Here is a 72,089-nt window from a genome sequence, read left to right on the forward strand (position 1 = left end):
ACAATGTCATGTGGGATGGGTCCTATTACTCAGCTATATATTGTTCACCTTATGCCATTCATAACTTGGATATTAAAATGACTAGATGTTGGTTTAGGAAATGCTTAGCCATGCTTAGTTCAACTAGTACACAAATGGGGAATCACATTAATGCATAGACATGAGCTTTAGTATGACTTTGGATTGTTGCCACCGCAATGTTGTTAGTTAATCGAAATACACTAAATGGTGGGCTGTGGGTGCATGGTTTTGCTGGTCGCACCAATGGCAATTAAGAACCGGTTCACGGAAAACCCTAGGAGACTTACCGTGCATACCACAAGCTGGAGTGGGTAACTGCTTGACTTGTAGTATAGCTCGACCCTTTGCTAGGCACCGGTGGCGAGGGTGGGCGTGATGGAGTTGGGTCGGCCGGGGTGTTCGGTTGTCCAGCTGCCGAATTCACCGCGGCGCACTAGGGGACTGCCCACTGCCTGTTGAGGGGTGGGGGTGAAAGATTAGCGTGGTGTGGATGGTTAGGGGAGGGTCATGCAAAGGGTCTTGTCACGATTTCCCCCTTTGCAGCGCCATGGTGGTACTTCGGGGCATGGCGACATGTGTGGAATCGTGTCTTGTGGGTACAGTTGTACACCTCTGGCCAGAGTAAAACTATTCGAATAGCCGTGCCCATAGTTATGGGCGATCAACCAGATTCAAAACTATTCGAATAGCCGTGCCCGCGGTTATGGGCGATCAACCAGATTCACCCCTAGTTTAGCTTAATAGAACTGGTTAGTTCAGGTGGTGGTTTGGGCATGTCTCAATGTGGTATAGCGTTGAGCAGTGATTGGTTAATATTTCTTAATCAACTATAACTGTTTTACTATTTTCTACTACTGCTTTTAAATGCATGCTTTATGCAAATGAACCTTTAGCCTCCTTTGGTTATATCCTGCATCATACCTCCTCTTCCGGTATGACTTGCGGAGTACAATGGGTAGAACTCAGTCTTGCTCTCTCTTCCCCATACGAGAGCTGAAGTTCTTCCCAGCTGGAGCTGTCTTGGAGAAGTTGGTTTCGTCGCTGCCCTCAAGGATGCCTGTGGAGCGGAGTCGCCCGCTGCAGGAGTCAAGCTTTCACGTTTAGCTCGCCTTTATATTTTCCACTGCATTTGTAATCTTTTATATTTTTGTAATACGTGGATCTGTATGTCAACAATTGTCGTTTGTGTACCCTAGCTAGTCCTGGACAGGGGTTTAATGCACATTCAGCTTAGAAATTCTGGTTTGTGAATTTTTGGGCGTGACAAGTTGGTATCAGAGCCGACCTTGATCGTAGGACAAGCCAACTGGAAACCCTAAAAGCCCTCTGAAACCTTTTTCATCTGCATATGCCTTTTTGCACTTGGATTTGTTTCGGGAAAACTTGGGATTTTGCTTCTTTGGTTTGTGGGAAAAATCTTGATCGCTACTTTAATTGGATTTCTCAACTAGGGACAGTCTAGGGTTTTAGTAAAATTTTAGTTGGAATTTATTCGACGGTCAGTCCAGCCTTTATCAGGGGATATGCACTAAGTCGTGTCTAGGTTCGATGGGGCAATTTTATGCGTATCCTTATAACTATGCATCTATTTTATGCATTAATTTATTGTTTAGTCAGTTGTATTAGTATCTTTATCTGGGTTCATAAAAAAAGGTTCTATGCATAAAAATCATCATGCTTGGCTAGTTACTTGAGTCATTTTTTGCTTTGTTTAATTTGAAATTGAGCATGCGTTGGTTCCTATCCCTTGGCTACTTTAGATGTCAGACCTGTTCCTTGATCGCAAGCGCCACTCCGAGCTTCAAAGTCGCCGCCTTTAGCTTTACGTCTCTCTTAGTCTGTTTGCTTGCTAGTTTCTGTGTTTAGGTTTGTTGCTTGTGGGTTAGACGGTGGTCGATATCATGTGTCAGTGGTATGGATGCCTGAATTAGGAGTTGCTTGCCTTCTTTTTAGTGTTTTAATTCGTCAGATAAATTGCACTTAAATTTATAAGAAAGATTAGTTCTAAGCCATTTGTTTTTCTTCTTTTCCTCTTTCTACCTATCCCCCTCCAGATGGTGAAGACAAGGAATGGCCCCCGTGACTCCAACGACGCCAGTGGCAGCGAAGAGCAGATCAATGGAGCACGTGCCAACGATGCATGTAACAACAGTCCATCTCCACCGCCTGAGAACCCAACGATCGCTCAGGTGTTGGACAATCAGACACAGATGATGACAAAGATGATGCAACAGATGCAACAACATTACCATCAGGTGTTGCAGCAAGTGCAGCAGCAAGCACAACAGCAGCAACGGAACCAACAATTTGGTCCTCCACCACCACCCAGTCCAAACTGTTCGAGTTTCTCCGTGTCAAGCCACCTACTTTCTCAAGCACCACCAACCCAATGGAGGCCAACGACTGGCTTCATTGTATTGAGAAGAAACTGAACCTTTTGCAATGCAACGACCGGGAGAAGGTTGCTTTTGCTACACACCAGCTACAAGGTCCTGCTTCTGCTTGGTGGGACAACTACATGGCAACCCGTCCAGCTGCAACGGAGGTTACTTGGGTGGAGTTTTGTCGAAGCTTCAGGAAGGCACAGGTTCCCGAGGGGATCGTGGCACAAAATAAGAGAGAGTTCCATTCTTTGCAACAAGGGACCAGAACAGTTACAGAGTATCTTCACGAGTTCAACCGCCTCGTGCGCTACGCCCCTGAGGACGTACGCACCGATGCCGAGAGGCAGGATATGTTTTTGTTTGGTCTTGATGATGAATTGACCAACCAGCTGATCTCCAGAGATTATGAGGACTTTGAGAAGCTTGTGGACAAGGCTATCCGTTAGGAAGAGCAGCCCAACAAAATGGATCGCAAAAGGAAGGCAGCTCAATTCAGGACTTCCCAGGGGATCAGTCAGAAGCCTCACTTCATGACGGGACATCAGGGTGGACCTTCCACCATGATTATCCGGCAGCACCGTCCCTACCACCCAGGCAGCTTCAATAAAACCTACAACAGTGGTAGTCACAACTACAGTGAGCAGCACAGCCTCAACCCAACTCCAAGTCCACTAATGACTCCAGCTCTGCTAGTTCTGTCAGTCCTGCCAGCTCAACCTGATCAGCCCAAGGAGTTTGGAAGAAAGCCCGAACTCTGCTTTAATTGTAACAAGCCCGGACAAATGGCTGATAAGTGCCCGAAGCCCAGGCGTGCCGGACCCAAGTTCGTTCAGGCCCGTGTCAATCATGCGTCTGCAGAGGAGGCGCAATCAACACCAGAGGTCATAATAGGCACATTTCCTGTCAACTCGACACCGACAATAATACTGTTTGATTCTGGTGCAACGCACTTCATTTCCAAGCATTTTGCTGGTGCACATGGGTTATCTTTAGTGAAGCTCAAGATACCTATGCGAGTTCATACTCCTGGAGGTGGCATGACCACAACTCATCACTGCCCGTTAGTAACAGTTGAAATCCAAGGGTCGCCTTTTCCAACCAACCTCATTCGTCTCGAATCCAAGGACCTAGATGTCATTCTTGGAATGGATTGGCTCACAAGGCACGGAGGAGTGATTGATTGCGCTAGCCGCACCATCAAGTTGACCAATGCGAAGGGAGAAGTGGTTACCTTCTAGTCTCCAGTGCCGCAGAAGCCAGGGATCAATCTAAACCAGGCTACTGGTGAGGAACAAGAAGTAGCAGTGGAGAAAACCCCTAAGAAGTTGGAGGATATTCCCATAGTCAGAGAGTATCCAGAGGTTTTTTCAGAGGACCTGACAACAATGCCACCGAAAAGGGATATCGAGTTCCGGATCGACTTGGCACCTGGAACTGCACCGATTCACAAGAGGCCTTACAGAATGGGAGCTAACGAGTTGGCGGAAGTCAAGAAGCAAGTCGATGAACAGTTACAGAAGGGGTACATCCACCCGAGCATGTGTCCTTGGGGTGCTCCGGTAATCTTTGTGGAGAAGAAGGACAAAACCAAGAGGATGTGTGTCGATTACCGTGCACTCAATGAGGTCACTATGAAGAACAAGTATCCTTTGCCGAGGATTGATGATCTGTTTGATCAGTTGAAAGGAGCTACTGTGTTCTCTCTAAGATAGACCTGCGATTAGGCTATCACTAGTTGAGGATCCGAGAGAAGGATATTCCAAAGACAACATTCATCACTCAGTACGGGTTGTTCGAGTGCACAGTTGTCTTTCGGACTCACTAACGCACCAGCTTTCTTCATGAATTTGATGAACAAGGTGTTTATGGAATTTCTGGACAAATTTGTCATGGTTTTCATCGATGACATACTTATCTACTCCAAGTCCAAGGAAGAACATGAGCATCATCTTTGGCTTAAGGAGGTTCAGTTTCTCAGTCACGTCGTAAATGCTCAAGGAGTGGCTGTGGATCCAGCAAATGTGGAATCAGTTACCAAGTGGACCCCACCAAGGACAGTCACTCAGATTCGAAGTTTTCTGGGACACGCGGGCTATTACCGCCGGTTCATTGAGAACTTCTCTAAAATTGCCAAGACGATGACACAGTGTTGACGAAAAAATCGAACACACCGGCCTGGGAGATCTGCTTAACTCCTGTGCAGGTCCAAATCTTGATGAGATGCGGGCGTGCCAGTCAGTTTGATCCTGCAACTGACAAGATATGCAAATAGTAGACAAAACAGCCGATCGGCTGACAAGCCGATGGAGTAGTTCCAGCCGATGCCGATACCAGCCGATAGCGATAGGGTTTAAGTAATCGGCTATATGTCCAATGTAGATAATGATATAAAGGCAATCGGCTGTTGATAATAAAGTATAACAATAATATAGTCCAGTAGAAACCAATCGGCTAGAAACAATATATAATAAGCACTGATCCGGAGGTTAAAACACACATCGGCTGGAGGTCCGATGTCATAAAATCCGCATATTAGATTAAACAGTGAGGCCTTTGTTGTCATCGGCTATATATATATATATATATATATATATATATATATATATATATATATATATGAAATCCTTATAAGCCGATGCAACGTCTAGATAACTCATCGGCTGAAACCCCGATGAAACCCTTATTGTAATCAAAGACAGGCTAGAGGCTATGGTTCTAAGCACGACTAAGGTCGATGCAACTCAGAGTATGCAAAGAAACATAATATCTAGACAATCAAGCCTTTGACTAAGTTTTCAGGGTGGCAGATGCCTTAAGCTAATCTAATCTAGCAACACGATTTAGCCAATACCGGCAGAAACCCTAAAACGAGAAGCAGCCGAAAGAGCTAAATTGATATGCTAAGACTAGATTAACAGAGACATATGATAAATAGGTAGGCAAATATATCATCCAAACCAGAGCAATCCAAGAGGTCGAATGTACTGATGCAGCCTTGAACGACGCCGACATAAACGATGCAATTGCCTGGACCGGCTGAACATTGGACTTATCCCTTCGCCGGAGATCGAAGACGATGCAGCCCCGCGTCGGGTGCCAAGTTCCGCCGGAACGATAAAATAAAGTAGAAAAGGTAAAAGGTGGCGATGCGCCGAATTGTATTGATCTGTGGAGATAGATTACATAGACCCCGGGTGTACATATTTATACCCATGGGTTGATACAAGTCCTTGTCGAACAAGAAAGAAACTATCTTAAAGATAAAAGGAAAGTAACAAACTATGCCTAATTAATAGATAAACTGCCATGCCGCATCCTCCTTGAACTCGAACTCTTCTAGATAAGCTTCCTTTGATTGATCCGACTCCACCAAGAACACGACAGCATGGCAACTTGATGACTCCCATCGGCTGTTTCCTCCAATCGGTTGATTCCAGTACTCTAAAGCCGATATTGACTCTAATACGATGATGACTTCGAGCTTTACCAAATTTCACTGTTAACACACAGCTATTGAAGAAGGAAGAAAAGTTTATCTGGTCTGCTGAATGTAATAGGAGTTTTGAAGAATTCAGACGACGGTTAGTATCTGCACCAGTTCTAATTTTGCCAGATCAGATGAAAGACTTCTAGGTCTATTGCGATGCATCCCGCCAAGGGTTAGGGTGTGTGTTGATGCAAGATGGCAAAGTTGTTGCTTATGCTTCACGACAGTTGCGTCCTCATGAAGGCAACTACCCGACCCACGATCTGGAATTGGCCGCAGTTGTCCATGCTTTAAAGATCTGGCAACACTATCTCATTGGTAATCGTCATGAGGTATATACAGATCACAAAAGTCTAAAGTACATCTTCATCCAACCCAATTTGAATCTTCGATAGCGAAGATGGTTGGAGTTAATCAAAGATTATGATATGGGCATACAGTACCATCCCGACAAGGCTAATGTGGTTGCAGATGCCTTGAGTAGGAAGAGCTACTGCAATGTTGCATGGGTAGAGGAACTATGCTATGAGGTTCAACGTGATTTGGAACACCTGAACATTGGTATAGTTGAGCACGGATTCGTGGCTGCCCTAGAAGCACAACCCACATTGGTGGAGCAGGATCGCATAGCTCAAGCTAGTGATCCTGAGATAGCGAAACTCAAAAAAAACATGAGGGTTGGAAAAGCCCGAGGTTTTATTGAGGATGAGTAGGGAACAATCTGGATGGGAGAAAGATTGGTTGTACCTGAAAACGAGTTAAAAGACATGATACTCACAGAAGCTCATCAAACTCAATATTCTATTCATCCCGGCAGTACCAAGATGTACCAGGACCTCAAAGAAAAATTCTGGTGGGTCAGCATGAGAAGTGAAATAGCTAAAATTGTCGCACTCTGTGACGTCTGTCAGTGAGTAAAGGCAGAACACCAACAACCAGCAGGTTTGCTTCAACCCCTTCAAATTGCAGAATGGAAGTGGCAAGAAATCGGAATCGACTTCATCACCGGTTTGCCCAGGATGTCATCTGGACATGATTTCATTTGGGTAGTCGTTGATCGACTCACACAAATTGCTCACTTCATTCCGGTGCATACTACCTACTCAGGGAAGAAGATGGCAGAGCTTTATCTGGCAAGAATCATGTGCTTACATGGGGTACCCAAGAAGATCGTATCTGATCGAGGGAGCCAGTTCACTTCAAAGTTCTGGTAGAAACTGCAAGAGGAATTGGGAACCCATATGAACTTCAGTACAGCCTATCATCCACAGACTGATGGCTAAACCGAGCGAGTCAATCAAATACTAGAGGATATGTTGAGAGCCTGTGCGCTTGACTTTGGTGGAGCATGGGACAAAAGCTTGCTGTATGCTGAGTTCTCCTACAACAACAATTACCACGCTAGTCTGCAAATGGCACCATTTGAAGCACTGTATGGGTGGAGGTGTCGCACTCCGCCCTTCTGGGATCAGACAGGGGAACGCCAGTTGTTTAGTACAGAAGTGTTAACTGAGGCAGAGGAGAAAGTCAGAACTGTCAGGGAAAGGTTGAGAATCGCGCAATCTCGACAGAAAAGCTACGCAGACAACCGCCGAAGGGAGCTCACTTTTGAAGCAGGGGACTATGTGTATCTTCGTGTCACTCCGGTTAGGGGAGCACATCGTTTCCAAACCAAAGGAAAGTTGGCACCACGCTTTGTGGGACCATACAGGATCTTGGAACGCAAAGGTGAAGTTGCTTACCAGCTCAAGCTTCCCTCCAGCATGCTTGGCATCCATAATGTTTTCCACGTCTCTCAGTTGAAGAAATGTTTGAGAGTTCCTGAGGAACAGTGTCACACTCTGAAGTTCTTCTCCCAAGCCTAAATTGAATTAATAAATGGTCTCAAGAAATGAATTGTGTAATGGCAAGAGAGAAAACGTAATTTAATAAATGCAATTAATAATCGGAATTGGCATGTGGAAATTTTTAATGGAATTTTCAGAGCCCTAGAAATAATTTTAATCAATTAAAAATGAGCAAAAGCAATTATTAAATGCCCTGGAAATCCTTTTTCCCTTTTTCTTTCTTTTTTCCCCACCTTTTTCCTTTTGGGCCACCGGCCCGATTCCCTCCCCCTCCCCGCGCGCTAGCTGGGCTAGCACAAGGCCAAGGCCCAGCATGCGACCGCCACGCCCTCTCCTCCCTCCGGGTCACGACAGGTGGGGCCCTCCTGTCGGGCCCGTCCCCAACCTCCGGCCTGCAACGCGCCACGCCGTAACCGCTGCCGCTCGTCTCTCCCGCGCCTCCCGCGCATGTCGCCCTCCTCCCACGCCCTCTCCCTCATGTCCCGCAACCGCTGCCCCACTTCCCGGCACACGCCCGCACCGAGAAATGGCTAGGATTCAAACTTCGAATCCCGCCTCTCTCTCTCTTCCCACCTCCCCCACTTCGTCGGCCGATTCCCGCTCCTCCCGGCCATGTCCGACCTTCCCGCGGCTATATACACCACCCCCGCATCTCCCTCTACCTTTTTCCCGTTTTCGCTAAGCTCTCCCGTGCACCCCATCGCCCTAGCGCCGTCGCCATCTGCTCCGCTGCCGCCGCTAGCTGCCGCTAGCCGCTGCGCCGAGCCGCGCCGTCGACACCATCGTGCTCTCCGTCCCGTGAGCCGCGCCGTCCACCCCTTCGCCGTCGAAGTCTGCCACCGGAGCCCGCCGTCCATCTTGCGCCGGTGAGCATCGCCAAGGCCACTGCCTTCGGCCGGCGCCCTAGCCGTCCGTGGTCCCTCTGTCCCTCTCTAATCTCTCTCGTTGTGCTCCTAGGGCAACCCCGGAGCTCGTCCCGCCGTCGCCGTCGCCATCCGCCGCTCGTCGTCGTCGATCATCGTCGGTGAGGATTTCCCCATCCCTTCCTTTCTCTCTCTCGGTGCCGCCTAGCTGCCTAGCCGCTGCTTAGCTGCTGCTAGCGCCGCCCGCGCCGCTGCGTCGCCGCCGCTCTCCGCTATCGGTCGCTCGCCGCCTTGCGCCGCCGCTGTTGAGCATCACGCCGCCGCATCACCATGGCCGCCGGGTCGGCTTAAGCCGCCCGTGCGCGCCCAGCCGCGCGCCACCTCCGCCGTCCGGTCTACCGGGCGGTAGATCGGGGCCGTCCATCCACCGCCCGCGTGGTTGCCCGCATGGCCGCCACGTCGGCGCCACGTGTGCGCGCCACGTGGTGCACCCCTTCCCCGGTCCTGTGGACTCGGTCCACCGTGGACCGGCGTCCCGGAGCCGATGACATGTGGGGCCCGCATGTCGACGCCGCCCCCCTCGGGCTGACGTCATCCAGGCCTATTAATTGCGTAATAAATCATTTAAGGATTTTTCTGTTTTAGTAAAAACACAGTGAATCTTCTAAAATTCATAGAAAATTCATCCGTGCTCCGTTTAAGCCCATTCAAGTCTCAGTAAATCAAGAAAAATGCAAAGAATCCATAAAAAGTGGTTTTGTTCTCTGTTTCAGTAGTCTTATAGCCTGTTTGCATTGTTTGTTTTGTGTGTCGCATAGATTCCGGCTCTTCCGACGCTCCGGTGTACTTCGAAATAGTCGCAGAGCAAGGCAAGTCATGCTTGTCACTTGAACATATTGATCCCATATTGCAAATGTTCCACTGTTTCCTTTAAATTATGTATTGTTTTATAATGTTACCATGGGATGTTGCCTACTGTCTAAGCCATGCTGTTTGTCTATCTTACTCCTTTGTTAGCTTGGGTTGTAATATGACTAGATGTTGGATTAGTGATTGCTTAGCCATGCTTAGTTCAACTAGTACACAAAGGGGGAATCACATTAATGCATAGACTTTGAAATCTAGTATGACTTTGGATTAGTGCCACCATAATGGTGTTGGTTAATTAAAATACATCTAATGGTGGGCTGTGGGTGCATGGTTTTGATGGTCGTGCCCATGGCGATTAAGGACCGGTTTGCGGGATGCCCTGGAAGAACCTATCATACTTACCACAAGCCAGCGTGGGCAACGGATGGGCTTGTAGTGTAGCTTTCCTCTAGCCGACGCATCCAGGCAAGGGTGGGCATGATGGAGCGGGATGGGCCCTGCGACGGCCTTTGTCGCTTCCGGATTCACCTAGGCACGAGAGGGGACTGCTCGCTGCCTTTTGAGGAGTGGGGGTGAAACCTGAGGTGTGGTGTGTTTGGTTAGAGGGGGTTATGCGAAGGGTCATGTCACGGCCTCTTTCCAGTATGTCGTGGTGGCATGTCGGCGCACGGGAACGTGTCGTGGGGCTGTGTCTTGTGGGTACAGTTGTACACCTCTGATTAGAGTAAAACTATTCGAATAGCCGTGCCCGCGGTTATGGGCGGTCAACCAGATTCACCGTGATTAGTCTCACCCCTAGTTTAGCTTAATGGAACTGATTAGTTCAGGTGGTGGTTTGGGGTTGTCTCAACGTTGTGTAGCGTTGAACAGTGATTGGGTTAAATGATGGTTAATTATTACCACTATTTTATTGCTTTCAACTCCTGTTTTTAAATGCATGCTTTATGCAAATGAACCCCTCTTGCTCTCTTTGGTTATTATCCTACATCATTCCCTCCGTCCCGGTATGTCTTGCTGAGTACAGTGGGTAGTACTCAGTCTTGCTCTATCTCCCAAGCCCAGAGTTCGAGTACGCGTTGGATGGTGGCTTCTCAGAGAAGTAGGCTTCGTTCGTACCGTCGAGGATGCCTGTGGAATGGTGTCGCCCGCTGCTATCCAAGTCAAGGCTTAGCTCCAGTTATCCTTTAATTTTCCATTGCATTTTTGTAAGACTTTTAATATGTTTGTAAGACGTGGATCTGTATGTCAACATTGTCGTTTGTGTACCCTGGCCGGTCTTGGACAGGGGTTTTAATGCACATTCTGCTTGGAATTCTATTCGGGAATTTCTGGACGTGACAAACAGGCAAGTTCGGATCACATCGAAATCCAAGAAGACATGACGTATGTGGAGAAGCCGACTCATATCCTCGAAACCAGTGAGAGAAGGACCAAAAACAAGGTGATCAGATTCTGCAAAGTTCAGTGGAGCCACCACTCAGAGGAAGATGCCACTTGGAAAAGAGAAGATGAGTTGAAGGCCGCCCATCCGCACCTCTTCGCCAGCTCTTACAAATCTCGGGGTCGAGATTCCGTTTAAGGGGGTAGGTGTGTCACGCCCTGAAGTTTTCCCCTTCTTTCTTGCTTTAAAATTTGTAGAATAAATCGTCCGAAGAAATTGTTTAAATTAACATAGAGCTAATTCTTAAATAATAAATGCAATCAATAATTGGAAATGGCATTGTGGGATTTTTCTTGGGTTCCGCATGTCACAATACATTAACAGGATTTTTAGTGGAATTTTCAGAGCCCTATAAATAATTTTTAACCAATTAAAATCCATAAACTGTAATATTTAAATCCTAGGAAAATCCTTTTCTTTTTCCTCTTTTTCGTTTCCTCCCTTTTTCTCTTGATGGGCCATCAGCCCATCAGCTCCTGCGCCCGCCCTCCTCTCGGCTGGGCTGGCCCAAGCCGCCTCCCTCCTCTCTCTGCGTCACCGATAGGTGGGGCCCACCTGTCGGCCCCGTCTTCCTCCTCCAGCCGGCGGCAACCGCCGCCGAAACCGCCCATGCCGCCGCGCCCAGGCCGCTCTTTCCGCGCCCCACTCCGCGTCCACAAACCCGCGCCCACATCGCCGCCCACGCCTCGCTTTCCCGCCCGCACGCGCGCGCCCACAAGACGCCGGCCACCGTGCTCGCTAGAGAGGACCCCTTCCCTCCCCTTCCTCTCTTCTACCCCACACGTCGCCGCTCCCCGCATGTCACGACCGGAAATGACCCAACGGGCGTTCCTTACGTGCGTGTATTATTCCTTGTCCCAGGAGGCAAGGTACACCAAAAATTGATACAATTCAGAGTTTAACAAGCGGAAGTGTAAATAGTTAATTATTACATGGGCAGCGACGGCCCAGCACACTCAAAGACAACGAAAAACAGCGGAAGACTAAGGCGACGACCACAGGCGCTTGACGGCAGGCACGAGCTAGACACCAAAGCCTTCATCATCCAGGGGCTCCTCTTCTGGGTTTAGGAAAAATTGAGCAAGACTGAGTACAACCACCGTACTCAGTATTTAAAAGACCCTTAGTTGCTCGAAGCTAAATTTAAAACACGATCCTAGAACTATTTAATATTATTAAACAAGGCCGTGAACCCACACGAACCTGCCTTAACCCAAGGCCTACGATGATTCAGACCGAACTGGCAACCCGACCCTGGGTCCCAGCTCGTCCCAAGCAAACCCAGGCCAACCATTCCACATTTTAGTTATTAAGCAGGTTTTAAGAATTTAAAACACTAACTTGGGTACATTGCTAGGCTTGCCCATAACCGAGGGCGCGGCTATTCGAATAGGTTTTACTCTGATCAGAGGTGTACATCTTTACCCACAAGACACGTCTTTCTCACGTGCAACCACGTGCCACATACCACCACGGCATATGGACGGAAGACATGACATAGTTTCCAACCCATCCTAGCCATAGACAAGAGTACCGACCCAACCCACCTACGGCCGGAACCCCCAGACAGGCAGGCAGAATGGAGCCCCTAGCAGCAGGACACCAGCCCTGTGCCATGACATCTCGACTACCGGGCCGCAGCTCGTGTAGCCTTCATTTGTCCTAGAGATGTCCATCGACCCCCGACTTCGTCCATCTCCATCCGTGTACTTTTGTTTATAACCAGACTGAGCTACAAACTAAGCCTTACCCATTAGACATGTGGAAGTACGGTAGTGCTTTGCAACAGAGGCCCGAAGACCGGTCCTTATGTGGCCGAGGTGCTACTAACGAAACCATGCACCCCGAGCCCAGCCTAAAACCATTTTGAGGGTTTTGAATAGAGGGGGAGGTGTGCATCCAATTCCACAATAATCCAACAATACCAATATGTCCAGGTGATATGAATATTCCCAAAGTCTAGAGTTATAAAACCACCTAATGTTGCCTAATTAAACAGCGAAGCATCTACCTAAATTCGTACTAGTGGAGCCATGAATAGAGTGCCCACTAGCTGGGGTTTTGTTTATTCTAGGGTGAACAAGGTAATAATAACAATAACAATAATAATAAGGTCATAACAAAGGTAAATAGGCATGGCTAAATAAAACAGTGATAACGCGGGAATTTAAATAAAGCGATAATGCAATAATTTAAATCAAAGTAATTTCACAAAGTGGGATCCAATATGTTCAAAGAATGATGTGACTTGCCTTGCTCGCTTTCCCAAACGTCGGCTTCAACCTCCACGAAGAGCGGATCTTCCGAAGCTGCAGCGTCTACACGACCAACGGAAAAGAAAAGGGCTTTTACTCTAATAAACTCCATATAACAAGCAGGAACAAAGCACAAAAATGGGTTCTTAACTTCTTAAGGAAAAATTAGAGACTTGAACGGTCCAATTCCGAGTTCAAATGGCCAAGTTATGGCCATTTGAAGTTTATATGCTCTTTAAATGAATATTTACGAATTTCTTCATTTAAAATTTAATTAAAAAGAGATTGATTGCGTCAGCCGGGGGAGAGGGCGCGCGGACCGGTCCACGGGAGTGGGCCCCACGCGGCAGCCTCACGGTCCACGGTGGACCGGGTGTACCCGGCTTACACCGGCCGGCGCCGTGGGCCCCACGCGTCAGCCGCACCCGAGGGCGCGGGCGGCTGACGGCCGGGCCCCACGCGGCAGCCGCTAGGCGCGCCCGGAGGTGGCCACGTCGGCGCGGCCGGCGGGAGGCAGCGCCCGCGCCCCGATGGTCGCCGCCGGCGACCACCGGCACGGCGGAGCAGCGGCCGAGAGAGGGGAGGGAAGAGGGAAAGGAGGCGGCAGTCCACGGCTCACCCCGAGGGCGACGGCGACGACGGAAACGGCGACCGGAGCGGAGGAAGGCGGTGGCGCGGCTCGGGTCGACGGGGTCGGCGGCGCTCCGGCGGTCGGCGACCGAAACGGAGAGGTGGACGAGGTCGGCGAGGTTGCGGCGAAGCCGAAGGAGGCGGCGCCGAGGTGGGAGGTGGCCCGGGGCGACGACGGCGGCGGACCGGAGCTCGGCGGCGACGGCGGAGAGAGAGAGCGACGGTGCGAGCTCGATTCCGGTGGAGAGAGAGGGCGGTGAGTGGCGGAAACGGAGGTGGGGAGCTCGGGGAGGGTTTATATAGGGTTGGGAGTGAGAGAGGGCGGCCGGAGGAGGGGGAAATGGGCGCGGAAGACCCGGCCGCCATTAATGGCGCCGGCGAGGTTAGGGGAGGAGTTTCCAAACGAATCCGAGGGAGAGAGGGAGGGAAAAATGGGGGGAAAGAGGGAGGGGATCCCGGGGAATAATTCCCCCCTCTTTATTGCGCGCGGGGACGGCGGGATGCGGCGGAATCGGCGGCGGCGGCAGCGCTTGGCGCGGGCGGGGCGGCGGGAGCGGCGGGAGGAAGGGGATGATGGGTGGGCCTCACCCGTCAGCGAGGGTGGCGGGCGGGCCCGCCCGTCAGCGACACGCGCGCGGGGAGGAGGCCGAGTGGGCCGCGGGGAGGAGGAGAGAGGCGGAGGGAGATGGGCCGAATTCGGCCCATTAGAGGGGAGGGGTGATTTTTAGGGTTTTTCTTTTTATAAAACCTTTTTAACTTTGTTTATTTCTTAATAATTATTATTTGTGCTCTGAAAATTCTACTAAAATTTATTTACACATTTTTAGGCTTTTAGGAAATATACAAAAATCCTCCAAGCCCTATTTGACTTTTAACTTTGCACATTTTAATCTTTGAAGGCTTTCACATGCATTTTAATTATTCTAGGCATAATTTAGAGGATGTATTTTAGGGTCAATTTGGGACGCGACAAACCTACCCCCCTTAAACGGAATCTCGACCCCGAGATTCGGAAGAACTGGCGAAGAGATCTGGATGGGCTGCCTTCAGCTCGTCTTCGCGCTCCCAAGTAGCTTCTTCCTCGGCATGGTTGCTCCATTGGACCTTGCAAAAACGGATTACCCGATTCCTGGTCCTGCGCTCCATGGTGTCCAGGATTTTCACTGGTCTCTCCACGTAGGTCAAGTCTTCGCGAACTTCAATCTGCTCTGAGTCGGCCTGCTCGGACGGCACTCGAAGACATTTCTTGAGTTGCGACACATGGAACACATCATGCACGTTGCCCAAGGAAGCTGGCAGCTCCAATTGGTAAGCAACTTCTCCGCGTCGAGCAATGATGCGGAAAGGACCCACGAACCGAGGGGCGAGCTTCCCTTTCGCTTGAAACCTGTGTACACCCCGCAACGGCGTTACCCGGAGATACACAGAGTCATCCACTGCGAATTCCAGGTCACGGCGTCGGTTGTCTGCATAACTCTTCTGCCGAGATTGTGCCACCTTTAGGTTTTCCCGAATGGTCCGGACCTTCGCTTCAGCTTCTCTCAAGATATCAGTCCCGAACACTTGGCCTTCCCCAACTTGGTCCCACAATAGTGGCGTCCGGCATTTACGGCCATACAACGCTTCGTACGGTGCCATCTGTATGCTGGCTTGGTAGCTGTTATTATAGGAGAACTCGGCGTAGGGGAGACTCTTATCCCATGTCTTCCCAAAATCTAGGACACATGCGCGAAGCATATCTTCGAGGATCTGGTTCAGACGCTCGGTCTGCCCATCTGTCTGCGGGTGATACGCGGTGCTGAAATTTAATCGGGTTCCCAACTCTTCTTGGAGTTTCTTCCAGAAATGAGAGGTGAACTGGCTTCCCCGATCAGATACAATTTTCTTGGGGACGCCATGCAGACTTACGATCCTAGCGAAGTAGAGTTCAGCTAGTTTGTTCCCTCCATAGGTGGTCTTTACGGGAATGAACCGTGCTACCTTGGTTAGTCGATCCACGACTACCCATATAGAATCATATCCGCCTTGGGTTTTTGGAAGTCCGGTGATAAAATCCATCCCAATTTCATCCCATTTCCATTCTGGCACTTGTAGAGGTTGGAGGAGTCCGGCCGGTCGTTGGTGCTCGGCTTTGACACGCTGGCACACATCACAAAGGGCCACGAACTCTGCAATTTCCCGCTTCATACTAACCCACCAATATTTCTCTTTCAAGTCCAAGTACATCTTCGTGCTGCCAGGATGGATGGAATAGGGACTTTCGTGAGCTTCCTGTAGTATCAACTGCTTAAGTTCCCTGACGTCTGGAACGCATACCCGATTTCCCTTCCATTGGGTTCCGTGTTCATCTTCTGTGAAACCAGCGGCTTTACCCTGTTTCATATTCTTGAGGAGCCCATGCATATCCGAATCATTCTTCTGAGCCTCGCGAATTTGATCGAGCAAGGTAGGTTTGGCTTCCAGCGTAGCCAAGAATCCACAACCAACTATGCTTAGGTTCAGGGCCTCCAACTGTTGATTAAGATCCGGTGGAATGCCACGGACGCCAAGAGTGTTGCAATGGCTTTTTCGACTTAGAGCGTCGGCGACCACATTGGCCTTGCCAGGGTAATAGTGAATTCCCACATCATAATCCTTGATGAGTTCTAACCATCTCCTTTGCCGAAGATTCAGATCCGACTGAGTGAAGATGTATTTCAAACTCTTATGATCAGTATATATTTCACAACGATTCCCAATGAGATAGTGCCGCCAGATCTTCAGAGCATGAACCACAGCGGCCAATTCCAAATCATGGGTAGGGTAGTTGCCTTCATGAGGCCGCAGCTGGCGTGAGGCATAGGCTACCACATGACCTTCCTGCATTAATACGCACCCCAAACCTTGGCGCGAAGCGTCACAGTACACCAGGAAGTCCTTGTGAGTATCCGGTAAGATTAACACTGGCGAGGAAACCAGCTTCTCTTTGAGAGTTTGGAATGCTTTCTCACACTGCGGACTCCACACAAATTTTTCTTCTTTCTTCAACAACTGTGTCATGGGTCGAGCGATTTTGGAGAAGTTCTCGATGAACCTCCGATAGTACCCGGCCAAACCCAAAAAACTGCGGACTTGAGTGACCGTCTTGGGTTGCTTCCAATCAGTGACGGCGGTCACTGTTTCGGGATCCACAGCAACTCCTTTAGCAGATATCACGTGCCCTAAGAACTTGACTTCGGACAACCAGAACTCACACTTGCTAAGCTTGGCATACAATTGATGTTCCCGCAGCTTTCCCAACACCAGACGGAGATGCTGCTGATGGTCTTCCTCTGATTGCGAGTACACCAGGATGTCGTCGATGAAGACCACAACAAACTTATCCAAGTATTCCATGAACACTTTGTTCATTAAGTTCATGAAGAAGGCAGGAGCATAAGTCAGACCGAACGACATCACTGTGAATTCATACAGCCCATATCGCGTGGTGAATGCGGTCTTCGGGATATCTTCTTCACGAATACGCAATTGATGATATCCGGAGCGAAGGTCGATTTTAGAAAAGACGGTGGCACCTTTGAGCTGGTCGAACAGATCATCGATCCGAGGAAGAGGGTACTTGTTTTTGATAGTGACTTCATTGAGAGCTCTGTAGTCAACACACATTCTCTTTGTCTTGTCCTTCTTTTCCACAAAAATCACGGGAGCACCCCAGGGGGAAGTGCTCGGCCGAATATACCCCTTTTCCTTCAGCTCTTCCACTTGCTTCTTGACTTCGGCAAGTTCATTTGCTGCCATACGGTAGGGCCGTTTGTACAGAGGAGTTGTTCCTGGAGCAAGATCTATCCGGAACTCGATCTCCCGCTTGGGCGGCATACCGGGTAGTTCTTCCGGAAACACGTCACTGAATTCACTGGCGATAGGGATTTCTGACAGTCCTATCTGATGAAGTTCTGAACTGCCAACAGAGTTGGGGGTGCAAAGAACACAACTGGTTGTTCCGGCCCTCGGTACAGAGTGACAGTGCGCCTTGCGCAATCCACTACACCTTGGAATTGAGCCAACCAATTCATCCCAAGGATCACATCCAAGTTCTTGGTGTCCAGAAGAATCAAATCCGAGGGAAAAGGGATTCCCTGGATTTCTATAGGAACGGCCGGGCTGTAATACTTTGCTGTCATATCCCCTCCAGGGGTGGTGATGAGCAGAGGGTTCCTAAGCCGTTCTACCCCCAGTTGATTTCTTCCCATGAAAGACACAGATATAAACGAGTGGGAAGCTCCAGAGTCGAACAAAATGGTAGCAGGAATGGAATGAATGAGGAACGTACCAACAATGACGTCCGGAGTCGTCAGCACATCCTCGGCAGTCACGTGGTTCACACGACCCCGAGCGACGTCCTTACCACCGTTGTTGGGGTGGGGAGGCGCTTGGCCTTGCTGGCGCCGTGGCTTCGGGCATTTGTCCGCAAAGTGCCCGGGCTCGAAGCAGTTGAAGCACAGACGCTGCTGTCCTTGAGCGTCTCTGCGGCCTTGACCAGGCTGCACAGCTGGCGCAGGAGGACGGGGTGCACGGGTCCCTTGCTGACTCTGCTGTGGCTGCGGCTGTGGGACGCGCACCACGAATTGGGGTCGGGGCGCGGAGCGAGGTTGCTGCTGCTGCGAGGAGGATCCCCCTGGATAGGGATTGGTGTAGCGGACCCTTTGGTTAGCCCCCTGTTGATTGCGGAAATTCGCCAGGCGACGCTTGTGCGACTCCAGTTCCTTGTGCTTGGCTTCCAAGCGGATGCTCTTGTCCACCAGACGCTGGAAATCCGGATAATCCCCGGAGACCAGACGCACAGATAGCTCAGGGTCCATTCCTGCCAAGAACTTCTCCTGCTTTTCCTCATCTTCCCGAACATCCTCCGGGGCGTACCGGGCCAGGTTGTTAAACTCATGCAAATACTCCATCACAGAGCGGTTGCCTTGCTTCAACTCCCGGAATTCCCTTTTCTTAAGGGCCATGACTCCGGCGGGCACATGGGTCCTCCGGAAAGCGGCGGTGAAGCGGGCCCAGGTAATAGGCTGCCCCTCGGGCTGCGTAGCCTGGAAGTGGTCCCACCATAGAGATGCGGGCCCCTGCAGCTGGTGGGTGGAAAAGATGACTTTCTCCTCATCGCTGCACTGCACAGTGTCTAACTTCTTCCCCACGGCATGCAACCAATCCAAGGCATCCACGGGGTTATTGGAGCTGGAGAAGGTAGGCGGGCGGATGCGAAGGAACTCGGCGAGCTTAGTATGTTGCGGGGGTGGTGGTGGAGGTGAAGCATGATGCTGTGGTGGATTTTGGATGTGGTGGAGGAAAGCAGCCATCATGTTGGCCTGCTGGGCGAGGATTTGGGTGAGGAGGGTGTTGGTGTCTGGTGGTGGCGGTGGAGGCGGGGGAGGAGGGGGAGGTGGGCTGCCATGGTTGTTGTGGTTGCTGCCTTCGGGTTGGTTGCCATCACCGGTAGCAGCACTTCTCCTGGTTGTCACCATCTGAAATACCCCATACAGAACCAGCCAAGAGAGAGAACAGACTATTAAAATTAACCACCCACGACTACCAAAATTTTTGAACTTATTACTGATATAAAATGGGTTCATTAAGGTTCAGGTTGCTTAAGCCAATAAAATAAAGACAGGCTCCGACACAGTCATACCACACACCGGTACAACCATGCCCCACACGACTCCAACAGGAAGACCAACGAGAAAGAACACACGCGCAAGCCTACTAACTGCTCGTCTACTTCTGCGACGGGCCAGGGCGGAAGGTGAGCAGCAGCGCATCCTCCGTGCTACCAACGCCGGAGGCTTCCCCCTCCTGAGGAAACACGGGCGCGGGCTCGGCACGAGGGGTCTCCATGAAGCAGGTCCACGCCAAGGACTGACGAACAAGCTCAGGCCTGGAGGTGCTCTTGCGGGCGGTGATCTTCTGGCTGCGGCAGACGCGGCGGCGCTTGGGACGGCAGACCTCTCCCTGGGCAACCTCGAGCTGACACAGCTGCGCCTCCAGCGCGTCTAGGTCCTTCTTCAGCTGCAGATTCTCCTGACGCAGCTCCAGGATCTTCATGTTGTTCTCAACCATCCCACGGCGCACCATATGATGGAAGTCGATACGGGCCGCGTCGTACGCCTCCACCATGCGCGCCAGGTGCATGATGGTAGCGTCATCCTCCGAGCTAGCATCTCGGAAGGTGGCGTAGTCGCGGGCTCCTCCGCGACGAGGGTGGTAGCGGTAGGGCGAGTGCTGCAACTCGTCCGGGTAGCGCTGGTAAAGAGTGCCGATGGCGAGGAGTGCGGCGTTCTGGCAAGCGGCGGAGAAGGAATCTCCACCCGCGGTGACTGCCAACGAAGTCCTCTCGGGAGAGCCAGTGAGGATCACTGCAGTGACCTCCCAAGCAGCATGCGGTTCGGCATCGTCACCCTCCTGCTCCGGGAGCTGCTTGCCCTGGTAGTCCACTCCATGCGGATATCCCAGGACAACGCACATGCCCCGCAGCTCCAGAACAAAGCCGGTCAGGTCCAGACCACGACGGTTGATGCTGCCGGCCATCTACAAGCAAGGACAAAAGAGATAAAAAAAATATTTTAGAGATCAGCTTTTGATGATAAATGAAGCAGCAAGACAGAGAGAGACTAAAGGATTTTCACAAATAAGAGAGGATTTTTATTTCGAAAATATTGCTAAGGCTTGGGATCTAAGGCTCGTCCTAGGGTCAAGGTGGCTCTGATACCAACTTGTCACGACCGGAAATGACCCAACGGGCGTTCCTTACGTGCGTGTATTATTCCTTGTCCCAGGAGGCAAGGTACACCAAAAGTTGATACAATTCAGAGTTTAACAAGCGGAAGTGTAAATAGTTAATTATTACATGGGCAGCGACGGCCCAGCACACTCAAAGACAACGAAAAACAGCGGAAGACTAAGGCGACGACCACAAGCGCTTGACGGCAGGCATGAGCTAGACACCAAAGCCTTCATCATCCAGGGGCTCCTCTTCTGGGTTTGGGAAAAATTGAGCAAGACTGAGTACAACCACCGTACTCAACAAGACACACCCACAAGTGCAGCATAAATGCAAAGGAGTACAATGGAGTTATAATATAGGGGTTAGGTTTTGCAATAAACAGCATTTAAAAGACCCTTAGTTGCTCGAAGCTAAATTTAAAACACGATCCTAGAACTATTTAATATTATTAAACAAGGCCGTGAACCCACACGAACCTGCCTTAACCCAAGGCCTACGATGATTCAGACCGAACTGGCAACCCGACCCTGGGTCCCAGCTCGTCCCAAGCCAACCCAGGCCAACCATTCCACATTTTAGTTATTAAGCAGGTTTTAAGAATTTAAAACACTAACTTGGGTACATTGCTAGGCTTGCCCATAACCGAGGGCGCGGCTATTCGAATAGGTTTTACTCTGATCAGAGGTGTACATCTTTACCCACAAGACACGTCTTTCTCACGTGCAACCACGTGCCACATACCACCACGGCATATGGACGGAAGACATGACATAGTTTCCAACCCATCCTAGCCATAGACAAGAGTACCGACCCAACCCACCTACGGCCGGAACCCCCGGACAGGCAGGCAGAATTGAGCCCCTAGCAGCAGGACACCAGCCCTGTGCCATGACATCTCGACTACCGGGCCGCAGCTCGTGTAGCCTTCATTTGTCCTAGAGATGTCCATCGACCCCCGACTTCGTCCATCTCCATCCGTGTACTTTTGTTTATAACCAGACTGAGCTACAAACTAAGCCTTACCCATTAGACATGTGGAAGTACGGTAGTGCTTTGCAACAGAGGCCCGAAGACCGGTCCTTATGTGGCCCAGGTGCTACTAACGAAACCATGCACCCCGAGCCCAGCCTAAAACCATTTTGAGGGTTTTGAATAGAGGGGGAGGTGTGCATCCAATTCCACAATAATCCAACCATACCAATATGTCCAGGTGATATGAATATTCCCAAAGTCTAGAGTTATAAAACCACCTAATGTTGCCTAATTAAACAGCGAAGCATCTACCTAAATTCGTACTAGTGGAGCCATGAATAGAGTGCCCACTAGCTGGGGTTTTGTTTATTCTAGGGTGAACAAGGTAATAATAACAATAACAATAATAATAAGGTCATAACAAAGGTAAATAGGCATGGCTAAATAAAACAGTGATAACGCGGGAATTTAAATAAAGCGATAATGCAATAATTTAAATCAAAGTAATTTCACAAAGTGGGATCCAATATGTTCAAAGAATGATGTGACTTGCCTTGCTCGCTTTCCCAAACGTCGGCTTCAACCTCCACGAAGAGCGGATCTTCCGAAGCTGCAGCGTCTACACGACCAACGGAAAAGAAAAGGGCTTTTACTCTAATAAACTCCATATAACAAGCAGGAACAAAGCACAAAAATGGGTTCTTAACTTCTTAAGGAAAAATTAGAGACTTGAACGGTCCAATTCCGAGTTCAAATGGCCAAGTTATGGCCATTTGAAGTTTATATGCTCTTTAAATGAATATTTACGAATTTCTTCATTTAAAATTTAATTAAAAAGAGATTGATTGCGTCAGCCGGGGGAGAGGGCGCGCGGACCGGGTCCACGGGAGTGGGCCCCACGCGGCAGCCTCACGGTCCACGGTGGACGGGTGTACCCGGCTTACACCGGCCGGCGCCGTGGGCCCCACGCGTCAGCCGCACCCGAGGGCGCGGGCGGCTGACGGCCGGGCCCCACGCGGCAGCCGCTAGGCGCGCCCGGAGGTGGCCACGTCGGCGCGGCCGGCGGGAGGCAGCGCCCGCGCCCCGATGGTCGCCGCCGGCGACCACCGGCACGGCGGAGCAGCGGCCGAGAGAGGGGAGGGAAGGGGGAAAGGAGGCGGCAGTCCACGGCTCACCCCGAGGGCGACGGCGACGACGGAAACGGCGACCGGAGCGGAGGAAGGCGGTGGCGCGGCTCGGGTCGACGGGGTCGGCGGCGCTCCGGCGGTCGGCGACCGAAACGGAGAGGTGGACGAGGTCGGCGAGGTTGCGGCGAAGCCGAAGGAGGCGGCGCCGAGGTGGGAGGTGGCCCGGGGCGACGACGGCGGCGGACCGGAGCTCGGCGGCGACGGTGGAGAGAGAGAGCGACGGTGCGAGCTCGATTCCGGTGGAGAGAGAGGGCGGTGAGTGGTGGAAACGGAGGTGGGGAGCTCGGGGAGGGTTTATATAGGGTTGGGAGTGAGAGAGGGCGGCCGGAGGAGGGGGAAATGGGCGCGGAAGACCCGGCCGCCATTAATGGCGCCGGCGAGGTTAGGGGAGGAGTTTCCAAACGAATCCGAGGGAGAGAGGGAGGGAAAAATGGGGGGAAAGAGGGAGGGGATCCCGGGGAATAATTCCCCCCTCTTTATTGCGCGCGGGGACGGCGGGATGCGGCGGAATCGGCGGCGGCGGCAGCGCTTGGCGCGGGCGGGGCGGCGGGAGCGGCGGGAGGAAGGGGATGACGGGTGGGCCCCACCCGTCAGCGAGGGTGGCGGGCGGGCCCGCCCGTCAGCGACACGCGCGCGGGGAGGAGGCCGAGTGGGCCGCGGGGAGGAGGAGAGAGGGGGAGGGAGATGGGCCGAATTCGGCCCATTAGAGGGGAGGGGTGATTTTTAGGGTTTTTCTTTTTATAAAACCTTTTTAACTTTGTTTATTTCTTAATAATTATTATTTGTACTCTGAAAATTCTACTAAAATTTATTTACACATTTTTAGGCTTTTAGGAAATATACTAAAATCCTCCAAGCCCTATTTGACTTTTAACTTTGCACATTTTAATCTTTGAAGGCTTTCACATGCATTTTAATTATTCTAGGCATAATTTAGAGGATGTATTTTAGGGTCAATTTGGGACGCGACACCGCATGCGCGCCGTCACGTCTGCGCCGCTGTCTGCGCCGTCGCCCGCGTCGCCGGCTAGTCGTCCCTCGCTATCGTGCGCCATGCCCGGGCTGGCCCTTGCGCCCCTCATCCCCAGCCGCCCGATCTGCCTCTCGGCAGATGGTGGCCATCCATCCCGTGGCTCGTGTGGCCGGCCGCGTGGTACCACCTGGCGCACCATCCTCGGCCCCGTGGACTTGGTCCACGGTGGACCGCCCCCTTTGGGTCGCTGCCAGGTGGGGCCCACCAGCCAGCGCCCCTCCCTCTCCCTTGAGTCACTGTCTAGTGGGGCCCGCATGTCGGTGCCGCCAGCCCCTCCTTTGATGACGTCAGCCCTGGGAATATTGCGCAATAAATCAAATAAGGGTTTTTCTTTATTAGTAAAAACACAGATTATCTTCTAAAAATCATAACTAATTCATCCGAGCTCCATTTAAGTACATTCAAGTCTCAGTAAATTCATAAAAATCCCTAGAATCGATTAAAAATGGTCTTGTTTCCTGTTTCAGTAGGCTTATAGCATGTTTTGCTTGTGTGCTTTGTTTGTCGCGTACATTTCGGCTGTTTCGTCGATACGTGGTTTCTCGAAGACGTTGCTGAGATCTCATCAGTGCGATAGCAAGGCAAGTCATGCATTACAATTGATCATATTGTACCCAATTTACAAATGTCCCGCATTTCTATTAAATGTTGCATTATTTTACAATGTCATATGGGATGGGTCCTATTACTCAGCCATACATTATTTACCTTATGCCATTGATAACTTGAGTATTAAAATGACTAGATGTTGGTTTAGGAAATGCTTAGCCATGCTTAGTTCAACTAGTACACAAATGAGGAATCACATTAATTCATAGACATTAGTTTTAGTATGACTTTGGATTGTTGCCACCGCAATGTTGTTAGTTAATCAAAATACACTAAATGGTGGGCTGTGGGTGCATGGTTTTGCTGGTCGCACCCATGGCAATTAAGGACCGGTTCACGGGGAGCCCTGGGAGACTTACCGTGCTTACCACAAGCGGGAGTGGTAACTGCTTGACTTGTAGTATAGCTCGACCCTTTCCCTAGGCACCGGTGGCGAGGGTGGGCGTGATGGAGTTGGGTCGGCTTGGGTGTCCGGTTGTCCAGCTGCTGGATTCACCGCGGCGCACGAGGAGACTGCCCACTGCCTGTTGAGGGGTGGGGGTGAAACATTAGTGTGGTGTGGATGGTTAGGGGAGGGTTACGTGAAGGGTCTTGTCACGATTTCCCCCTTTGTAGTGCCATGGTGGTACTTCGGGGCATGGCGATATGTGTGGAATCGTGTTTTGTGGGTACAGTTGTACACCTCTAGCCAGAGTAAAACTATTTGAATAGCCGTGCCCGCAGTTATGGGCGATCAACCAGATTCACCGTGATTAGTCTCACCCCTAGTTTAGCTTAATGGAACTGGTTAGTTCAGGTGGTGGTTTGGGCCTGTCTCAACGTGGTGTAGCGTTGAGCAGTGATTGGTTAATATTTCTTAATCAACTACAACTGTTTTACTATTTTCAACTACTGCTTTTAAATGCATGATTTATACAAATGAACTTTTAGCCTCCTTTGGTTATATCCTGCATCATACCTCATCTTCCGGTATGACTTCCTGAGTACAATGGGTAGTACTCAGTCTTGCTCTCTCTTCCCCACACCAGAGCTGAAGTTCTTCCCAGTTGGAGCTATCTCGGAGAAGTTGGTTTCGTCGCAGCCGTCATGGATGCCTGTGGAGTGGAGTCGCCCGCTGCAGGAGTCAAGCTTTCACGTTTAGCTTGCCTTTATCTTTTCCGCTGCATTTGTAATCTTTTATATTTTTGTAAGACGTGGATCTGTATGTCAACAATTGTCGTTTGTGTACCCTGGCTGGTCCTGGACAGGGGTTTAATGCACATTCAGCTTAGAAATTCTGGTTTGTGAATTTCTGGGCGTGACATAACACCAACCGGGACTAAAGATGTATATTTACTCCCGGTTACTTAAACCGGGACTAAATACCGACATCTTTAGTCCCGGATTCTCCCTCCCGGTTCGCTACCCGGGAGTAAAGGGGGTTGTGAACCGGGAGAGATGAGGAGTTCTCCAGTAGTGTAGAAGAAATATTAGATAGCTTCAGATGGAAGAATATATAGCTTATCACGAAATAATTCAAGATAATACTGTTTTGTAGAATGTGTAACTTGAAAACAAGAACCATGCTAAGAGGGATTGGATTTTGTTCTAAATTTTTATGAAGGAAAACCCTATCATGACAGCTTAAATGGCCACACAATGAATGAGCAATCGTTTAGCATTGATGCTAGGTGTACTAACTACTTGATTTATCATAATAAGAATTTCACTCTTGCTATTAGTTTCAGATTTATTACTATGTAATTATACATATTCTTAGTTTCTTTGGGCTAATGAGAAAATAAGGACATAATCTATCCCTGTATTATTGTAGGCCACACTCATGCAGTGATAGAATGTCAGGATCACTTGATTATGAAGAGCAACATGTGATGATCTGTGTAGTTTTGGCCAACATGACACCTTCCTGTGGTCTTCAATATGTAAAAAAGATTCTACTACAATGCCTTCTTGTCCTTTTCAGTCCATGCTCTACGCACGTAGCAAAATGACTTATTTTAAAAATTTTAAGGCAGGATATAGTGTTATATTGTAGTTATTTCCGAAAATATTTGTGCATATTGAGTAGATTTACTAGGTTGCAAGGGTAGCAGTTGTTTCACACTGATGAAAAGGTAATTATACTTGGTGAGGTAATAATTTCTTGATACTAGGTTGTCTACAGTCTTTTTACCTTTTACTAGATCCTAGCCATTAGATGAGAAGTTGCAAGGAAACATAATACATATGGCTTATTCTTGGTTCCAAAGTCCTAACCATTTGCTCAATAAAAATTAATGATTAGGTGAAAAAAATCCTGAATCTAATAATGCAGAACCACGAGTTGTCCACAATTCCTTACTTTGCTCTGTTGTCCACAATTCTTGACCACCCCAGGGAGGTGATTATGTGAAGTATGATAACTCTTACGTGATGGGTTATTTATTGATATGTGTTAACCTGATAAAGAAAAACCGTAGAACTAATTTGGAGTGCCTTCTTTATTCTGTTTTAGTAACAAAATCAAGATAATTTGAATCTGATAATAGAGTTCTTTCTTTATCCCTGTTACAGTAAGAAGTTCAGGTGGTAGGATTGGTACATGGTATATGTCACCTTAATTTGCTCCCTATTCAGTTTAGCATGTGTTCCTGAATAAATAATTACTTATTATAACGGGATATTCTGAAACTGGAGCAGAGTTTCATGTCACTTCATATGATTAGTACAAAATAAAGCATATGTTTTAACTTATAATATTGCTAACGAACGGTCACTGGTGGAGAAACCATCTTTACTCCCGGTTCGTAACCCCCCTTTAATCCCGGTTATCCAACCGAGACTACAAATCCGGGACTAAAGATCGCTATCTTTAGTCCCGGGTGAAATAACCGGGACTAAAAATCGATCTTGTTACCAACCGGGACTAAAGATCCTTTTTTTTTATTTGCATGGCCCTGTTGCTGCATGGTTTATATATATAATATGCATATATATATGTTTCAATACATATATTATGCATTATGCATGTATATATATGTAATACATATATATACATGCATAATATATATGTTTTTATACATAATATATGCAAATGCATATGTATATGTACAAAATACACATATATGTATATATTAGACGACACGTAAAATTTAAAGCACTTAACATTTTATGTGCATATATGACAAAAATATATATTTACACTAAAGTAAATGTGTACATATATAAATATAGACAAGTATTACAATTCATTATGTCCTAGCTACGGCTTCGACGTCGGCGTATTATGTCCTAGCTACGGCTTCGACGTCGGCGTTATCTCAGAAGATAACGACTTATGAATTGTCGATCCGTCGTAGTAGAATTCACCCTCGGGATCAAGGACTTGTTCGTTGATGAATCCCATGAGTTGTTCTCGAACAGCCGCGATAAATTCCTTGTGTGTGAGGTTGTCCCTCATGTGAATAACCTATGAATGTATGAAATTAATTAGTTAACAAGAAATCGATACGTACGCAATGAAATTTTGAATGGTTTATACGTACATCGAGCTCTCTTGTGGTGTAGATTTGGGTTGTAAGGCAGTGGCAATATTCGCATACATAGTAGCCGCACAAGTTAGTTCCCTGGTCCTGCTTTGCACACTACATGAGAAGCGACGAGAGATTTAATATACACTTATATTAATTGTAATTAGAGATTCAATTCAATATAATTTTAGAGCATGTACTCACTGGAAAATTGAACCTCCGGCTAAGTTTTTCTTTCCAAGTGCCGCGGACCAATTGACGGAACCGATCCCAAGCCCTACATGGAGTTTAAAGCTATGATTAATTATTATCCGAGATCCTCCCCATAGTAGCTAGCAATAGTAAAATTCGTAATAACATTGAAACATATGACATTACCTGTCTATAAGTTCAAAAACCTGGTCAAAAGTAGACACCTTTTTATTCATTGAGTCATAGACATTGACTCTGCATGCCTCCAAGTCGAAAAGTAAAAGGACCAGTGGAATCTGCAATTTGTTTGAGATGATATATGAAACACTGTACATGTATGTACGGGAGCGAAATTTGTTAGGAAGACAGTAAAAACTAACTCTGTGTTGTACGGCAGTAGTATCTTCGTCTTGTAATGCTGCTTCATCAAGAGATGGATGAGATTGTCCTCTGTGTCTTTCGGAAACTTGTCGATCATTTCGACGTTTACTTTCCGAGGGTCGATGAATCCAGTATTGAAAACCCCCTGTCATCGGGCCCTTTGAATCTCCATTCTACAACGATAAAAGGAATTATTATATATGGTGTACATATATACAAGGAGCTAATTAAAGGAACGTAAGAAATCTAAGTCAACGATACTTACAAAATCCGTGCGCTCAGAAGAGAGACGTCGAGGGCGTCCAGCTGGTATAGTTCGTAGATACCCTTGAAATGGATCCAGAGAACATCTTCTCCTTGGAAGAAGTCGGAGTCTCCGATCCTCGCTCCGAACATCTCTCTACCGTTGGCGCTCATTTCCATGTACCGTTCATAGAATTGGTACATCTATGTCGGTACGGACTGCAACTGCTCAGGCTTGACAAGCGGTTTACCGAGTTCGAACTGGTATTTCACTTCCGCCTTTGGGATTGGTGCGCCTTTAAGCAACTGAGCCTTAGTTAGCCCGGTGTCAGAAATAAATTGTTTTATTCCAATTTCTTCCACGGTCACCAACGGCTCGACCTCCTGGTTTGGTTGCTCTCCAAGCTGAGGGACTGGTTTGGACTGTCCATAATATGCTTTCCTAAGAGTTCGCTCATAGTCCGTTAGCTTTAAGGCCTCCTTGACTGGTCCCGACATCTTCTTGAAGAAGTTCTTGGTACTCGGGTCTATAGGAATCTGCTTTTCTGGACTCCGAGGCTTCAATTGCCTCTTCACTTCTGCTGCCACATAAGCGTCAAGCTCCTCTTGCGTACAGTCGTACGGCGGCTCCTTGTTTTCGATGGCGTCAACTTCCGCCTTCTTCGTTGCCCTTGTGCGGGCAGGCGGTGGAGCTTGATGAGACCTTGACTTGGAAGGTGCTGGAGGACATGGCGCAGGAGCCTGAGGAGGAGACGGTGAGACGGTGCAGGAGCCTGAGGAGGAGCTGTTGCACTAGGCGGAGGAGGCGGAGGAGGTGGAGGAGATGGCGGAGCCGGAGGAGATGGTGCAGGAGACTCTGCTTGTTGCCCAGGGAGGATGATGTAGCGCTTGCGCTATAGTATAATGGCGTGGCTTGTGTCTCGTAGATGCGTCTCACCGTCTCCCCCAGGGTAGTCCAACTCGAGGTCCTCGTACGCGGCTTCCACCAGCTCAATTTCGACCCTCGAGTATCCTGGTGGAATCGGCCTGCAGTGGTAAGTCCCTGAAGGGTCTGTTGGGATGGCCATTCCCGACACCACCTTCACGTGATGAGAGGTTATCTATTAGTAATCAACCTAAGCAGCAACTTGCGAAATGTACATGTCAAAATTCATAAAACTACGAGCATACCTTGATTGATAAGTTCTTGAAGGGAATATACAGCTCACATGGTGTTCGCTGCGTGATTTCATCAACGGGACAGGTGGTTTCGTCCTGAGTTTGCATGGCGTCCATGCTCTGTGATCCTACCTGCCCCGTTGAGGCGTAGCTGCTACGATTGCCTAAGGGGCTGACCATTACAGGAGGAATGTACGGTTGGGGATCCTGGCTCCGATGTGTGGCCATGCGTTCATCCACCTTCCTTGCCACCTCCTCTTGCATGCTGAGCTCGTAGCTCGATACCCTGTACTCAAGATCTGCAATCTTCGCCTCGGTATCTCTCTTTCTCCTCATCCGACTCCTGTACATGTGGATGTCCTCCTTGAATCCAATCTTCCAAGGGACCACGCCTTTCCCTCGCGTTCGTCCTGGATGCTCGGGAGTCTGCAGGGCGAGTGACAGCTTGTCCTTCTCTCTGTCGGGTCGGAACGTGCCCTGAGAAGACGCTTCCACTGCGTGCGTTAGTCGACTTGCAGCATCGCGTATCTGATCGCTGAACACCAGGGAGCCATCAACGGGGTTAAGCGTTCCACCGTGAGCATAGTACCAGAACTTCGATCGATCCGGCCATTTAGCGGTGGCCGGTTTGATACCCCTCTCAATCAAGCAAGCTTCCATCTCCTCCCACTTCGGCATTGCGACGCTATAGCCGCCTGACCCTAGGTGCTGATGGTACTTCTTCTTAGCGGCATTTTCTTTGTTTCGTTCCATCAGCGCCTGCCCTTGTTGCCGTGTCTTGTAAGCAACAAACTCGTCCCAATTAATGATCCCTTAGCTTCGGGAATATGTCGAAGTTCGGTGTCAGCCCCTTCAGGATGTATTTTTTGTAGAGATCTCCCTTGAAGCTCTGGAACTGTTCTGCCATTTTCTTAAGAGTCCACTATTTCACTATGTTCTCCGTACCCGCAGGGAGCGTGAACGTCTCGAGCATTGTGGTCCACAGCATCTCTTTCTCTGATTCCGGGACAAAGCTGTCATAATCCCCGCGTGCCCTTGTTCTATGCCAGTACACCTTGCTGACAGGCACGTTATCCCTCACAACCCAACCGCTGTATCGTATGTAATTCTTGGCTGCTTCTGCCGGGGCACTAGGTCAACCGTCTTCGTCAACTTCAGTTATGATGTGCCGACCCTCTATCTTCTTCGCGGCACCTCGTTATTCGTGTGCCCTCTTCTGTCCAGCGAAGGGTTAACTTCCACTAGCCTCCTCCTCCTCGTTTCCCTCCTCTTTTCCCTCTGCATCCCTCTCCATGTTTCCCTCCTCGTTCAAGTACTAGTTTGGATCCTCGTTCCCCTCTTAGTCGTTCTAGTACTGGCTGCTTCCCTCTGCGATTGTATCATATAGTATCTGTTCATCATCGCGTTCAGCCATCTGTTCATACAAGAAATATTTGCAGCCGCTTGTTATAATATGCTAACACTAATAATCATATATTAAAACGCTAATAATCTTATATTAAAACTCTAATAATCATCTATGCTAACTCTAATAGTCATATATTAAAACTCTAATAATCTTATATTAAAACTCTAATAATCTTATATGGTAAGTCTAATTATCATATATGCTAACTCTAATAATCATATATTAAAACTATAATAATCTTATATTAAAATTCTAATAATCATATATGCTAAGTCTGATAATCATATATGCTAACTCTAATAATCATATATTAAAACGCTAATAATCTTATATTAAAACTCTAATAATCATATATGCTAAGTCTAATAATCATCTATGCTAAGTCTAATAATCATATATGCTAACTCTAATAATCATATATTAAAACTATAATAATCTTATATTAAAACTCTAATAATCATATATGCTAACTCTAATAATCATATATTAAAACTGTAATAATCATATATTAAAACTATAATAATCTTATATTTATATCACTTGCCTGCGCAAATTCCTCCTAGGGCTAGCTACCACTTAGGCTTGAGGGACGACGACGACGTCTTTTCTGCAACATGCAAAAAAATGTATTAGTCCAAATGCAAAGGAACATATATTTTTCCACTCGTTTTCTCGTTCGTACACGTCTCGTTCACGTTCGTTCGCGTTTCGTTCACGTTTCGTTCACGTTCGTTCGTGTTCGTTCACGTTCATTTCCGTTCATTCACGTTCGTTCGCATTCGTTCCCGTTCGTTCACGTTCTGTTTCCCGTTCGCGTTCATTCACTTTTCGCTCACGTTGGTTCGCGTTTCGTTCGCGTTCGTTCACATTTCGTTCACGTTCGTTCGCGTTCGTTCCCGTTCGTTCACGTTCTGTTTCCCGTTCGCGTTCGTTCACGTTTCGTTCACGTTTCGTTCACGTTCGTTCGCGTTCGTTCGTCTTCGTTCGTGTTCGTTCCCGTTCGTTCACGTTCTCGTTTCGTTCCCGTTCGGCATTGACGCGGCGGCGGCGGCGGCGGCGTGGCGCGACGTGGTGGCGTGGCGCGGTGCGGTGTGGTGCGACGGCGGTGTGGCGGTGGCGTGGCGCAGTGGCGGCGGCGTCGGCAGTGCCGTGACGACGACGACGACGAAGCGGCCGGCGGCAGTTTGGAGAGAGAGAGAGAGAGATCGAGATCGCGAGAGGATCTCACCCCTGAGATGCGGCGGCGTCGGCAGTGACGACGACGACGACGACGACGACGAAACGACGGCGGCGTCGGAGCGAGGGATGCCCTAGGCGGCGGCGAAGGAGATGAAGCCGAGATCGAGATGGTGAAAATCGTCTAAGTGTTGGCGAAGAAGACGAGTGCCTCGGGCATATATATACCCGGGGATCTTTAGTCCTGATTGGTGAGAACAACCGGGACTAAAGATATCTTTAGTCCGGGTTGGTGGCTACAACCGGGAGTAAAGATCTTATCTTTAGTCCTGATTGTTATCACCAACCGGGACTAAAGCTCTTTTCCCGCTATTTCCAAATTCTGTTTTAAAACAGTTAGGGTTAAGAACTGGGACTAAATATAATAACACTGTATATTAAATTTCATTACATATGGGTTTCTAAAATAGTAAATAATGCATTAAAATGATTTAAAGTCACAAAATTAATGACAAAACATTTAAAATATATTGTTGTCTATAGTAAACTAAGTGGATCATATATAATAAGCATATGCATGATTTAAAATTGTTAGAAATTCTAATAATCATATGTAAATACCACATGCATGATTTAAAATTGTTAAAAATTCTAATAATCATATGTAAATACCACATGGATGATTAAAAATTGTTAAAAATTCTAATAATCATATGTAAATACCACATGCATGATTAAAAATTGTTAAAAATTCTAATAATCATATATAACTACCACATGCATGATTAAAAATTGTTAAAAATTCTAATAATCATATATAACTACCACATGCATAATTTAAAATTGTTAAAAATTCTAATAATAATATGTAACTACCACATGCATGCTTAAAAATTGTTAAAAATTCTAATAAATATATATTTAGTATATGCATGATTTTAAATTGTTAAAACTTCTAATAATCATATGTAAATAACACCTGCTTGATTTAAAATTGTTAAAAATTCTAATAATCATATATAACTACCACATGCATAATTAAAAATTGTTAAAAATTCTAATAATTATATATAACTAGCATATGCATGATTTAAAATTGTTAAAAATTCTAATAATCATATGTAAATACCACATACATGATTAAAAATTGTTAAAAATTCTAATAATCATATATAAGTAGCATATGCATGATTTTAAATTGTTAAAAATTCTAATAATCATATGTAAATACCACATGCATGATTTAAAATAGTTAAAAATTCGAATAATCATATATAAATACCACATGGATGATTAAAAATTGTTAAAAATTCTAATAATCATATATATCTAGCATATGCATGATTTAAAATTGTTAAAAATTCTAATAATCATATGTAGATACCACATGCATGATTAAAAATTGTTAAAAATTCTAATAATCATATATAACTAGCATATGCATGATTTTAAATTGTTAAAAATTCTAATAATCATATGTAAATACCACATGCATGATTTAAAATTGTTAAAAATTCTAACAGTCATATGTATTTATCATATGCCATACAACAATTGATTTATATGGATATTCAATACATCCAAAACAGTTTACATCGTGTACACAACAATTACGGCAATACATCGGCGGTGACGGTTGACCGCACGTACTTTCTCCTCACTACTGTTCCTTCCTTGTTATCGTTGCGTGAGTAAGGGGCGTCTTCGTTTGATAGGAGGATGCTAGGGTCAACCGTCACCGTGAAAGGGGGTTGCCTATCAAACTGATCATAATCCTCGTCAGTCTTATCCTCGACTCCAACGATTTTTCTTTTGCATGGGAGAACCACGTGGCGCTTCGGCTCGTCAGGCCCTTTGCCCTTCTTTCCTTTGCTAGACGTGTCCTTCACGTAAAAAACTTGCGTTACATCATTGGCAAGGACAAAAGGTTCGTCCGAGTATCCAACCTTGTTAAGGTCAACCGTTGTCATCCCACTGTCACCAATCGTTACGCCTCCACCAGTCAGCCTAATCCATTGGCACCGGTACATAGGGACCTTGAGAGATCCATAGTCAAGTTCCCATATGTCCTCGATGGCACCGTAATATGTGCCAGTTGTACCATCGTGTCCAATGGCATCGATACGAACAGCACTGTTCTGGTTCGTGCTCTTTATGTCTTGGGCTCTCGTGTAGAATGTGTACCCATTGATCTCATATCCTTGGAATGTCGCGATCGAGCCAGATGGTCCCATCGCCAGGAAGGCCTGTTGTTGGTTAATCGTCTCGTTACCCATGAGATGTTGTCGCAGCCACGTGGGGAAAGTATCAATGTGAGGTCGTGTAATCCATGCATCGGACTTACCGATGTTTTTGGCGCGAACTAGAGCCAAGTGCTCCTCGATGTAAGGAGTCACCAAAGAAGATTGTTGTAGAACCATGAAATAGGCTTTACGGAATAAATTGTTGTCTACCGTCATTATTGCTTTCCTTCTGAGAGTCCCCTTTCCCCGTAGTCTCCCTTCATGGTGTGATTCAAGCACCTCGATTGGGCGAAGGTCTTCAATAAATTCTACGCAGAATTCAATGACATCCTCTGTTCCATACCCCTTGGCGATGCTTGACTCTGGACGAGCACGGTTACGAACATACTTCTTCAGAACACCCATATACCTCTCGAAAGGAAACATATTGTGTAGGTACACAGGCCCGAGAATACCGATCTCTTTGACAAGGTGACAAAGCAGATGGGTCATTATATTGAAAAATGAAGGTGAAAATATCAACTCAAAGCTGACAAGACATTGCACCACATTATTTTAAAGGGCTTCTAATCTATCCAGATCGATGACCTTCTGTGAAATTGTGTTCATGAAAGCACATAGCTTCGTTATTGTTGCCCGGATATTGTCTGGAAGGATACCCCGAATTATAACTGGTAGCAGCTGTGTCATCAACACGTGACAGTCATGAGGCTTTAGGTTTGTGAACTTCTTCTCCTTCGTGCTTATTATTCGCTTTATATTCGTGGAGTATCCAGACGGTACCTTGATGCTCTCCAAGCATTCAAACATACTTTCCTTCTCTGCCTTGCTTAGAGTGTAGCTGGCTGGACTCAAGTAATGGCTTCATTTCTCCTTTGGTTCCGGGTGAAGGTCGCGACGTTGTTCCATATGCTTCAGATCATTACATACTTCCAGTGTATCTTTCGACTTTCCATATACACCTAGGAAGCCAAGTAGGTTTACGCAAAGGTTCTTAGTGAGGTGCATCATGTCGATTGCGTGGCGGACGTCCAAGAATTCCCAATAGGGTAACTCCCAAAAAATAGAGTTCTTTTTCCATATCACCGCGTGACCATCTTCGCTCTCTATAGGCTGGCTGCTAGGCCCCTTTCCAAACACTACTTTAAGATCTTTCCCCATAGCAAACACTGTTTTCCCGTTGCAATATTTAGGCTTCATACGGTGGTCTGCCTTATGTTCAAAGTGCTTGCCTTTCTTCCGTACAAGGTGGTTTGCAGCAATGAATCGACGATGGCCCATGTACACAACCTTCTTACAATGCTTAAGATACGTACTTTCAGTTTCATCCATACAGTGAGTGCAAGCCTTGTACCCCTTGTTAAATTGCCCAGATAGATTGCTAAGTGCAGGCCAATCGTTGATGGTTACGAACAGCAGCGCTTGTAGGTTAAACTCCTCCTGTTTGTCCTCATCCCACACGGGGACACCTTCTTTCTTCCACAACAGTTTCAGATCTTCGACCAGTGGTCTTAGGTAAACATCAATGTCGTTACCAGGTTGCTTGGGGCCTTGAATAATAATCGGCATCATTATGTACTTTCTCTTCATGCATAGCCAAGGGGGAGGTTGTAGATACACATCGTAATGGCCCAAGTGCTATGGCCGCTGCTCGTCTCTCCAAAAGGATTCATGCCATCCGTACTTAAACCAAACCGTATGTTTCGTGTGTCCTCTCCAAAGTCTTGAAATGTCCTGTCGATGTTTCGCCACTGCGAACCATCGGCGGCATGTCTCAGCATCCCGTCCTGTTGACGTTCTTCTGCGTGCCAACGCATCATTCTAGCATTCCCCTTGTTCCTGAACAAACGCCTTAGCCGTGGTATTATAGGAAAATACCACATCACCTTAGCAGGATTTCTCTTTTTCGTTGGCTGCCTGTCAACTTCACCTGGATCATCTTGTCTAATCTTGTATCGTAGTGCTTTACAAACAGGGCATGCTTCTAGGTTCTCGTACTCCTCACCGCGATATAGGATACAATCGTTTGGACATGCATGAATAATCTAAACTTCCAGTCCTAGAGGACAAACTATCTTCTTAGCCTCGTATGTTGTCTCGAGCAATTTGTTTCCCTCCGGAAGAATGTTCTTGACGAGTTTCAATAAATCGCCAAATGCCTTGTCACTAACTCCATTTTTTGCCTTCCATTGCAAGAACTCCAGAGTGGTATCTAACTTTTTGTGCCCCTGCTCGCAACCTGGGTACAACGATGTTCTATGGTCCTCTAACATACGCTCCAATTTATGGGCCTCCTTTTCACTTTCGCAGTCCTCCTTGGCGTCCTGCAACATCTGACCAAGATCATCCGCACCGTCGTTATCGTCAGCATCCCTGTCCACCTCACCCGTTTGATTTTCTTTAATTCCAGCGTACTGAGCCCAGTCCGAAATGTTCTCATCTTCCACTTCATCTTCTTCCATTTCAACCCCTTGCTCTCCGTGGGATGTCCAACAATTATAGCTTGGCATGAACCCCGGCTTAAACAAGTGGAAATGAATAGTCCTGGATGCAGAATACTCCTTCTAGTTCTTACACTTATTGCATGGACAACAAATAAAACCCTTATGCTTGTTAGTTTCGGTCACTCTCAAAAAAAAATGCACGCCGTCAATAAACTCTTTCGACCGCCGGTCAGCGTACATCCATTTCTGATCCATCTACATGAAATGAACAAAAATCGTACAAAAATAATTATTCGCACAATAATGACAGTCATACAATAATGATAAAATAATTAAAAACTCTTTCAACAGTCATACAATATTGACATATCATTATTCATACAACAATTATAAAATAATCCAACAAATAATTCTTATTTATTATTTTTGAAGTTTTAAACTAATATTAATGTGTTGTACTTCTTTTAATATTCAATTTAGTTTGTTTCCCATTATTTTAGATTAATTTTCATTATATTTCCCTTCTCAACTATTTTATAAAACCTTTTTTAGTAAATAAACAAAATTTCTATATATTCTTCTTGCCAACATAAATTTTCTCTCTCATCAACTTACAACAAAGTTTTGGAGACAAAAAAGTATGCGAAACATAGCTCTGAAAGTAATATAACAACAAAAAACATTGGAGGATGAAGTTGCTAACCTTTTAGGCACCTCCGATTTGTATATAATCACCAAAAAAAATTTACAAGAAATTTTGGCATGACATCCCCTCTTGTGTGAAGAAATTTTGAAGTTTGCTCGGGCTGGAGGAGGAATAAGACATATATAAAGGGGATCTTTAGGGACTAAAGATCCCGGAGGGCCTGATAAGGTCTGATAGTTTTAGAACCGGGACTAAAGATCACACCAACCGGGACTAAAGATCAAATAATCCCATTGTAGCCACCAACCGGGACTAAAGATCATCTTTAGTCCCGGTTCTTTTTGGAACCGGCACTATTGTATTTTTGGGTCAACCGACCAAACATAGTTTCTCCACCAGTGGGTAGAGATCAGAGAACACTTGCCTTGGTTGGATATAGACAAGTCATTGGAAAACAGTTTTTTTTGTCTTTTTTCCATGTAATATAAAAGGCACGATAATGAACTTCACTAATGAAAGTATGCTTCAAGCTCCACCATATGAAAAATACTTAATGTACTTGCAGTTTCGGCTACTATTTATTTAGCAGTAATGAACTCCAATATATTCCCAAATGATCGAAAACCTTATTACTTATGATCATATTAAACTAAGGTGACTCATTTTCCCTAAGGACAGGTGTTAACAAAATGGACCGAAGAGAAACTAAGAGTCATACTTGGAGGTACATATTACATTCTCTCTGCTATTATAGGTTTATATCTTATAATAGTTTTACTAATGGATGTACATATTACATTCTCTCTGCTATTATAGGTTTATATATTACACTACCACGACCTACGGAAAAATTGAGTTTCTGTGAAAATTTGGTATTTCTGTGACGGTTGTGGCTAGGACTCACAGAAAATCAGCGCTGACTGGTGGGCCATACCATCAGGCAGCCGAAAACCTAAAATTTTTTTCCCCTCATTCCCGGTCGCTTGCCGCCACTGCTCTTCCTCATTCTCCCCAATCCCCATCGAGCCAAAGACGAAGACAACGCCAGTGCCCGACGCCATCGACAAGCCCCGCTGTCCATCACCGCTCATCTTCGGTCGACGACAAGCATCTGCATCCGCCCACCCTCCCCCTAACGGTCCCAGCAACCAAGAACTCGGGGGCTCCAGATCCGAACACCCTGAACTCGGAGGTCGCGGATCCAGCCATCCCGAGTATGGGTGCTCCAGATCCCACGGTCCTAGCTTCAGCGGCGCCAGATCCGTCCGCGAGGTAAGCGGTCCGCCGTCCGCACCACCTCGTGTCGTCGAGGTCAACCTGCCGTGGGGAGAGCAGGCGCCGGCTGTCCCCTCCCCCCCCCCCCCTCGTGATCCAGATCCGAACACCCTGAACTCGGAGGTCGCGAATCCAGCCATCCCGAGTTTGGGTGCTCCAGATCCCGCGGTCCTAGCTTCGGCGGCGCCAGATCCGTCCGCGAGGTAAGCGGTCCGCTGTCCGCACCACCTCGTGTCGTCGAACACCCTGCCCAAACTCGTGATCCAGATCCGAACACCCTGAACTCGGAGGTCGCGGATCCAGCCATCCCGAAATTGAGTGCTCTAGATCCCGCGGTCCTAGCTTCAGCGGCGCCAGATCCATCCGCAAAATAAGCGGATCTGTGCTGACGGCGCCTGCTCTCCCCACGGCAGGTCGACCTCGACGACACGAGGTGGTGCGGACGGCGGACCGCTTACCTCGCGGACGGATCTGGCGCCGCTGAAGCTAGGACCGCGGGATCTGGAGCACCCAAACTCGGGATGGCTGGATCCGCGACCTCCGAGTTCAGGGTGTTCGGAGACACCGAACACCCTGAACTCGGAGGTCGCGGATCCAGCCATCCCGAGTTTGGGTGCTCCAGATCCTGAGCTTTACCCCCATCAAAAATCGTGAGCTACTGGATCATTAGTTAGCTGCTCTTTGTGTACTAGTATTTTGTTTGGATAGTGAGCACATATGCTGTTTCGCTTTCTTTTCTAAGTTGATGCATCACTAGATCTGTTGTGATTTTCCTTGTTTGACCTCTTAGCAGAAGTTGTTTTGTGTGTGTTCTTGGATACTCTACAAATCCCCCAATTTCTATGCTAGCTGAACAAATTAGACGCTAGTTCTTTTTACAAATGGTGAGCTTCCTGCGAGTTGATGTATTTCCGTTTCTTTTTACTAATGACATGCATATGGATGACACTATCAAGGATGGATGAAAGGCTAATGAATACTAATCTGAGGTAAACTTATTTTTGCCTTTTCAATCAGAGTGTCCCCCATTTTAGTTTGCTGTTTTGGAGCAGCTTATGCTGATATACATGCAGAACTAGCAAGTGGTGATTTTGTTTGACATGGAATTAATCTATTAGTGGCTTTCCATAGAAAATTAGTTAGAATGCAGAAGTTGGTTAATATATTCCCTAGAAAAATAATTTTAGTTCCAATGCAGATGCAGATGCTTTTCTTATGCTAATTTTGCCTTGCCATTCATGGTTTAGCTCAGTTTGTATGAATGAAAACATTAGTGCTTTCCAGTCTCTGATAGAGCATATACATACTTCACAAGTCTAAGCCTAAAATTTTCTTATGTACAAACCCTTTATAATTTGGGGCATTTGCTTATTTGACCCTGTTTGGAGGTCTAACTACCAAATTGACCTTACTTTTTCTACTTTGAGTTTTTGACCCTATTTTTCAAAACCGAACCTACCATCTGACCCTGTTCCGTTAAGGTGGGTTAACAGTGTTAAGTTCGGAGCAAATAGTCTATTTTGCCCTTGCTTATTTGACCCTGATATATCTTGCTTATTTGACTTTATTATGCCACAACGTGTACATATTCTGATCTGTTGACAATTTTTGTAATAAGTTTGACAGATTTTGCTTTAATTTAATAAATTTGATTAAATTTGACAGATTTTTGACAAATTGAATTGAACAAGTCAATTTGACAAATTTGACAGATTGTTGACAAAATAAATTGAACAAAATTTGACACAATTATCATAGATTTTTGTACAAAATTTCAACAGCATATAATCCTATTTTGTGGATCCCAAATTGCATTCAATGAAGCATAAACACAGAGAGAGTCACGACTGTTCTGGATAGGGTAAGGTCTAGATATGGTTTCCTCGAGGGTATTCTGGTCATTACGAAAAATAATTGTATTTATTTATTTATTTAATTGAAATCATAACGGTGAAGAGGAAACAGGGTCAGACGGCATGTTCGGTTTTGAAAAGCAAGGTCAAAAACACAAAGTAGAAAAAGTAGGGTCAAATTAGTAGTTAGACCTCCAAATAGGGTCAAATAAGCAAATGTCCCTTATAATTTACCTTGCTCATGTCAGTCTGTATTTTGCTAAACAGGCCATAGCTTGCAGCTTAAATGCTGCAGTTAAATATCTACAAAAGGTTGTACAGCATGAAAATCAAGGTATGCTTGCTTCTCATTCAGTGGATGAAATCTTCTTAGTCTAAGATGTCCTAGCATTTGCACCACGAACTTGTCAGTTAAGCATCCAATAGAAAATGAGTTTGTTCCTAGCATTCATGTCTTATCTGAATTGGAAGAGTACTACTGGAAGTATTTTGATGGCCACTTTTCATTTCAGTTACCATAGTTGATTTTTCATGGTTGTACAGATCGAGTTGAGAAATTTATCTTGCTCACTTCAGTTTTTCCCTGTACTAATGTATTTATTTCGCTATAACCAGGGTGTTCACAATCATTGTTATTTATTTTGTAATGATGAAGAAAATTATGCCAATTGAACATCTTTTATTTAAACCTTTTTGCTACCATGCCAAAGGTTGACGCACCACAGGCATGATTGCTGTTGGAAGACAATTTTCTTATACACATTGAACTTTCTTATGGACCCTTTGTATTTACTAAATCCAGTTTGAATAAATTTGTTGGTACTGAACTTAGATGGACTATTTATGTGAGCATTGAAAGCTTGAATTTTGATGTACGAATTGAGATTGATGGACATATATTTATCCAAATTGTCACGTGTATTTTTTTTCTCTTTTTCTTTTTTTTTTGGGTGTGGAAGTCATTTTTTCTGACGGTGAGTGAAAGTTTTTCTTGACGGGTCCACGTCAGAAGTAAGATTTCAAAAACCTGACGCTAGCTGATATTTTCTGTGAGCCAACCGACAGGAGTTACCGACAGAAATGTCATTCTGTCGGGAAACCGACAGAAACATTGAATTTTCCCGTGTTCTTTTTTCTGTCGGTGCACTCACAGAAAAATATTTTCTGACGGCAATTCGTATTTTTCTGACGGTTTTCGGCCTAAGGGTAGACCCCAAGTCTGGTGGTGTTATAATAGTTTTACTAATGGAAGTGTAATTAGGATGTGTGTTTTGACTCTAGGCACGGACAATAGCAAGGATGTGTTGTCAATGGAAAATCAGAAACATCAAGATGTGAATTAAAAAAGCTGCAGTTCGATTAGATTATCATGGCCTCATACATCTTCAAAGTTAATTAAAGTACTATTGGAATTGTAATAGACATTAGTAGAAAAAGGAAAACCAACTATAATTAATGTTCGATAAATTGTCACTGTAAGCCTTAAGCCTTATGCATCAAACTACGGAGTAAATATTCTTATTTCTTAAGAACATACGGTAGAAGCATGAAAACCAAAAGCTTTTCAAAAGCAAGTGTATCAAATACTAAGATTTTGCAAAAAATAATAAATTCTGTCGGAGATGTGGGCCTGGGGGTATGCGAAGTAAGGGGAAATTCCCTTACTTCCTCATACGTGGCCCCGCAGCCTGGGCCAACCTCCGCTCCCCGCGTCGCGCAAGGCGCGGACGTGATTTGGGGGGCCTCGGGGTGGGGCGTCAGACCCCTCGGGGTGCCACGTCAACCCATCGAGGTGCCACGTCAGGCCCCTCGGGGCCTTGCCTCACCTAAGCCCGAGGCCCTTGCCCAGCTGCCGCATGGCGAGGGAGGATCAGGCTGGGCGGTCATTAATGGCCGGTGCCCCAACCGCCCCTCAAAGCATTTAGTGCTGTCAGGGCGGACGTGTGGAGCCGTGCCACTGGCCAGCGTCAAATTCGACGTGACCAGCCTGTGACCGGCTTGTCACCGGTCACGTCCGATAGGCGTGCAACCGTCCTCCACGCCTTTTTTGTCCCCGGCGGAGTGGAGGTAGCTACGTATTGTCACATCAAGAAAACCATCTGGACTCCTCTCCGTCAGAGGAGAGCGGCCACCGGTCTTTGCCCATTTAAGGGCGAATGACAGGCCTGCCTCCCCCCGTGTCAGGCGGGGGATGGCGCCGGGCCCCACCAAGGGGCCAATCGTGGCTTGGCTTCCGGGCGAAGGCATTCGCTCATTTAAGAGCGAATGACAGGGCTGTCCCCCGTGTCAGGGAGAGGACGGCACTGGGCCCCACCGAAGGGCCGACCGCGGTTAGTCCTCCGGGTAAAAGCACGGATCGAGGATTAGCCACGGGGGAGGAGTTCCCTCCCGTCTCCATGAAGGGATAGATAGAGGGGGTGCATGTGGTAACCCCTGGAGATATAAAAAGAGGACCATGCCCACCGAAAAAGGGGGGGATGGACTGGAAAAAAGCTAGGGTAAGCTCTAACCTCAGGTTGATGATGCCCTTGGTGCAGTTCTAGAGTCCATCAAAGTAGAAAAGGAGAAGAACTCTTGTATTCCCCAGAGAGAGAGATTCCCACACACACAGGAGTAGGGTGTTACGCTCCATAGCGGCCCGAACCTGTATAATCCCTGTGTTTTTTGCAAGCTTTAGCGGCTTAATCCGCGGATAATCGACTGTCCGGAGCACGCCTCCTCCCCCCGGCCGAACTCACGAAAGGGGGGTCTCACGATCTCCTGCTAGAGAGGATTGATCCTCAACAAATTCAAATTACAATCTCATAATGATTATACAGGCATCTTATTAAAGTCGTGCAATGCACGACTATGTGGCAAGTACCTGTGATAACAGATTAGGATATAGAGTTAGGTTTGGATTGTAACCGAAATTTCTAAATACCTGCCACGTTGGAGACTGTTTCTAACTCATATCAATATATACGTGCAGCCTAGAACAGATATGATAACGCTTCCTAAACAATTATAGACATGACGTGAAGAAGATGAAGACGTTATCTCAAGAAGGCTTGAGCAGCTACTTCAGGCATGAGTATTGTCTGAACTTAATTACCTTGCGTGACCTCTAGACAACTGATCAAGACCTAATTCCAACTTCCTTGCATGACTCTAGACAACTGATCAAAACCTAATTCCAACTTCCTTGCGTGACCTCTAGACAACTGATCAAAACCTAATTTTAACTTCCTTCTGTCATGACAGCGACTCGTTCGGTCGTCAAGTGCATGTGCATCGCAAATGTGTGACAACTGACCAAAACCTAACTCTAACTTCCTCGTGTCATGACAGCGACTCGTTCGGTCGCCATCAAGTGCATGTGCATCACAGATGTGTAGGCATTGATATGTGGCAGTGGCTCGTTCGATCGTTATCATGCAAGTGCATCACACAAGGAGCTATTAGCCTCTCCAAACACTGGCGCCGGTGCAAATACGGCCATACGTCGCAATGCTTCAAGTGCAAAATCTTTGTCGTCCCGGCCGGTTCCTTTAACGTGATCATGCAACTGATAACCGGCAGAAAATTAATTAAGATGCAAACTAATGACACGGCCGGACTGACCCGAGTTTGCTAATTCGCGCATACGCGCCGTGGGCGCTTACTCCGGCCCACCCGGCCCACGTGTGCGACACGCGCCGTCGCCCACCAACAGCTTTTTCCGTTTTTCGTGTCTTTTTCCTGCGCCGCTGCCTTTTCAGTTTTTTTGCCCTTTTTTTCTGCGCCGTGGGAAGCCGAATCACCGTGAATATTTTTTCGTGATTTTCTAAATAATATGCGCACGATTTTATTTTTCGTGATTTTTTTCACATGTTTTGTTGTGAATTTTTTTAAACCACATGCACACGTTTCACTCAAAAGTTTTTAAAATTTTAATTAAAAGTTTTAACACTAATTTAAAAACTTTCAACTCAAATTGAAACTATTCAAATTAAAAAATTGAAAAAAATCAAATCAAAATTTAAAAACTTTCAACACAATTTTGAAAACTTTCATTTTAAAATTTGAAAACTTTGACCTCAAATTTAAAAACTTTCAACTCAAAATTTCAACTCAAATTTGAAAACTTTCATCTCAAATTTTGAAAAATTTCATCTCAAATCTGAAAACTTTCAATCCAAATTTGAAAACTTTCATTTCAAAATTCAAAAACTTTCAATTGAAAAATAAAAAACTTTCAACTCAACTTTAAAATTTTCAACTATTCTTTTAAAACTTTTAACTAAATATTTATGTTTTTTAAATATTTAATGCTAATTACCATAATTAGCCCTAATTTACTATAGTTAGTATTGATTACATAATTAGCCTAGAAGGAAGCGCCGGCGAGCACGCGCCGAGTAGGAACACCTGATGAACAACTAATGGCGGCGGCGCAATAGTCCAATCTATATTACTTGATATTATATCTACCACTTCAATTGCAACTATTTTTTTGTGCTTAATCTCCTATTTGCAATATTTAGATTGCATCTTATCTTGTTCTTGCAGTGTTTTCTCGTTTGCATCAACCGCACGTCACGGTTGGTACGACATCGTTTGTTGTCACAACTCTTTCGCTGCAGCCACCGTAACAGCCACAACTCCTCCCCCCATCTCCTCCCCTCTTTTCCCACATGGCGAACAAAGAAACTCTGGCGTGAAGGATGGCCGGCGGCGAGTTAGATGACCGGTGTCATGCTGGATTTGTTCCCCATGGGTCAAGATCCGGTGGCTAACGCCCCAAATTTAGCTCGGCCGGGACGGTGCGCGGATGAGGTGGCCGACTCGGCTCCTTCCCCTCCATCATAGAAGTCATGCTCTGCGGGGCACGCTTGAGCTGACTCGTCGCCGGTGGCAGTGTGCAGTGTCATCCATGTGCTAGCTCGTTGAGCTGCAGTGCCTCCACGAAGGATGTCGCACGCCCTCAGGGATGAATCGGGCCCCCCTCCCCAGATCTACGGCTACCGCGTGCGGCGGCGCTATGTCCCCCTAATGGGCGTGACGATGGCCGACTCCGGGCCTCCATGGAAGGCTCCGTGCGAGCGTTGGCGGAGGCCCCCCCTTCCCCGGTCCGGTGCACAGCGAACGGCAGTAGGCCGCCATGTGGACAGACCTCGTCGGCCACGCGATCTGCCAGTGCGGACGTGAGGGCGTGGGAGCAACCGCTCCTGGCTTCAGTCTACGGCCCTTCGGCTGTGGCTTGCTCGACTTGGCAGGCCCGGACCGTGGGTAGCCGGCTGCCAAGGCTTGTGCAGATGGCCAGAGCTTCGGACAGGGCATGGCTAGCCGACCGCAGCTGACCAGAGCTGCAACTCATGGATTTGGGGAGCTCGTGACCTACAAACAGTTCATGGGTTTGAGGAGTGTGGGCGAAAGCCGTGCACAACCTGGTTGTGCGATCGACAGCAACGCCATCTGGTGTCGTTCACCTCCTTGGAGGCGCCGATGTAACCTCCCTTACCTTAACTGTAGACACGTCCCTCCCCGAGCCCGCTGCCCGGTGCTCTAGTCATTGATGGTGGCGTCCGTGGACGTCATTTTCCTTGTTGAAGGCATCGATGCAAGCGTGTCTACTTCTAATGTGTCCTTATGCTCTCCATACCTTCTCTCCCTCTGACATCAACCCTTCCTTTAGCGCAGAAGCTTCAGCCGAGAGAGAGATTTCTTATCATGTTTTGTGCACCGATCGAGCCAGCTGAGAGGAGAGTATAGTTGGCATATGGCCCGTGCCCGTTGGGCTGATCGTGCCTTCTAGCCCGCCCGGCATGACCGGAAAGCTAGTGGGTCGTGCATAAGCCTGACGTGCATCCTGCAAGCACGGCACAAGAAAGCTAATTCGCACGCGCGCGCTGGCGGCGCGCACGCGAGTGGTAGGTTTTTTTTCCAGGGAACACGCGTGGAGCGGTTACCTTTTTTTTTGGGATTTTTTTTTGCACGGTTTCCTTTTTCTTTTCGGGATTTTTTTCCGGAGAAGCGTACATATAAAGTAACTAATCCGATTAGTTTTAGATAATGACCTAATTAAGGTAAGATTTTGTAGATTTGTCTTTTTTTTCAAAGATTTTTTTAAATAACAGATTGAAAAGAAATCTATACGTGAAATCAAAATTTTAAAACTTTCAACCCAGATTTAAAAACTTTCAACTTGAAATTTGAATTTTATTGGAGTCAAATTTTGAAAACTTTCAACTTTTCATCTCAAATTTGAAAAACTTTGAACCCAGATTTAAAAGCTTTCAATCCAGATTTGAAAACGTTCAACACAGATTTGAAAACTTTTAACCCGAATTTGAAACTTTCAACCCAGATTTGAAAACTTTTAACCCAGATTTAAAAACTTTCAAACCAAAATTAAAAACTTTCAATTTTACATTTATAAAGAGGTGTGCGAAAAGATTAAAAAAAGATCGGAAAGAAACGGTGAAAAAAAAAACGCGCTCGCAAAATTTGGAAAAAAAAATACAAACAAAAAAAGAGGGGAAAAGTGCGAAAAAAAGGTCGTGAGGAGATCGAGGGTCCACCTGGCAAGCGCGCCACTTAATTTGCTCGTGCGCACACGCGAGCTAGCCCCCCCCCCCCCCACCCACGGCACGAAGTGCCGACTGGACCGTGCCGGCCCGATCGCACTTGGGCTGTACTTGGGCCGGGCCTGGCTGGGCGGCCCATATGGCCATCTATAGAGGAGAGGAGTCGGAATGGACTGGGTGATGATGGACCAGCTTTTGCTTCCTCCTCTATTTAAGGGTCCCTTGGTCCTAGCTAGGAGACATTCAGACATGGCGCACCAGAGGCAGAGAGACACGAGCAGCGAGGAGGAGCTCCCACGTGAGCCGTGGACGGTGGAGAAGGACGTCCACCTCCTCAACAACTTAGCCGCGCATGGCGGCGAGTTCCAACGCGAGCCGTGGGTGGAGAAGGACGACGCCGCGTCGTGGACGGTGGAGAAAGACGACGTCCCGCTCGTCAACAACGTCGTCGCGCACGGCGATCCCGAGGGCAGTTCGAACTCGCTCGCCCGATCAGGAGGTATGCACTTCTCTCTCTATCTCGTTTCCACGTGCATGCATATGCATTGGAAAAAAAATTGTTGAATACCCAAATTTTTATCGAACGTATATGCATATGTACTAATGCCGGCTGTATGTATACCTAAGGATTGTATTTGGAGTATGCATATATACCTATTGAGTATGAAGACGTACATATATAATTTTTTATCGCCGGCTGTATGAGCACATATTAGTGAAACTGCGAGTATACATGCATAGGTTCATAGTACTATGGGTGTATGTACTAGAGTATGTTCTGTTAGCAAATTAAATAAATAAATAAAAGGATCTAATAAGTATGTGTATATTAATAAAATATAAACTTATATACACTTTTTAAAAGCAAGTATGTATATATATATATATATATCCTATAAAGCACCCTAAGACGCTACGTATTAAACGAAGCGTGATACAGCCCCAAGCCCCACCCACACACGCTCCCCACCCTGCCCCCCACCAGATCCATAGTATGCAGTTAAAATTTAACTCGCCGATGACCAATCTTGATCCCACCCCTGCGCCCCCTCCCATCTCCCATAGTCCAAGTAAATTTTGTACTTGATGTTATCCAACTTCTTAGTAGTTATATATATAGTTAAAATTTAACTCACTGACGACCCATCTTGATCCCACCCCTACGCCCCTCCCCCACTCCTATAGTTCGAGTAAATTTTTTACTTGATGTTACCCAACTTTTTACCATATATATATATATATATATGTGTTGTTCTCCCACCGCGTAACCAACCACATATCCCGATCCTATTTTTTCGGATATGAGAGAGAGGCGGAACGGCTACGGGCGCGGTGGCTATGGGCGACCGCGGGCGCGGCATCGGTGGTGCCTAGGCTCCATGGTGCCTGGGCTCTAAGATTTAAATTGAGTATATACCCAATTTGAATCAGTATGATTTTTTTAAAAATATTTAAGTATGAACATTAACTCCTTTACTAACAAGTTCAAACAAGTTTGAACATTTTTTTTTGTTAGATTTTGGTTCTAGGTATATAACATCCAAACATATAATTAGTTAGGTATGTAATAATGAATTGTGAAATAAAGTTCAGTTTGAGTTGTTTTGTTGCTAGGTATAGGTATGAATCAAATTTTTATACTTAGATATATACTCACAATTTGAAATTTTTCAAAATTTGAGAGAATTTGTGTGTTTCATACCTTGGAGCCGGGGCGCCATGGAGTCCCATATGGGTATCTATATATTATGTATATGTATATGTATATATATACACACGTATACATACTTTTGTAATAAGAGTCTGCGTACATTCTTTCTAAGATGGGAGTACATGTACATACTTTAGAAGGGAGTATGTGTGTATATATATTATTTGCAGAAAAATAGGTATATATATATTTTTAGAAGAATTTTCATGTACATATATAGTTTTTAGAATGGAGCATCTGTGTATTTATTATTGTACTGAGTCTAAGCGTGTGTGTGTGTGTATATATATATATATATATATATATATATATATATATCCTATATATTAAATTTGTTTGGTGCTCCATGGTGCCCGGGCACCATGGTTGAAATTGAGTGTATACCCAATTCAAATGAGTCTATGAGTATATTATAAACATGTGTAGTAAGAGTATGCATGCATATATATGAGTTAATGGCGAATCTTCAATAGTGTATTATTATACAAAACATGAGTAAATTTAAAAAGGAGTGGTATTTCATGAATTTTTCTTGTATGCCTGTCTGATGGCTGGTAATTAATTAACCCCGGCTTGGTATTGCTTGCTCAAATATTTACAGGACATTTGGCCAATGTCCACGAGGGAGCCGGCATGTTTTATCAGCCCAACTTCAAGTACATTTTCTGTGATATGGATGGTATGTTTTCTTATTCAACTTATCTTTCCACTGAGATGTGTTAGGATCTTATTCAGTTTCTCTTTGCACAAGGCACACTGCTGGATAGTAGCGGTCTAGTTCCAGAAACCAACGCTGAGGCCATTAGGGTGGCCAGGTCAAGAGGGGTACAAACAATCATTGCGACAGGAAAGGTAATGCTAACTTTGTTCTACTCAGGTAATCTTGTAATTAAAGAGAAGTTTATTTCCTGTCTCAATGTTAACCAATTTACATGTTAATTTTGAAAACAGTCCCGCCCTGCTGTTATTGAAGTTCTTGGCAAGGTTAATTTAGCTGGCACAGGTGGTATCGTTTCAGAATCGTCTCCAGGAGTATTTCTTCAGGTTAGCTGGGTGCAATAGCTTGGCCCTTTTCTATGCTAGCAGGGTTTGTAAGTTCTTTTTTATTCCTCTATATGCTTGCAGGGTTTGTTAGTTTACGGCGAGGGGGGCCAAAAGTTATATCAACAGAATTTAGATATAGAAGTGTGCAGAGAGGTAAGCTGCACCAACACTATTGATTAACATGTTTTTAAACTCTTGTCTGCCATTGTAATTAAGGTTGGTGCTCTCGGCATTTCAGGCGCTTCTATACTCTCTGAAGCACAGAGTTGCCCTGGTGGCCTTCAGCCAGGACGACTGCTACACAACGCTTGATGATCATCCTCTGGTGGACTTTTTCCATGTTATGTACCACGAACCAAAGGTGCGGCGGCACATCTCTTATTACTAGTAAAACATGTTCGTGCATTACAATGAAATCCAATACATATAAAAATAAGACTTGATATCTTCAGTAGAGGACAAAGGAAACTCTGTACCGTACGAATAGTTAAAGCCTTGAAGGAAGGTGGACAAAAAATAGATGGAAAAAAGTTGTCTTGTTAATATAAATCAGGGCTTAAGCCTTAAATGTAGAAAAATTTGTTACGATCTTTTGCGCACGAAGCAGCGGTAGCCTTTGCGCTGAGCAAAGCTCCTTGTGGTGGCGTGAGTCCCTTGCAGCAGCTCCAGCCTCGAGACTACGAGCACGACGGCGCAGATACCTTGTGTGGGGATCCTGACCACCAGGGTCGAGAGGCTAGAGCGCAGGGACAGCAGATCCCGACGCATCAGGTTGTGGAGCATGGCGTGCAGGCCCAAGGTGACGTGCCTCAAGCTCTGTGGCTTGGCCCCGCCGATCCGATAGTAAGGCGGCAGCGCTGCACACAGTCCGAGTAAGTCTTACTTGTGGCAGGCATGCGGGAGAAAACAGTGCCAATATACCCTGCATAAAGCCCCTTCAAGCCATGATCTCTCCAGATAGAACAGCCAGCAATGTACTACCCATATATATGAGTTCCATGAGTTTGAGAAATACTTCCTTTAGCTACAGCTGATGCCCAAGATTTTTGGGTACCTTGGACTTGCATTCTTTGTTTCATGACTTCACAAGAATGAAATCACCTGAAATCAAGAATGAAACATATATGTAGTATCCATGAAGCAAAATAGGAAATTATCTTGAGACATCATGCATTCCAACAGAACCTACACCAGGGGTGCTAGAAAAGTTTGTTGGTGCAGATATAAAGTCCCCATTCAGAAAAAACCAAGTACAAATCTAACTACATTAAGCAATGTCATGAAAATTTTCAACAAGTAAAATACAGAAAAAAAAGGGAAAATAGAGTGCTTACCAATCGCTCCAGCAATAAAATGTGACCAGTGTCCACTTAGTTTAGGATTAACAATCTCCAACCATGTCTTAGTTGATTCAATAACACTGATATATGTAGTGCCAGTCGCAAGAGATCCGGTAACACCTGGGCTGATTCCTCTGTAAAAACCTGAAAACAGGTCAACCGCAATATTTATCAAGATCACTATTGATGCTTATTAGTGCGGAACAGTGTATTTTTTTTGGCAGTTTTGGAGCTTATATGCTTTGACATTTAAACTTTTTAGCTGTTTTTTTTAATTTAAAAAGACAGCATGAGCTTGCTACTTTCCCTTTTTTAATTTTCATTCACTAAAACCTTTTAGACCATCCGAAGCCCAAACTGTCAAAATATATAGACAATTTTGTCCTCAACGTTTGAAAATGAAATAGATGACCAATCTCCAAATAGATATCTTCAGTGTACTTGTTTAAGAGAAAATTTTACTGAATAACCACCCAATGGAAAACAAACATAATAAATATGCACAAGTAATCTCTTTTGCATCAGGAAAACCCCAGGTCTAGTTCAACATTTAAACTCACGAGGCCAAAGTACTAAGCTCCAGTTGCTTTAACCTCTCACCATGAGACCACTCAATTTCCCACTGTACCTTGCCATCAACCAAATTTGCAAAGTTGAGTATTGGCTGGATCTTAGCACCAATCCAACGGTTGGAAGAGAAAATCATAAGCGGGGAGAATTGGAAGATAAAATCTTAAGCGGGGAAAGTAAGAGATTTGGTGCATGCTTTGAACATGCAAGTGAAAGTTACATAGTACTAATTTTAGCGAATAAAATGCTTTGAACACGGCTCCCTTCATGCATTGAATCAGCAAAAATATGGATGAACTAATCTGAAGATCCTTTCACAACAATCCATAAAGCAATACTTCTCATCAAGACATCAGTACATAAGAACAATTAGTGAGGAAGCTAAGACCAAAAAAACAAAAAATATGACTAATTAGAAGCCTCAGTTTATACTATCTTGTTAAAAAAACCAGACATTAAAGGTCTACACATAAACAGATTATAATCTGAGCAAGAAGCTCTATGTCCTACCATAACAAGCACAGTGCATCTGGCAGCTCTATGTCAGAAGGGCCAAAAGGCCGTCATCTTCCACGTGAGGGAGAGGGCCAAATGCAGCCAGACGAAAATAAAAAAAAAGTTATAATTTTGCCTATATGCTCACTTTTATCTATGCTTCTTTATCTTTTTTCAGGCAAAGATAATATCAGATGTTGACCATTTTCTGAGTACCATTGACATACAGGTTTGAATCATTATCAGTTCTGAATAAATCATATTGGATTCCTTTTTATTCCTTAGAAGTTCAAGCATTTCATTTCTTCTATTATCATATTGTTTCATTTGTTATAATGGAAAAATGCAGAAGTTTGTGTTCCTAGAAACTCCTGAAGTGATCTCTTCTGTGCTGAGGCCACACTGGGCGAGGAGGGTTGATGGAAAGGCACAGGTCGTTCAGGCACAGGGTGATGTGCTTGAAGTTGTACCGCTCGGGACTTCCAAAGGAAACGGGGTAAAAATTCTGTTGGAATCACTTTGTGCTAGTCCAGATGAGGTAACTAATCCTGTCTTCTTACTTTTACCATCACAGTGATTAATTCGCTATACATGTCAGTAAAGTACTTATATTTTCTTCCTGTTTCATTTAACCAGGTCATGGCACTAGGCGATGGAGAAAACGATAAAGAGATGCTCCAACTTGCCGGCCTTGGTGTCGCCCTCTGCAACGGCTGTGAGGTGACAAAGGTGGTAGCCGACGTCATCGGCGCGAGCAACGACGAAAGCGGCGTGGCACAGGCCATTTACAAATACCTCTAGAAAATGATTCCACCTAGCTGGCTTAGCATTTCTACTGTGGTGTGGTAGGGCCTAATATATCTTGCTTGCAGCATCCATTTGCAAGCGTACCATATTTAAACTTCAATAATTGTACGTGGAAGTTGGAAGTACTATTCGCTGGTGGATTAATATCATATTTGCTGCTTACAGCTAAGATATCACATTTTATATTATAACTAGTAACCATGTACGTGCAATGCACGTAACAGCAAAAATAAATTAAATCAAACATATTGCTATGTAAATTACTTAAACACTACAGTATATTCATACAAAGCAACACAAATAGGCAAACTATATGCTTCGTTTAATTTTATAAAACCACATCCAATAATATAATCTTGAAATAATCCAACAATAGATTTTGATTATAAATTCAAGTATAGTACGGATTCTTGAAGAATAACTTTATTAATTGACCAAAAAAAAAAGTAAAGTGCATACTCTGAAACTAAATTTTCATTTGTAGTCCATGCATGCGTATTAATTTGTTTTTCCATAATCTCTAATGAGTGCTCTTGGCAGAAAATTGCAATGAATAACAATGCTAAAAATAAATTAAAGGGTCCAACAACCATGTATAGTATGACAAACTATTTTCACAACAAAATCTGACAATAACTGTTTGTTCGGTACTATCCAAGTATCCAAGATCAACTTCTCATCGAACTTGTGCCTCGCATTGTCCTGCTTCAACCTCACAATCCCATATCAAAATGGCTGCACACTGGATGTGCATGGCCCCTTTCAAAGTGAACACACTATTCTTCAATTCCAGCACAGCTAGGAACTGCCCATCAATTCACCCAGGGACCAGGGCACTACCAATTGAATGATCTGCTTTCAAGTACAGGTTTCAGCCCCCATTCAGAGATCCTCAAAGATGATTGTGTCAAAAGTATCAATGAACCTAAAAATGTGAGTAAACTCAATGTATTACCTGAGATTACTAAAACCTGAGATTATAACCTCACATTGACAGTTGATGAGTTTGATCTGTAAGGTGCTATAACTTTACATTATATCATACTCAATAATGAATTCTAAATCATATGTATAGTTAGATTGTAGGGGAAAATCATTTAATTTGACAATAAAATACAATATGATTCTATAATTTTATTTTGAAATTTCTGGCTGGGTATATAATTCATAGATCTGGCTGATTCAAAGTATGGTTCTCTGTCGTTTGTACAGAATATAGACTGTTCAATTAAATATACAAGTCAAATTTGTTATCTACCAGTTTTTTTCTTAACTGTGAACTTATCTATATTAAGATTATAACTACAACTTTCTTGTGAGGATGTATATTGTACCTGCTTGGAACCAACCTATGCAACCTTGCTTCTGTTCATCATTGGAGAAGTAAAAATCTTGCCCGGTAGTCGGTATAAAACTATATTTAGAATAATTAGATTGCTCTATAGTGTAAAAAGAAAACAATGGTTTCAGACTATCAGTCTCTTGTCAATCTGCGAACATATAATTACCTAAACTATAGGTGTTATCGGAATGGAAGCAAAAATATATCAAAATATCAAACATTGTTGTGACGACGACGACACAAAGCCGCGAGCCTCGCATGGCTGGAGTGGCGTGCCTCTTCGGCGCGGCGACGACAACGGCGACACAAACCTCCCATCCTTGCGGCTTGCGTGTGACTGTCTCATTCTCCTGTCTCTACTTTGGATTGGATGGACTCAATGCTTATCTTCTGATCTAGATCAAATTTCTTTAATTTTGTTGTTTGAATTCAAAATTTGTTTGAAAATTTCATTCGAAATTTCCGAAAGAATTCCGAAATTTCGGAATTTCGCTGACCCCCGAAAATTTTCCCCTTCCCTAGTAGTGCACCGCCTTCTCCCTGTACTTCTCCAGCACGCTGCGGTGCCGCGCCGCCTGCGGATCGCCGTCCAGCAGCATCTGCGACACGATGACAAATTAAGACATTTTCGGTAATATGAAAAGGGGTAGCGCACGAGATCTAAAGTGGATGGATGCGGAGACAAGGATTTAGACAGGTTCAGACCCTCTCGATGAGAGGTAATACCCTATTCCTGTTTGAGGATTTGAATCCGCCGGGTGTAGTATTGATCTGACGATCATATGTGCTCATGCCCCCTAGAGAGCCTTCTGCCCACCTTACATAGGATAGGGATAGGATTACAATATAGAAACCTTAACCAATACGGTATCGATTTCCTAAATCTACTTTACAATATTATCCAATCAGGACTTTAGGCCATTCCATAATATACAAGGAAACGTAATACCCAAGTCATGATCCGTTACATATTCCATAGATATGAGTTATCCTCTATAACTAGTCGGATAACTATGCCATGAGGGTATGGGGTACCCATAATCTCCACAGTTGCCCCTGAGACCTTCACAGTCGAAAAAATAATCTTCTCTCGAACTAGATTACTTCAAAGCTGAGTGTTTCACTCATCTTCCCATGGTCTCCCGAGTACTTTTACCAACTCTGAAGACTGTGGAGGGATGACGAATAATTAAATATAAACTTAGGTGCCTCGACTAGATGCACCTAATAAGTGTAGCCCCCGACTATGTGGTTAGTTGAACAAACTGAACATATAGTCAAGGAGTAAATAATCCAACCAACTAAGTGATTTTGATAATTGTAGTCAACCAAGTGACTTAATGTCACACCCTAAAAATTTCAAATATATAAATTGTTGTTTAATTGGAATTATTAGAATTGATTTTAAAAGCCTAGAAGAGAAGATCTAATTTTAAATAATAAATTCCAATATAAAATGGGGCTAGATAAAATTTTATTAAATACTTTGCTTAATTCTATAATTCCTAGATTTTTCTGGGATTTATTTGAGCTAAGGAAGTATTTTTAATAAATGGAATTGCATTTCATGAATAATTTAAATGGAAAAAGGTTTTTAAAAGTCTCTTTTGGCTTTGGGCCGAAAGTCGGCCCAAAACCTTCTCTCTCTCCTCCTCGGCCCAAGCCGGCCCAGTCCGCAGCCGAGCCGCCGCTCGCGCGCGCGCTCCCGCTCGCTGACAGGTGGGGCCCACCTGTCAGGTCTTCGTCTTCCTCGCGCCGCCGCCGCCCGAAACCCTAGCGTCGCGCCGCCACCGTCTCCTTCCAAATCCGGCCGATCCTTTCCGTTTCCGATGAAATCGATAGAGGGGAAATGATCTTCTCGATCTCCTCTATCTTTTCTCTTTTGGAATCATCGGCTAAAATCGTTTGGAAATTCGTGGATTCGAGGTCGAATCGGATCGGTCTCTCTCCTCCGAACCCTAGACTTTCCTTCGCGTCGCCGGCCGCCGTGGGCCTTCGCCGCCGTGTCCTTGCCCCTTTAAAAGGATCCCCGGTGTCTCCGCTACCCGTCGCCACCCTCGCCTTCGCCTCTCGTCGCCGGTAGAGCTCTAGCACCGTGTAGCTTAGCGCCGCCGTCGCCGCCGTCGCTCCAGCCGTGCGCCGCCGTCGCTCCGATCGTCGCCGTCGCTCGGGAAGGCCGCCGTCGTGGTCGCCGTCGCGTCGCCGTCCTCGTCCGCCACTCCGCCGTCGCTGTCGACCGCCGGAACATCGTCGCCGTCGTCAAGCCGGAGGTCGCCGCCGCTTCTTCTTCGCCGCTGTCGCCGTCCGTTGTTCTTCCGCCGCTTCTTTGGTCACCGGTGAGTTCGCCGTGCCGTCTGCTACCCGTAGGTGCTCTCCGTTCGCGCCGCCGCGCCGTCGTTCGCCGGCGAGCTCGCGCGGTTCGGTCGCCGCCGGAGATGACGTCATCGCCGACGTCATCGATGCCGTCCGCCGTGGTCCGGCCGTGGACCGGTCGATCTCGGCCGTTCGTTTTGGATGGATCGATCTCGGCCGTCCGTTCCCGTGAACCGTCGCCGTGCACCCGGTCCACCGCTAACCCTAGCCGCTGACGCAATAAATCCTCTTTTCCTTTTCAAAAATAATTCATTATTGCGTCATAATTCAATTAAAATCCATATAAGTGTTTTAATCCGATTTAATCTTTAAAAATTCATAACTAATTCATCTTAGCTCGGATTTAGTTGGTTCAAGTCTCTAAATTTTTCTAAAATTGAGATCTACATGTTAAAAATATCCACATGTACTGTTCATGCTTGTTTATGTGCTGTTTTGGTGTTTTGCTCTTTTCTGTTTAGATTCCGACGTTTCTGGAGAGTCCGTTTTCGCAGGAGAAGAATTTGAAGAGTTCCAAGGCCAGCAAGGCAAGTCACACAGATCCCAAATAACCCTTTGAACATGTTGATCCCGTTTAAAGCTATTGTTTCTATTCAACTATTGCATTTATTTTCGAATGTCATTGGGTGGAATTAACTTATTGTTTGTTATAGCCCTTTTGTTCTTGATTACTTTATTCCTTGATACCTTGGGTTATTATAAATTGACTAGTTGAGCTTTATATATTGGTTCAGCTAGATATTAGATGTGATTGCTTAGCCATGCTTAGAAACATTAGCACACTATTGGGATAACTTATGACTCACTATTATTTAATGATGGCTTCATGATAACTCATGATGGTTAATCATGATGGGTTAATTAATTAATTTGCCAACTAAAACCTGTTAATGGTGGGTTGTGAGCACATGGTTTTGATGGTCGTGCTCATGACAATTAAGGACCGGTTCACGAGTTTCGGTTGTGAAACATTAACCGTGCCAACCACAAGCCAGCGTGGGCAACGGCTTTACCTTTTGTATAGCATGGTTCATTGCGGGGCACCAGACTGAGAAGTGGCGGAGATAAGCCCACGGGGGTCGCTGGGGAGTCCATGCCTTGTTTATAAGGGGGTGATTATGATCCAGGAACGGTGCACTGTGGTGGATTGTGTTGTGCGAGGGGTACTGTCACAGCTCCTTTCTGAGGTACCGTGGTGGTATCAAGGCGCATGGTGACATGTCGTGGGGCTGTGTCTTGTGGGTACAGTGGTACACCTCTGGCCAGAGTAAAACTATTCGAATAGCCGTGCCCGCGGTTATGGGCGGGTTTAACAATGTCTTTCGTGATTAGTCTCATACCTCTCATCATAATAAAAGATACTATGACTGGTAATAATTTGATTAGCTCCTGGTTTGGAATGGTATATTCCTGGTTTAGAGATAGAACTGTGCAGCCGGGATTGGTTGTTCAGAATGGTTGGGCCTATGCAACAGGGTATGTTGTATAGCGTTGGAATAATATTGTTTAATTATTACTCAACTGTTTTACTAAATTCTGAAATGTTTATTAAATGCTGTTTATGCAAATGAAACCCTATTATGCCATCCTTTGTTATCCTGTGCACTTGCATATTTGCTGCGTGGCTTGCTGAGTATGTCATATACTCACCTTGCAATCATTCATCAGAGGAGGAGTTCTACAGTGATGCTGATAGTGTGGAGGATTAGGTGTAGCCCTGGTCAAGCTGCCTGTGGAGTGGAATCGTCTGCGCCGTTTATCTTATTTTCCGCTCCTTAGACCTTTATTGGTTGAGAGGAACTATCTACCTCTGTAATGACATTTTATTCGCTTATTAATTAGAGTAATAATTGTACTCTATTATCAATTTGTTATTGTGTGCCTCGGCTGATTCCTGGACGAGGGTTCGCGCACATGTAAGCGTTTGGAATTTTGGATAGAAATTCCGGGCGTGACAAGTTGGTATCAGAGCCTCCTTGACCCTAGGTTATGCCAAATGGTTACCCATAGAAGCCCTCTAAAAATATTGGAAAAATAGAACTATTCTCCTCTCTTTCTCTTTTAATTAAACCAAACAAATGGCACATGCAGTTTATAATTCCTTTAATTGTTCTCATTTAAAAATTTATTTATTATTAATCCTGTGCTATTAGTACCGTACATCTATTACCGTACTAATGGCTCATTTACCAGCAAAAGTTTTACAACATTATTTTTAGCAGGTTGATTTTAAAACTTTTCTTTTATGTTGAAACCTGTTGTTCAAAAGTGCAAAATTTGTGATCCTGTTTCCAACTGTTTCAACTTATCTTGCAAGCTTGGTTTACCTTATTTACTTATCTTTTACTTTGATTTTCTAAATTTATTCAAATTAATCCAAAAACTTGTGCTATTAATTGGACAAACATCTTAACTCCCTCCTTTCACTTGTCTTTAGATGCCGCGCTACAAGCCTGAGTACTTGTTTGGTGTTGAGGGATTTGTCCAGGAGTTGCGTACGATGTCCTTTGCCATAGGATTTGGGACTGCCCCTATGTATGCCCAGATTCCTCATGATCGGGATGAAGAGAAGTGTCGAGTCAAAGCCACCTTAAACAGTAATAGTGAAGATATCCCATCAGTGATGTTCGAAGCTGGAGGGGGAAATTATATTCATGCATGTCAGGAGGTGGCAAGGATAGCCATAGGAGAGCTCCGTGATCGCTACAGTGATCAGTTGGCCGACACTGAGTATCGCTACCATCCTCGCCAACCCCAGGGAAGTGACCGTGGCAGCTACCTTGAGACTGAGGGGATTGAGAATGATGCTACCACAAGGCATTTGGTTGAAATGCTGTGGGCTATGGATGAGACCCGCGCGGAGGTTGTGCTAGCAGCTCAAGATCGTGAAGACCGGAATCGCGGTAAGATTTGCAAGCTAGAAGACAAGGTGGATCGTTTGGAGAAGGAACTAGCTGCATTGAAGGGAGAAGCACCGCCGCAGAAGGCCAGGGTTCGTCTTACCGCAAGGAAGAGAGCTCTATTCGTCCCTCGCTACCAATTGGCGCCAAAGGTCCGTGTGGTGGAGAAAGAAGTTACCCCAGCCCTAGCAGATCCTCCGGTCGTCAATATAAGTGATGATGAAGGAGAAGAATCAAAGCGCACCCATTCAAAGGTCGAGTGGGGAGCCACTCAAGATGATGAAGACGAGCCGAACGAGCCTTCAATCAACTCCGATGCCCGGAAGACCTAGAGTTCCTTGTCAAGCCGTTGTCCTAGATCGTTGTGTTAGTTTGCTTGGTTGTGTGTGTGGGTCCTGCATGTGGTTTACATCAGTGGTGGGATGTAAGTGCATGCGTTTGTTTGCTTTCGAGTGTTAGGTAGTTGGTGAGTTTAGTGGTGTGAGAGAGTCTTCAGTTTTGTAATAATGAAACTCAGTTAAGATCAATAAAAGTTAAGTTAGTGGGAAAATAACTTCTCTGTCCTAAGTAGTTTTCCCCGGTTTCTCTTCTTATGCTCTTGCCCATGCCAGATGGTGCTCACTCGCAGCAACGGGAATGGCCCCAACAACAACAACAACAACAATGGAGAGAATCCCACACTTGCTCAAGTCCTGGCTCAACAGGCACAGCTTATGAACATGATGATGCAGCAACTCCAGAACCAGCAGAATCAGGGAAATAACCACGCACCTCCCCAGAACAAGTTAGCAGAATTTCTTCGTGTGAGGCCGCCCACTTTCTCTAGCACCACTAATCCTGTGGAAGCTGGTGATTGGCTGCACGCCATAGAGAAGAAGTTGGATTTGCTTCAGTGCACTGATCAGGAGAAGGTCTCATTTGCATCACACCAACTGCATGGCCCTGCCTCTGAGTGGTGGGATCACTTTCGCCTTAACAGGACTACTGCTGAACCTATCACTTGGCTTGAATTCACCGCTGCTTTTCGGAAGACGCATATACCATCGGGAGTGGTGTCTCTCAAGAAGAAAGAATTTAGGTCGCTCACCCAAGGGTCTCGCACGGTCACCGAGTATCTGCACGAGTTCAATCGTCTGGCTCGTTATGCTCCAGAAGATGTGCGCACTGATGAAGAGCGCCAGGAGAGGTTCTTGGAAGGACTTAATGATGAGCTTTGTTACCCACTCATGACTGGGGATTACCATGATTTCCAGAAGTTAGTGGATAAGGCTATTCGTCAGGAGGACAAGTACAACCGCATGGAGCAGAAGAAACGCCGGATTGCTCACTTCAAGGCACAACAAGGGAATAGTCAGAGGCCGCGTCTTACTTTAGGACCCCAGTCCATGCCACAAGGAGGTTCTTCGTCTGTTGTTCGTCCGCAGCGTCAGTTCTTCAACAACAATGCTGGCAACAACATCCGAAATCAAGCTCCACGTCCTGTGGCAGCTCCAACACAACAACAGCCTGCCAAGAAGGAGCAAGGCAGCAAGCCCGGAGTATGCTTCAACTGTGGTGAACCAGGACATTACTCTGACAAGTGTCCGAAGCCCCGACGCGCGAAGATTGTCCCTACCCAGAGTAACTTTACCGCACCTACGCCAAAGGCTCGTGTCAATCATGTTGCTGCTGCAGAAGCTCAAGGTGCTCCAGATGTGATTTTGGGTACGTTCCTTGTTAACTCAGTTTCTGCAACAGTGCTTTTCGATTCTGGTGCTACACATTCATTTTTATCTATGAGTTTTGCGGGAAATCAAGGGATGGAAGTAGAAGATCTTAGACGTCCTTTGATGGTTAGTACCCCGAGTAATCAAGTACTCTCTTTGCAACGTAGCCCCTCTGTCAGAATAGAAATTCAAGAAGTGCCATTTCTGGCCAACCTTATCTTGTTAGAATCCAAAGATCTTGATGTCATCCTAGGGATGGACTGGTTAGTCAAGTATAAAGGTGTGATAGACTGTGCCAACAGAAAAGTAACTCTCACCAGCAATGATGGTCGAGTTGTAACGGTTCATGCACTGTCTTCTGAGTCTTTACGGTCAAGTCTGAACCAAATAGCTTTGGAAGAGATTCCCGTAGTACAGGAATACCCGGACGTGTTCCCGGACGATTTACCTGGTATGCCGCCTATGAGAGATATTGAATTCAGAATAGATCTGATACCCGGAACAACTCCGATCCATAAGAGACCTTACAGAATGGCAGCCAATGAGTTGGCAGAAGTCAAAAGGCAAGTCGACGATTTGCTTCAAAAGGGATACATCAGACCGAGTTCATCTCCATGGGGAGCTCCAGTTATTTTTGTGGAAAAGAAAGATCATACCCAGAGGATGTGTGTGGACTATCGTGCATTAAATGATGTGACTATCAAGAATAAGTACCCGCTGCCCAGAATTGATGACTTGTTTGATCAGCTTAAAGGTGCCACCGTTTTCTCCAAGATAGATCTTCGATCAGGGTATCACCAGTTGAGGATTAAAGAAGAGGATATACCTAAGACGGCTTTTACCACTAGGTATGGATTGTTCGAATGTACTGTTATGTCTTTTGGACTTACCAATGCCCCCGCTTTCTTCATGAACTTAATGAATAAGGTGTTTATGGAATACCTAGACAAGTTCGTGGTGGTCTTTATTGATGACATTCTTATCTACTCCCAAACAAAAGAAGAGCATGAAGAACATCTTCGTCTTGCACTAGAGAAGCTGCGAGAACATCAGTTGTATGCCAAGTTTAGCAAATGTGAATTTTGGTTGTCTGAAGTAAAGTTCCTTGGTCACGTCATATCAGCCGGAGGAGTTGCCGTTGATCCTAGTAATGTGGAATCCGTAACCAACTGGAAACAACCGAAGACAGTTTCAGAGATTCGCAGTTTCCTGGGTCTTGCAGGTTATTACAGGAGGTTCATAGAGAATTTCTCCAAGATTGCTAAGCCCATGACACGACTGCTTCAGAAGGATGTAAAGTACAAGTGGTCAGAAGAATGTGAGCAGAGTTTTCAAGAGCTGAAGAATCGCTTAACATCAGCTCCTATTTTGATTTTACCTGATCCAAAGAAGGGTTTCCAAGTGTATTGCGATGCATCTAAGCTTGGCTTAGGTTGTGTTCTAATGCAAGATGGGAAGGTGGTTGCCTATGCATCTCGTCAGTTACGCCCGCATGAGAAGAACTACCCTACTCATGATCTTGAGTTGGCTGCAGTGGTTCATGCATTGAAAATTTGGCGTCATTATCTTTTCGGTACTCGTACAGAGGTGTACACCGATCAGAAGAGCTTAAAGTATATCTTTACTCAGCCAGATCTGAACATGAGACAACGGAGATGGTTGGAATTAATTAAGGATTATGACATGGGAATTCATTATCACCCGGGAAAGGCTAATGTTGTAGCAGATGCTCTTAGCAGGAAAGGCTATTGCACTACTACGGAAGGACGACAGTTGCCATTGGAGTTATACAAGGATTTTGAAAGATTAAATTTGGGAATTGTTAGTAGAGGTTTTGTTGCAGCCTTAGAAGCAAAGCCCACGCTAATCGATCAGGTTAGAGAAGCCCAAATTAATGACCCCGATATTCAAGAAATTAAGAAGAATATGAGAAGAGGAAAAGCTATCGGTTTCTTGGAAGATGAGCAAGGAACTGTATGGTTGGGCGAGAGAATCTGCGTCCCAGACAACAAAGGTTTAAAAGATGCAATCCTGAAGGAAGCTCATGATACTTTGTACTCCATTCACCCTGGTAGTACCAAGATGTACCAGGATCTCAAGGAAAGATTTTGGTGGGCAAGTATGAAGCGTGAAATCGCAGAATACGTAGCAGTATGTGATGTTTGTCAGCGAGTCAAGGCAGAACATCAGAAGCCCGCAGGTTTGCTGCAGCCTTTGAAGATTCCTGAATGGAAGTGGGAGGAAATCGGTATGGATTTCATCACTGGTCTACCCAGAACATCATCAGGCCACGACTCTATTTGGGTGATAGTCGACAGACTTACCAAAGTGGCTCATTTCATCCCAGTAAAGACAACATATTCCGGAAGTCGGTTGGCTGAATTGTATATGGCAAGGATTGTGTGCTTGCATGGTGTCCCTAAGAAAATAGTGTCTGATCGAGGTAGTCAGTTTACTTCACAGTTTTGGAAGAAGCTTCAAGAAGAGATGGGTTCTAAGCTGAACTTTAGTACTGCTTATCATCCTTAGACAGACGGACAAACCGAAAGGGTAAATCAGATTTTGGAGGACATGTTGAGAGCTTGTGCTTTAGACTTCGGTGGAAGTTGGGATAAGAATTTAACTTATGCGGAATTCTCGTATAACAACAGTTATCAAGCTAGTCTTCAGATGGCTCCTTACGAAGCGCTGTATGGTCGGAAGTGCCGCACTCCGCTTTTGTGGGATCAAACGGGAGAACGTCAGGTTTTTGGGACTGATATTCTAAGGGAAGCAGAAGAAAAGTTAAGAATCATTCAAGAAAGACTCAATGCTTATCTTCTGATCTAGATCAAATTTCTTTAATTTTGTTGTTTGAATTCAAAATTTGTTTGAAAATTTCATTTGAAATTTCCGAAAGAATTCCGAAATTTCGGAATTTCGCTGACCCCCGAAAATTTTCCCCTTCCCTAGTAGTGCACCGCCTTCTCCCTGTACTTCTCCAGCACGCTGCGGTGCCGCGCCGCCTGCGGATCGCCGTCCAGCAGCATCTGCGACACGATGACAAATTAAGACATTTTCGGTAATATGAAAAGGGGTAGCGCACGAGATCTAAAGTGGATGGATGCGAAGACAAGGATTTAGACAGGTTCAGACCCTCTCGATGAGAGGTAATACCCTATTCCTGTTTGAGGATTTGAATCCGCCGGGTGTAGTATTGATCTGACGATCATATGTGCTCATGCCCCCTAGAGAGCCTTCTGCCCACCTTACATAGGATAGGGATAGGATTACAATATAGAAACCTTAACCAATACGGTATCGATTTCCTAAATCTACTTTACAATATTATCCAATCAGGACTTTAGGCCATTCCATAATATACAAGGAAACGTAATACCCAAGTCATGATCCGTTACATATTCCATAGATATGAGTTATCCTCTATAACTAGTCGGATAACTATGCCATGAGGGTATGGGGTACCCATAATCTCCACAGTTGCCCCTGAGACCTTCACAGTCGAAAAAATAATCTTCTCTCGAACTAGATTACTTCAAAGCTGAGTGTTTCACTCATCTTCCCATGGTCTCCCGAGTACTTTTACCAACTCTGAAGACTGTGGAGGGATGACGAATAATTAAATATAAACTTAGGTGCCTCGACTAGATGCACCTAATAAGTGTAGCCCCCGACTATGTGGTTAGTTGAACAAACTGAACATATAGTCAAGGAGTAAATAATCCAACCAACTAAGTGATTTTGATAATTGTAGTCAACCAAGTGACTTAATGTCACACCCTAAAAATTTCAAATATATAAATTGTTGTTTAATTGGAATTATTAGAATTGATTTTAAAAGCCTAGAAGAGAAGATCTAATTTTAAATAATAAATTCCAATATAAAATGGGGCTAGATAAAATTTTATTAAATACTTTGCTTAATTCTATAATTCCTAGATTTTTCTGGGATTTATTTGAGCTAAGGAAGTATTTTTAATAAATGGAATTGCATTTCATGAATAATTTAAATGGAAAAAGGTTTTTAAAAGTCTCTTTTGGCTTTGGGCCGAAAGTCGGCCCAAAACCTTCTCTCTCTCCTCCTCGGCCCAAGCCGGCCCAGTCCGCAGCCGAGCCGCCGCTCGCGCGCGCGCTCCCGCTCGCTGACAGGTGGGGCCCACCTGTCAGGTCTTCGTCTTCCTCGCGCCGCCGCCGCCCGAAACCCTAGCGTCGCGCCGCCACCGTCTCCTTCCAAATCCGGCCGATCCTTTCCGTTTCCGATGAAATCGATAGAGGGGAAATGATCTTCTCGATCTCCTCTATCTTTTCTCTTTTGGAATCATCGGCTAAAATCGTTTGGAAATTCGTGGATTCGAGGTCGAATCGGATCGGTCTCTCTCCTCCGAACCCTAGACTTTCCTTCGCGTCGCCGGCCGCCGTGGGCCTTCGCCGCCGTGTCCTTGCCCCTTTAAAAGGATCCCCGGTGTCTCCGCTACCCGTCGCCACCCTCGCCTTCGCCTCTCGTCGCCGGTAGAGCTCTAGCACCGTGTAGCTTAGCGCCGCCGTCGCCGCCGTCGCTCCAGCCGTGCGCCGCCGTCGCTCCGATCGTCGCCGTCGCTCGGGAAGGCCGCCGTCGTGGTCGCCGTCGCGTCGCCGTCCTCGTCCGCCACTCCGCCGTCGCTGTCGACCGCCGGAACATCGTCGCCGTCGTCAAGCCGGAGGTCGCCGCCGCTTCTTCTTCGCCGCTGTCGCCGTCCGTTGTTCTTCCGCCGCTTCTTTGGTCACCGGTGAGTTCGCCGTGCCGTCTGCTACCCGTAGGTGCTCTCCGTTCGCGCCGCCGCGCCGTCGTTCGCCGGCGAGCTCGCGCGGTTCGGTCGCCGCCGGAGATGACGTCATCGCCGACGTCATCGATGCCGTCCGCCGTGGTCCGGCCGTGGACCGGTCGATCTCGGCCGTTCGTTTTGGATGGATCGATCTCGGCCGTCCGTTCCCGTGAACCGTCGCCGTGCACCCGGTCCACCGCTAACCCTAGCCGCTGACGCAATAAATCCTCTTTTCCTTTTCAAAAATAATTCATTATTGCGTCATAATTCAATTAAAATCCATATAAGTGTTTTAATCCGATTTAATCTTTAAAAATTCATAACTAATTCATCTTAGCTCGGATTTAGTTGGTTCAAGTCTCTAAATTTTTCTAAAATTGAGATCTACATGTTAAAAATATCCACATGTACTGTTCATGCTTGTTTATGTGCTGTTTTGGTGTTTTGCTCTTTTCTGTTTAGATTCCGACGTTTCTGGAGAGTCCGTTTTCGCAGGAGAAGAATTTGAAGAGTTCCAAGGCCAGCAAGGCAAGTCACACAGATCCCAAATAACCCTTTGAACATGTTGATCCCGTTTAAAGCTATTGTTTCTATTCAACTATTGCATTTATTTTCGAATGTCATTGGGTGGAATTAACCTATTGTTTGTTATAGCCCTTTTGTTCTTGATTACTTTATTCCTTGATACCTTGGGTTATTATAAATTGACTAGTTGAGCTTTATATATTGGTTCAGCTAGATATTAGATGTGATTGCTTAGCCATGCTTAGAAACATTAGCACACTATTGGGATAACTTATGACTCACTATTATTTAATGATGGCTTCATGATAACTCATGATGGTTAATCATGATGGGTTAATTAATTAATTTGCCAACTAAAACCTGTTAATGGTGGGTTGTGAGCACATGGTTTTGATGGTCGTGCTCATGACAATTAAGGACCGGTTCACGAGTTTCGGTTGTGAAACATTAACCGTGCCAACCACAAGCCAGCGTGGGCAACGGCTTTACCTTTTGTATAGCATGGTTCATTGCGGGGCACCAGACTGAGAAGTGGCGGAGATAAGCCCACGGGGGTCGCTGGGGAGTCCATGCCTTGTTTATAAGGGGGTGATTATGATCCAGGAACGGTGCACTGTGGTGGATTGTGTTGTGCGAGGGGTACTGTCACAGCTCCTTTCTGAGGTACCGTGGTGGTATCAAGGCGCATGGTGACATGTCGTGGGGCTGTGTCTTGTGGGTACAGTGGTACACCTCTGGCCAGAGTAAAACTATTCGAATAGCCGTGCCCGCGGTTATGGGCGGGTTTAACAATGTCTTTCGTGATTAGTCTCATACCTCTCATCATAATAAAAGATACTATGACTGGTAATAATTTGATTAGCTCCTGGTTTGGAATGGTATATTCCTGGTTTGGAGATAGAACTGTGCAGCCGGGATTGGTTGTTCAGAATGGTTGGGCCTATGCAACAGGGTATGTTGTATAGCGTTAGAATAATATTGTTTAATTATTACTCAACTGTTTTACTAAATTCTGAAATGTTTATTAAATGCTGTTTATGCAAATGAAACCCTATTATGCCATCCTTTTTTATCCTGTGCACTTGCATATTTGCTGCGTGGCTTGCTGAGTATGTCATATACTCACCTTGCAATCATTCATCAGAGGAGGAGTTCTACAGTGATGCTGATAGTGTGGAGGATTAGGTGTAGCCCTGGTCAAGCTGCCTGTGGAGTGGAATCGTCTGCGCCGTTTATCTTATTTTCCGCTGCTTAGACCTTTATTGGTTGAGAGGAACTATCTACCTCTGTAATGACATTTTATTCGCTTATTAATTAGAGTAATAATTGTACTCTATTATCAATTTGTTATTGTGTGCCTCGGCTGATTCCTGGACGAGGGTTCGCGCACATGTAAGCGTTTGGAATTTTGGATAGAAATTCCGGGCGTGACACTTAATATATAGCATATGCGGTGTGAATCCCCGAATAACATAATCCAAGTAATATACCGACTGCTTTGCAAAATATGATGTGTGCAACCTAGAATTGACAACATCTTTGAAAATTCACATAGAAAAACAACTATAAAGAAGCTTGTATGCTGTGAATAAAGAAATTTCCAAAGTATTTGGCATACGCCATGCACACACTGCTTTAACAGATGTGCTTAAGTCCCTAAAAGACACATGGTTTCACCACTCCTGAAAATATACGGCATATGTGGTATAAAATCCGAGTAAATAACTCATAAAGGATTTACCAACCGCCTGGAAAACGACTAAAATATATAATCAGCCTAAGCCATAATATTGGTCAATAAAAATGCACACTTACGTGGCAAAAAAGCAACGATATTGTATCCAATCAATTGCTTTATAAACCGAAACAGCGCCCTGACTTATATAAAAAAGTTGGCAAGGCAGTTATATAAAGCTTTACTGTTTGGCACCTTTTAAAATGCATTGTACCAACTCCTAAAAAGTTGAGTAACAGTGGTATAAAAGGATTTTAAGGTATTGGGCACTTGATCACGCGCACTTTTGCCTAAGCAAAAAAATGCCTAAGTCCCTAAAAGAACGTGACAGGCCAAACCTGAAAATATGGGCAACAGACATATTAGGCCTAGGCCAAAAAATATGCCTTCGATACCCTTTAAAAAATGACGCATGTAACATGCTCCCGAGTAATAAATCTTCCGGGTAATGTAGACCAAGTGCATCTCATCCGAGTGGCTTATGGTCCAAATAGTTATCCCTCGTGAGGTATAATGAAGTAAATATGATAATTGAATTCCGACTAGCGCAAATACTCAGCCAATGGCCCTCATGGGAAACAATGATTAATCCAGACCTTGGATGTAGGAAATAAACTTACGACTATAAATATGTGTCGCATATATCCCAGATAAGTCCAAATTGAGGGTATGATCCTTATGCTTAAGTTGATAAGCCCCTGAACATATAGCTTGTCATTTTGTCGTAGTCGAAATTATCCATTGGCAATAGCTTATGCAATCGGCATAGAAGTGAAATGACCAATCATGAAGATGATATCGCCCATCAGAGATGACGAAGATGTCGGTAATGGTAAAGACAATGACACCAGTCAAAGGTGATGAAGTCGTGTATCCGTGGAGGCGAAAAAAACCAGTCGGTAGCAGACGAATCCGCCAACAGTAGAGACGAAGGCCCTTAGCAACGGCGACAGAGTTATGCAGCCATGACAGCGAAATAATCAGTCGGCGACAGATGAGACGGCCGGTGAAGAATATGAAGAAGCTCATTAGCAGCAACACAATTAGCCAATCGTGAAGATGATAACATCAGTCGATGGCGACGAAGGCAAGCCAATGATAAAAAAGTAAACGCCCATCAACGATAATAGTTAAATCCACCAATCATTGAAATGAAGAAAACAATCCGCAACGGCTGTCGCAACCAGCAGTAATGACGACTGGCAGCAGCAGAGACGATCGACTATGATGACGAAGTTGCCCATCAATAGCAGTGGAGTAGGCTATGTTGAAAAGGCTTGACAGGATGTTGATGAAGATGATGATGCCGGTGATCTAGTCAATAGCGGTGTAGCAGCCGATGATAATGACAAAGACGCTCATCAATGTTTGCGTAGTAGGTCAACCGTGAAGGCGAAATACTAAGTCGGCAATGATAGAAGCAACCAGAGGTGAAAACGTAGTCACCCATTAGCAACGGTGGAGACGTCAGGGCCGATGAAGTAGAGGTGCTGGTGATGATGTCAGTGACAATAATCCATCAAACTGTTGAGAAGATATTGAAGCTCGAGTAGTTTCCTTGATGTGAGGGTGTTCATAACGAAGACTGATGCAACTCCCCTTGATTTATAAAGATGGCAGTAGAACTTGCTGTTGTAGCTGTTGCAGATGCTTCACTTGGAGGAAAGTAAATGATGTTGTCCAGCTCATCAAATCTGAGTTGATTGGTTGATAACCCCAAACTCCTTAGGCCTGAACTTGGGAAGTCCAGAAGCTAAAATTGCCGGTGAAATAACTCAGGTCTGAAGTAGAGCGCTTGCTCTGAAGTGAAAAGAAAACTTATGACTCCCGAAGTAGATTCCATAGAACTCGTTGGCTGATTCATGAATTGATTGCTTCATCTTGACATAAAGCTTGTCGAATTTTGAGCCTTGTATTTGTGTAGCCCCGACTCTTTGGTTAGTTGGGAAACAACTGAACATAGAGTCGAGAATTGTAGCTTCTTGTCGTCGAGTAGCTATCTCTTGAGTGAAGTCCGAGTAGAAATCTTGAAAATTGGAGAACCACTTGTTGTAGTAGAATAACACGACATCGAATATGGTGGTGCATGCCAAGATGTCGAAGCTCTTGGAGACGTCGTGGTTGGTGAAGTAGCAAAGCTTGCAAAGTAGAGGAAATAGAGTTTGCTGGTGCCGAAGACAATGAAGATGATGTCGCTCCACCATGGTGACAAAGTTGCATAGCCGTGATGACGTGAACATGAGTCGGCGACAACAGAAGCAAACCGGTGGCGAAGATGCGTCAGTCGGTGATGGCAAAACCAGTTGGCGACAGAAGAAGTAGATGGTGAAAACAAAGACGTCCATGAGTGGCAGCATAATAGGGCAGTCATCCAGGCGGAGACACCAATCAGCGGCGGGGAAGGCAAACTGGTGATGACAATAACGCCAGTCAATGGTGACGAAGACGCGCAGCCGTGGAGGTGAAGAAACCAGTCAGCGTCATACAAGATGGCCAGCAATGAAGATGAAGGCGCCCAGCAGTGATGACGGAGTTGTGCATCCATGGCGGCGAGATAATCAGTCAGCAACAGACGAGAGCGGCCGACGATGATAACAATGACGCCCATCAACAGTTGTGGAACCATGCATCCGTAGCAGCGAATGAACCACTCGGTGGCAGACGAGGCGGCTAGCGATGAAGATGATGACGCCAACTGACGATGACAGAGTCATGCAGCCATGGAAGTGAAGACGATAGCACCCATCGGCGGTGACGGAGGCAAGCCGGTAGTGAAGATGTAGTCGCCCAGCAACCACGGCATAATAAACCAACCATGACAGCGAAGATACCAGCGGGCAGCGACAAGGAAGCTGGTCAGTGAAGACGTAGACGCCCAACAACGACGGTGTGACCAACCAACCGTATAGGCGGAGACACCAGTCGGTGACGGACGAGGCGGCCGGTCGGTGAAGACGTAGACGCCCAACAACGGCGGTGTGACCAACCAACCGTATAGGTAGAGACACCAGTCGGTGGCGGACGAGGCGGCCAGCGGTGAAGATGATGACGCCAACCGACGGTGGTGTGACCAACCAACCGTATTGGCGGAAACACCAGTCCGCAACAGACGAGGCGGCCGGTCGGTGAAGACGTAGACGCCCATCAACGATGGTGTAACCAACCAACCGCGAAGGTGAGAAAACTAGTCGGCGGCGACGAGGCGACCGGTTGGTGAAGACGTAGACGCCTAACAACAGTGGTGTGACCAACCAACCGTATAGGCGGAGACACCAGTCGGCGGCAGACGAAGACAAGCTGGTCGGTGAAG

The 72,089-nt window shown here is 45.8% G+C and overlaps 1 protein-coding gene across 2 annotated transcripts; it reads left to right on the top strand.

Annotated features, from left to right (window-relative positions):
- The first annotated feature begins 47,655 nt into the window (after positions 1-47,655).
- Positions 47,656-53,565, top strand: LOC127784240 (endoribonuclease YBEY, chloroplastic-like). 2 transcript variants are annotated; one of them, XM_052311433.1, is made up of 9 exons: positions 47,660-47,928; positions 49,742-49,819; positions 49,892-49,992; positions 50,092-50,184; positions 50,266-50,337; positions 50,423-50,545; positions 52,768-52,818; positions 52,939-53,127; positions 53,226-53,565. In XM_052311433.1, the coding sequence occupies exons 1-9, from the start codon at positions 47,679-47,681 to the stop codon at positions 53,388-53,390; spliced, it is 1,122 nt and encodes a 373-aa protein (XP_052167393.1). In that variant the 5' UTR covers positions 47,660-47,678; the 3' UTR covers positions 53,391-53,565. The 2 variants fall into 2 exon arrangements, with proteins under 2 accessions (XP_052167394.1, XP_052167393.1); XM_052311434.1 differs by lacking the exons at positions 52,768-52,818; positions 52,939-53,127; positions 53,226-53,565 and adding an exon at positions 50,845-52,746 and having other exon boundaries at positions 47,656-47,928.
- Positions 53,566-72,089: the final 18,524 nt, after the last annotated feature.

Source organism: Oryza glaberrima, chromosome 9 (genome assembly GCF_000147395.1).
Source record: "Oryza glaberrima chromosome 9, OglaRS2, whole genome shotgun sequence".
NCBI lineage: Eukaryota > Viridiplantae > Streptophyta > Magnoliopsida > Poales > Poaceae > Oryza > Oryza glaberrima.

Excerpts from the sequence above, each read along its gene's own strand:
- LOC127784240 (XM_052311433.1), top strand. The coding sequence starts at position 47,679 with ATGGCGCACCAGAGGCAGAGAGACACGAGCAGCGAGGAGGAGCTCCCA. Across the intron at positions 50,185-50,265 it reads CTCCAGGAGTATTTCTTCAG|GGTTTGTTAGTTTACGGCGA; the intron begins GTTAGCTGGGTG and ends ATATGCTTGCAG. Across the intron at positions 52,819-52,938 it reads TGAGTACCATTGACATACAG|AAGTTTGTGTTCCTAGAAAC; the intron begins GTTTGAATCATT and ends GGAAAAATGCAG.